The following is a 72,089-nucleotide window of genomic DNA, read 5'->3' as shown; positions in this document are numbered from 1 at the left end:
GTCTCATAAAGTGGTGTTTTGTATGTATATTGTAACATTTTTTGTTCTTTCTTTCTTTTCCCTGCTGTAAACGCATAAGATCTCAAATCCTTTTAATGTAGAGCGTTTGCTGTTCCTCAACAACACCAAAACTCTTAGGAGTTACTGGTGTTATCTTATCATCTATTGTCCTTTATTGATTCATTTTTTTTTTCTAAAAAAAGAAATTGCCTTATCGTTGCTGTAAGGATCTTTCATGTTAGTTTGATATTTATATGGCGTGTAGAATTTCGATGTACAGACTAAACCAGAATCGGACCATGAACCCTGCTTAATCACTGAAGACGATTTGAACTTTCTACAGTATGTATTCTTTTACATTTTTGAATGGCAGCATTAATTTTGTAACTTGGGTTTTGTGATGGTTTCGAAATGGAAGCTTCTCGTTGATTTTAAGATTTTTGAGTTTCAACATGAGAATGAGCAGTGGTGGCAGATTACGGAGAGACGCCGCAAGGTTACTAAGTACATCACTATCAATTTACTCGCTGTGGACTAGCTGATCACTATGGTCGTTGCATGCGTTGAGCCGGCAGGTCCATCCGAGTTCTACTCATCTAGAAGAAATGGGAGTCAGGTGTTGTTGGCCCAGCATTGCCATAATAAATTTGCAGAGGGTTCCTTCTTGTGCTCACGTTGCATCGAGATCGAAGGGGACTTTTGTTGAGGTTTTGACGAAATCATTGTTGACTTTGGAGGCTCATAGTTGTTTGTTGTTTGTTGTTTGGTAGGCCGGCGGGAGGACCTTGGGGTGGCTGGTGGGAAGGTGGTGCAGCCAGAATTTAACTTCAAGAAAGACATTTGGTTTTCCAAGGGGGGCTCGACAGGGGGTTAATGATGGTCCTTTTTTGATAGCCATGCAGAGGGTCTTATTGGACATGAGGGAAAATGCGGAAGTCATGTTGTGTTGGGTTGGCATGGGCATGGGTCAGGCTATCCTGTGGGCCTTAAGTAGTCTGAAGACAAGAAGGGAAAGAAGAAAGTTGATGGCCGGGCTTGGTAAAAAGCCCACATTGTGTTTGGAGGGTGAAGCCTCTTACTAGGATTGTTTCGGGTGTTTTGGGATTGGTTCCTTCATCATTCACTACAATGCCGGTCGTAGACTAGCCAACATCTAGTCCCGTACAGACTTCATCGTTGGTGTTAGGTGACCTCTCAGTTGGTGCGCCGGTGCTGGAAAGTGGACGAGGAGAATTTTTGCCACAAAATTTGTCTTTGTCGTTAGTGTTAGGCGACCTCTCGGTTAGAGCGCCAATACCGAAAATTTTGCCAAAAAGTGAAGAAGAGGAATTTTTGCCAGGATTTGTGCATCGAAGCTTATTGGTCAAGAAGGATACTATCTTGTTGTTCCCTCTAGTCTCATATGTCAAGGGTATGCAGCGACTCTCTCTCTCTCTCTCTCTCTCTCTCTCTCTCTCTCTCTCTCTCCTTGTTCTAGGCTTTCGAATGTATCACAGGTGGAGGAGACAAGAATTGTGCCTATGGTCTCTCATGTTTTCATGGGTGTCAAAGCTAATCTTCCCTCTTTAGGTCCTGTCCCTTCTCTATTTTCTTTGGTTAGTGATGCTTTTGTCCATCACTGTTAGGCTGTTGTTTGTGGCTGTTCCGTGGAGGATATTTCGGTATCAAGTTGTGGGGAGCTTCTTTACTTTGTTGTTCCGAATGGTATGGTGGCTATTGTGTTGATTCAGGGGAATTTCAACTAATCGAGGGGAAGAGGTTGGTGTTGAGAGTGGTCTGGGGTTTTGTAGGGAGAAGCCTTAGGGCTAGTTTGGGTAGTGGAGTATTCTGTTCATTATTTTATTATTACTTTTCATATACTTTTCACTACTATTCACTGTTATTTAATATTCTATCATTACTTTTTTATTATTTTTTACTACTATTCACAAACTATCTGAGATCATTTCAATACCCAAACACAACCTTAGTCTTTTTACACCCTGATTGAAACTGTGGAGGTTAGTCGTAACCTTCAACTGGTGTATAGGGAGAAGGAGGTGGATTCAGCTCTGCTATGCACCTTACCTCCTTTGCTAGCTACAGGAGGTTCATTTCTTGGAATATTCGAGGACATAATGATCCCAATAAGCATATTCGGATTAAGAATGATGGTATCATTATTACTAGTTTATGTGGTTGTTCATTTGTGAGTTGGGTTTACCTTCCCTCCAATAGTGCATCTAGAAGTATTCTTATTATGTGGGATAAGAGGGTGATGATTGATTCTATTAAGGAGTGCATTGGAAACTTTACGGTGTCATGTTCTTTTAAGAATGTGGTGGATGATTTTGGGGTGTATGGGCCAAATGCGGATAGTAAAAGGAAGGATTTATGGGATGAGCTTGCCGGTTTGGGCAGCTGGTGGAACTTACCTTGGTGCATTGGTAGTGATTTCAATCATAGTTTTAAATCACGTTCCATTCTAGCCATTTTCGGTCGAAATTTTCCATTCTGGTGTAGACTAAATGTAGTATCCAGTATACTATACCTCATCGTTCTATTTCGCTCTAAATTCTAGTTTGTTTCAGTCCCTATTTCGTTTCGGCCATTTCAGTCCCTATTTCGTTTCAGACTCTTTTAATGGCAGTTTTGTAATTTTCTTGTGCTTGTATGGCATTTTTGTAAATTTTAAATCTAGATGGTATTTAATTAATTTTAAAATATAAAAGGTATTGATATAATGTTAATTTTTTTGTAACTTTAAATATGTCTCATCGTTCTTTTTTTTTTAAATATCATTATTTTTAGTAATTTCTCTATTCTCTTATTTTTTCCTTATTTTTTGTGTGTCAACTCAAGTTTATGATTTTTAATGTATATTGATTTTATAAATAGTCAATTCTTCCATATAAATATATATAATATAATTAATTTTAAAACGGTACACTGAAATGTACTGGTATCGAAATACTCCATTCTAGTACTTAAACCGGAATTATCATTGAAACAAAATTTAAAAACATTGATTTCAATATGACTCGATTCATCAACAAAAGATTGGGAGAAGCCAGTCAAAGTTGTGCAATGAATGAATTTTTTGAATTCATCTTCGATATGGATTTGGTGGATCTACCACTTGTTGGTGGGACGCATACTTGGTCCAATTAGGACTGTAATAATAAACTGAAAATCTGGTCGGACCGATTGAATCGAAATGAACCGGTTTGTTCTTGTTTATAACCAGTTCGGTCCAATTCTAGTTTCTAAAAACAAAAACCTGGTCGGTATTGATTTTCACATTTTGAAAACCATCTTGAATCAAACCAGATAGCTATATATATAATTTTTTATATTGTATATAAAATGCTTTTTATATTATATATAAGTTTTTTATATTATATTATAGATATTATATACCAAATTGCTAATTAATATAAAATACAATTATAATGTTATTATTCATGTCTATTAATCTTATAACATAAAATTAATATAATGTAAAATTTTAATCTTAAATATGAACATTAATATTAAGTTATTAATATAAATTTACTTTTGATATATATATATATATCAATTATATATTTTCGTATAAAAAGTATAGAACTTAAATTATTTTTTTTGAAAATAAATTTTTACACACTTAATCATATATACTCGTATAAAAAGTATAGAACTTATATAGACTATATTTAAATTCAATACTATACTAGTATGTGTCAATTATTATAAAATAATGTACTTACACTATAATATGAATAAACTAATTATTTAGTATATATAAATATCATATTATTACTAATATAAATAATCTGTAAAATCGGACCGGACTGAATCCGAAAAAATTGAAAGTTTCGGTTTCAATGGTGAATCGGACTAGTATCGATTCTTAAATTTTTAAAACTGGTGTATACCAGTTCGGTTCTAAAAAATGTCCAAAACTGGACCAGTTACGCCCTTAGGTAAAATAATCGTGCTTGGTCCTATTTGAACATATTTTTGGTGTCTCCCTTTTAGGAGGCTCACTACTCTATTTTGCTCTAGAAGAGATTAGCTAGGATATGTTCGGACCATTTTCCTATCATCTTGGATTGTGGTGACATTCATGAGGGTAAGAGATATTTTACGTTTAAAAATATTTCGGTGAAAGTTGAAGGTTTTGTTGAAAAATGTAGGTTGTGGTGGTCCTCGTTTCTTTTAAAGGGTTTGCCAAGTTTTATTTTGGCTAGGAAACTCAAAACATTGAAGTGGGGTTTGAAGATGTGGAATGCAGATATCTTTAGACATATTGATTGCCCAAAACAGTCCATTTTCGAGGACCTAAAAATTTTGAAGGATAGGGAGCTGTGTGTTCCTCTTTTTGAGGAGGAATCTTTCATGAAATTTTCTATCGCAATGGAGCTTGAAAAGGTGCTTCTAATGGAAGAAATATCATATCGTGTATAGAGAAATCGAGAGCCCTTTGGTTGAAAGAAGGGGATAGATGCACTAAATTTTTCTATTGGGTGGCTATTTCTCATCGAAGGACTAATGTGATTGAGATGCTTCAGTTTAGTGGACAAGTTTGTTCAGATTATGATGTTATTAAGGGGTATATTGTCAAATTCTATGAAGATCTCTTATTAGAAAATTTTTCTTGGAGTCCCAAGCTTGATGGTTTGTCCTTCGACATTATCAATTAGTCAAGATCTATTTGGTTGGAGAGACCTTTTGAGGAGAATGAAGTTTTTTAGGTGATTGGTGAGATGGCTAAGGATAAAGCATCGGGTCCAGATGAGTTTTCTATGACTTTCTATCGTGATTGTTGGAATGTGGGTGAGGATATTATGAAGGTCTTTTACGAATTTTAATTTTTTGAAAGGGCATTGCTAGGTACAATCCAAGTTGGGAGGCCTACGCGCGGACGAATGGGCTTTTGGTCATTTACTTCTCAAATTGGTTTGAAATGTCAAAAAGGTCCTTAACATATTTTACCTCAAGCGATTCTTCTTCCCTCCAACGATAGAATTCTCATATCTCTCCAATGGCTCTCTCTCTCTCTCTCTCTCTCACCTTCCAACTCTTTATTCTCTCACCCATCTCCACCTCCTTTGCATCTTCTTCCTCTTTTCCCACTATAAAAGAAATTAAAGCTAGTAATATACTTCTGGACAAAGAATTTAACCCAAAAATTAGAGACTTTGGGCTGGCTAAACTTTTTCCAGATGACATCACGAATGGTTATGGAATCGTATAGAACCCTTCACAAATTTTTACAAACAAGTAGAGTGTAGATTTCTCATTTACTTATTTGTGACTCATGTAAAGCATTTGTGACTCAACCAAAAGAAAGAGAATGAAAAAAACTTGACCTGAGATGTACAATGTAGTCCCTGTATGTATAGCAAGTTTTTAATCGAAAAATTAAAGACTTTTGGTTGTAGCCATTCATCAACAAGATGAGCAGGATTTGTGTTTTACTGACAAAATTTTTTTTAACGAAAACATAATTGGCATAGCATGCAGTTACCATGGCAATTGTGCGTGGTGGATTTTGACTTCTCACAAAGAGAGGGAGATTTGAGAGAGTGCGAAGGAAGGTTTTTGTCTTTGTGCGAAGGAAGGTTTCTCTCTCTTTAGGAAGAAAGAGACTGATGAAACACCGTGTTTCATTTAGGCCTGCAAAGCAGTCCTCTATCTGTGGACTGCAATAAGAATTACTCTTTTTGAAAATTTTGGAAAAAAAACCTTAATGCGCCTTTTATTGTCCTTATTCCTAAGAAATTGGGGGTAGGGAGGTGAAGAATTTTTTTATCCATTAGCCTTGTTAATGAGGTGTACAAGATACTCGCTAAGGTTCTTGCTAACCGATTGACTGTCATTATGAGTAACATTATATCAAAACCTCATAATGCTTTTGTGAAGAGAAGACAAATCTTAGACTCAGTTCTAATTGCTAATGAATGTTTGGATAGTAGAATCATTGTGGGAACACTTGGGATCCTTTGCAAATTAGACATGAGGAATGCGTATGATCATGTCAACTGAGACCTTTTGTGTTACTTACATGGGAGGTGTGGCTTTCGAGAAATATGGATTTAATGGATTAGGCATTGTATCTCTACTATTCATTTTTTGGTTTTGGTGAATGGTGCACCAGAGAGTTTTTCTCGCATCTCTAGAGGATTAAGACAAGGGGATCCTCTTTCCTCTTTTTTGTTTGTTATTGTGATGGATGTACGTAGTCTCATGTTGAGTGACTGTTGTTGATGGAGGTCTTCTTACTAGGTTTTCCATGGGAGGTGTTAACATTACTTATCTTTTGTTTGTTAATGATGCCTTGCTTTTTTATGAACCAGACCTTGGTTATATTCAATATTTGAGGTCTCTTTTGCTTTGTTTTGAAGTTATTACGAGCTTGAAGATGAATCTTTTGAAGTCTAAAATGGTTCCTGTGGGTACAATATTCAATGTTTAGGGATTGGTAAACATCTTGGGTTGTAAGGTATCATTGCTACCCATGAAATATCTAGTCTTCCATTGGGGGTTGCTTTCAAGATGAACTCTATATGGAAAATAAGGTGTATGAGAAAAGATTGATAGATGGTTCTCGGGATGGAAAATAATTTATTTGTCAAAGGGCAGTAAATTTAACTCTTATCAAAAGCACTTTATCCAACCTCCCTACATATATTTTGTCTTTGTTTCCACCTATAGGTGTGGCATCTTGTATTGAAAAAACTTTTCGTAGTTTCCCATGGGGAGGTACTGGGGAGGAAGCCAAATTTTATCTTCTTGGTTGGGATAAGATATGTTCTCCGGTAGCTTGTGGTGGTTTGGGGATGTGCAACTTGAGAACCTTCAATAAAACCTTTATGGGAAAATGGTTGTGGAGATATCATCTGGAAGGGAAGACTTGTGAAGAGTTGTTATAGATTCCTAATACGAGAGCTTGAGGGGGGTTGGTGTTCTAATGAAATTGGGGATCATATGATGTGGGTTTGTAGAAATATATTCATTTTGGATGGGATCGGTTCTCCAACTTTTTTTGGTTGGTGGTTGGAAATGGTCATGGTGTTTACTTTTGGCACGATATTTGGTGTGGTGCAAGGGCTCTTAAGTGTATTTTTCCAATCTCTTTACCTGATTTCTAGTGATAAAGAGGCTATGGTGGATGATTTGGTGGTGTGTTCTAAGGGTTCTCTCCATAGAATGTTAGTTTTTTTTGTGGCTCATGATTGAGAAATTGGAATATTTTTAAAATTTTTTGATTCCTTATATGCTATGTCATTCGGTAAGGGTAATGTGGTGGAGGATAGGATGATTTGGATTCCTGTTGGGAGTAATAGGTTCTCGGTGTGTTCCTATTATAAGGCTCTCTCGAGATTCTCTAATGATCATTGTTTTCCTTGGAAGGTTATTTGGACGAATAAATTCCCTCCAAAGATTGCTTTCTTTGTATGGATTGTGTCTCTTGGGAGATTGCTCACCATTGATAATTTTAGAAAACATGGTCTCATCATTATGGATTGATGTTTCTTGTGTAAGAAAAATGAAGAATTTGTGGATCATCTTTTGTTACATTGTGAGGTGGCTCTGTTCTTATGAAATGAGATCTGTAACTGGATTGGTGTGGCATGGGTTATACTTGGAAGAGTTATGAATATTTTTAAGTGTTGGAAAGGTATTAGGGGAAATGCTCACATTGTCGTTGTGTGGAAATTGATTCCCCTTGGCATTATATGGTGTTTGTGGATGGAGAGGAATAATGGGTGTTTTGAAGACTGAGCTTTCCTTGGATAAGCTGAAAAAATTCTTTAATAATACTTTATTTTCTTGGGATTCGGTCATTAGTTGTAATGAGGATAGTTTTCATGATTTGTTTGTATCCCTCACTAGTGCTTAGTGGTACTTAGGCATTTTCTGTGTATACTTCCTGTGTAGTACCCAGGGCCTCAAACCCCACGGCCCAGGCCTAGGCCCAGGCCCAGGCCCACGAGGAGCCCAACCGTGGAGGACAAGGTATCGTTTCTTTCAAGAATGTGTTCTACCTCTTTTAGTTTTCTTCCCCGATGGCTTCTACCCCTCCCCTTTGAATCTCCCTCTTTCCCATAACCCATTTTCCTTGATGCAAACCCCAACTCCCCTAACAGTTTCTTTTTTTCTTCTGTGACTTTCTCCTCCTCAAAATCCTAACTCTCCCACGCCTCTTCGATTAGTTTCCATTTCTCCCAAAAATCAATTAACAAACTTCATGCCAGTCGTTCTCAGTTGGCTTTCCTGTCGTGCACCACGCTTGTGCTCGAGATTTTGCTGTCGATGCGCATTGCCAAGCTCGACAACGATAGGCATAATCTCTCTCTCTCTCTCTCTTTAAATTGTTAGATCACTTTCAATTTTATTTTACCTCCCTATTTGTTCTCAGTCACGGGCTTCCTCACTCTCTCCTACGAGTTTGTTCTTCTTAGTTGTTGGTGCTACGGTTTTGTGGGTTTGTGTATTTGGGTTGTCGTCAAGTCTCCTCACCGGAATAGTGCTGAATGGGATAAGTCTCTTCACTTACTCATTGGTCTCGGTTTTTGCACACCCTAATTTTCGCATAAATCCTTTAAACCAATGGCCTTCGCAGATCTCCCCTCCCCTGTGATTTTAGTGTATTGGTTTTCGAGACTAGTTGATTCTCTTGAAGTTATTTTTTCCTTCACCGTATTTTTCTTGCTGAGCTACGGTAAGATTGCATCTGGATCTGTACGTATGTTTCCTATCATTTGTTTAACTGCTACAAGTTATATATTTGACCCTCAAATTCTACTCTCTCTCAACAATGTTTGCCTTGGCTAGTTTTAAGACGTGACCAACTTAGCCACAAGGGTCGATCTATGTCTCTAAATGCTTGGGTAATTTTCTTCCTTTTGCTTGTCCAATTTGAGTGATTCCATTGCATGATATTCCCAAATTCAAAACTCAAGTATTAGAGTTGTTGCTGGTTTACAGGGCAGCATTTATGCTACTGGACAGCGTCGCCTTACTCACTAACTTTGTTTGCCACAAACGAGACTAGGTATGATAACTAGAGTGTAGACTTATTGTGTGCATTGAAATGTGTATGTCTGGTAGTTGTTGGAAAAATTGTAAGGAAATGTGTTTAAATAATGAAGCATGTAGGTGGTGTGGTTTATTATTAGATGGTTGTTTTGGGGATGACTTTGGTGATTTCGGGTGTATATGTTTGTTGTTTGCGGGATGTTGGTTGTTGGATTGATGTTGAGGGATAGTTGATATTGTCGCTATCCATATTGGAAGGTCTCTTGGGTTGTGTTAATTCTCTTGGCCTAAGACTGGACATGTTGGATGATGTGACGGGTTATGTTGGACATGGAGTTTAACGTAATGGTTGTTTTGGGTTGAGTTATGTGGCTATACAGGTTTACTTTGTGACTGTGATTGGGTTGGTTATGTTGGGCTGGTTGCGCTTGACATATTGTTAGTTGTGTGGAAGTTCGAGATTGAAGTGTTTGCTGATTGGGATTGCTTGAGACATATGGGAGTGACTACTGTAATATGATAAACTGGTTTTGGGTGTGAGATAGGTTAATTTATGAAATGTTTAATTGACTTACATGTTGGGAGTAAATGAGGGCTGGCTTATTGCTAGAAATAGTGGGCGTTGGGCTTGTCTATAAATTTAACTACTTTTGGACCTGTTTTATTCTATTCATAAGATGGTGAAAATTTTGGTTAATTATGTTTATACGCTAGTATGGTTATTAACGTGTGTACAAATATTATAATTTAGGTTATCGTGACATGGCTAGATTACAATCGCAGAACACACTACCAGTGTCAAGTAGACAGGGTTCCTGTACTAAACTTTGCATAAAAAGAAAATGAACTGAGACTGATTTGTGAAAAAATATGCATGATAGTTTTGAAAAGAAATGTGAAAACAACCTCATGTATGTGTTTTGCATTACTCATAAAATCTATATAAAAGAGAAAGCATTTTCTGACATGACTGGTGTAGATATGAGCAAAACGTTTAGCATTCAATTTTTGAACTGTACAAAAAAAACGAATATGAAATTTAAAAATTTGTACTTGTTATATGAAGATATTCTGAATCTGTTTTGATATGTGAAAATGATAAGAATATGTTCAGTACTCTGTTTGATGTGATATGGCGTCTGAAAAATTTTTGGCATGACATTTTGATTTTGTTTCTGATTCTGGTTCTGATACATTGATTCTGATTCTGTTATATGGTTGGTACTAACATCTTTGTGTCGCTCTCAAATGGTCATGGTAAACCAATCATTACAGTAAGGGAAAGTGGATTTCTACAAAAACAATCATTCAAAAGCTCTTCTAATGTTAAATTTAAGAGTAAAACTCAGCACGGGTGAACTGTCTTACCACAGGCAATGCACAAATGCTTGTACATAGGATGAAAGCTGTTTGTGAATAACAGTCCATGCACTTCCGTGGATGTCTTACAATAAATATCTTGATAAGTAATGCCGTTGGCTATGCCTGAGGATCATCATCTCGTCGTCTTGGTAGTGCCGGTGGAAACATCCCGTTGTGCTGTTGATGTGGAAGTGCTAGTGGAATCCTCTTCTTTGGAACCCTCGGAATAGTTGGTGAGAGACACCCCGGTCGAGGTCCCTATTGTGTCGCTCGCACCACCTGGTGCCCGTGGTGTGCCCTCGGAAGCTGGTGATCTTTCAGTTAGGGTGCCTCAGCAGGCTAACGAGCGGTAGCGTCCCCCGGGCGTAGATACGACAGTCTCATCCACTTCTACTGCTTGTTCTGCTACCGACGGCCGCTCTTTTGAGAATGAAGTTGCGGTTTGCCCAGGGCCCTTGGCTCTAAGGTCACTGCAATGCCTTCCACAGTGCCTTCGCCTGCAGCCGTTAGACGAGACGATCCAGCTTTTGTGGTGGGTGGAGAAGAGCCCAAGCTGCTCAGAGGCTTGGACCTCGTTATTAAGAGGGTGGTCGCTGCCCCTCCAGTAACCGCGTCGCAGAGGTGGAGCACCAAGCATAAGGTGGGCTCCTTCTGGATGTTGTAGTTAGCGAGGGTTTGGCAGGTCTGTGCGAAGATCCGCACATCCAAGAGGGAACGATTGTTGAAGAGCCAGTCCCGACTCACGTAGAAGGCATCGGGGGTTAGCCTCCGATCCTCGCCACCGGGGTGGTCGCTGATGGAGCTCGTCGAACCGAGGTGACTGCACAAGCGCCAGATGGGGAGAGTTCGGTGGAGGTCATTCCCCTTTGGCCCGGTTGGAAATGGGGGGTGTCACTCAGAGGCCATCAACCAGGTCATCAAGTGCTTATTTGGCTTCTTCCACGAGATTTTTATTGCCTTGCAACTTCTCTTCCCATCTTCTTCCTTTTTTTGCTATTTTCTAGATTCTTTTATTGATTGTTCCATGTTGGCTTCTCTTGTTGTCAATGTTCCTCTAATCTGGCAGCCTTCATCATGGACGGCCAAGAGGTCGTTGAGCAAGAAAAACCAGGCCCTTCCACGCAATGACTTCATCTTACAGTATGCCTGTGTCAAGAGGGATGAGAGGGAACAACTAGAGCAAGAGCTGAGGAAGGTTCGGCTTGCCCTAGATGAGGGTAGCAAGAAAATTGAGAAGCTTAGTCGGCGTCAGAAAGAGCTAAAGGAGTAGGCGAAGGAAGACACCAAGCGAATGGGGCATTGGAGTAACTTATCGCAGATCTTTGAATATTGAATATTGAGAGTCACAACCTTTACAAGCATATTGAGTAATCATAAAGCTATACACATACTCTATCAATCAACCCAAATAGCTTATTATAATAATCATAACCAATTAGTATATCGTGGAAAAATACATTTAGTAGTCTGTACAAAGATATAGTATCTCCTGCTTTAATTTCAAGATAGCTAACTATTTTTCTATTAAAACTATTTTTTAGGTAAATATTCAATTGAGATAACCGATGAAACTCACCTTCCAACTCCTATTTACGGGGAAGGAGATGTCATTTGCCCAAGGACTTGATATTAATTTACAGAATTGGTCATAGAACTCATGTAAGGATGACCATAAGTGTCATGTGGATGTTCATTGTCATATGGTCTTAACCTTCAATGGAAATTCTGCGTGCAGGAACTTCACTGAAAAAGTAGATAATTCATCTCTCACCAGAAATGCTGGCCAGGAACATAGAAAAATTATTCTGGACCTGCCTTGGCGACTTGACTCTACAGAAAACTATTTTTGAACTTTCAATAAGAAATATCAAGTCTCTGAAAGTGGCCGAGTGGCTGCTTTGCAACTCAACTTATGACCTTGAGCCTGCCGCATTTACCTTGGCTCGGAATATTCTACTTATGGGTCCAATTTTGGCGAGCAACTAGCTATGAGACTTAGTAGGAAACGTTTTGACAGAGGATCAACTTGTCTTAATTGGTTGGATCAACAACCACCACGCTCGGTGACATATGTTGCATTTGGATGGTCCACAATTTTTGACTCAACCTAGTTCCAAGAATTGGCTTTGGGGATTGGACTCTGCAACAAACAATTCTTGTGGGTCATGCGGCTAGATATCACTGATGGGATAAGTGATGCCTACTTAAAAGGATTTCAAGACAGAGTAGCCACTCAGGGGCAGATGGTGGGTTCTGTAGCGCAACAGAAGATTCTGAGCCATTCCTCAGTTGCTTGCTTCCTTAGTCACTGTGGTTGGAACTCCAGGATTGAAGGTGTTAGCAATGGGATCCCATTCTTGTGCTGGCCTTATTTTGCTGACAAGTTTCTTAACCAAAGCTGTATTTGTGATGTTTGGAAGGTTGGATTGGGTTTAGACTGAGATGAAAGCAGTATAATAAGACAAGGAGAAATCAAAACGAAGGTGGAGCAACTTTTGGGCAATGAAACCTTAAGGGCTCGTTTGGAAGTTAGAAGTAGCTCAACTCAGTTCACTTTGAAACCTCATTTGCCATCCAAACTCACTTTGAGCTGAGTTTACATCTGTACAAGCATTCAACTTGTTTTATACTATAGACCGACGTAACCCATCCCTGACTTTGCAAAGATTGCTGACTTTGTCCGTCAGTGATTCCTATGGAAAAAAACAAATGAAAGGAAACAAATAAAAAAAATTGAAGAAAAAGTAGTATGAAAAAAAAGCTTGAAAGAAAACGAAATTGTAAATACTATGAAAATGAAAAAAAAAAAAAAAAAAAAAAAAACCAATGGCTGCTCCAACTCGACGTTTTAAGCCTTTGACCATTGTTTTCGTTGGCGTGAAGGGTTGCAGCGCACGCAAATGCAAAGTTTTTTTCTTTGCTGTATTTGGCGTTGAAATAGCAGACTATTTAGATTTTTCTTGTCAGGTGAACAATATAAAATAGTGGTGAGATCCATTTCTTTTACAACTTCTCATAAATATATCTACACTCATCTTAACATCTAAACACATTTTAAACTCATTTTAAGTGGATCCCACCAAACTCATTTAACTATCTCAACTCACTACTATTTATAAAGAACTTAACTCAGTTTAACTCAATTTAACATCTAAACGCAACTTAAAAGTAAGGACTTTGGATCTCAAGAAGTTAGTCATGGCAAGCATCAAAGAAGGCGGTGTGTCTCAAAATAGTTTAAAGAATTTCATTGAATGGATGAAAGCCTAGAGCAGTTCCTCATACAGTTTCCAAACTTGATTTGCACTTAGCCTTTTCTCTCTCTTTATCTTTTTTTTTTTTTTCTTGAGATTTTATGTGAAATAAATTACATCAAAAGGGGAAGGAGATCACACCAATAAAGAAGACTTGCTTATTGAAATAAGAGGGTACTACTCATCATTTCACACTATATATTTTATATATTTTAATATTATTTTTTATTTTATTTTATTTTTATTAAACTAATTGAGTTGTTCTACTTATCATCTATATACCACATATTTATTATAGAAAAACTTAAAAATAAAATAAAATAGGTATAGTTTGTTATGTGTGGAGATAAGTAAAATTATTCTTGAACTAATGAGGGATGCTACTCATCATCTTACGCCATACACTTTATATATTTTAATATTATTTTTTATTATTTTTCAACATATATTAGAACTTTCACTTTTTTGAAGTTGCGTAGAAAAAAACGTACAGCAAAAAAAATGCAAAGTAAAAAAAGGCACGGAAAATCTTACAGTAAAAAAAGATAAGAAAAACACAATAAAAAATAGAAAATACTAATATGCCGTCCCAACTTGACCGCTCTTTTTAACCGTTTGGCAAAAAATTTTTTTTTAACTTAATGATTAAGGAAGTGTTTTTAAGTGTATTGGTATATTTTTTTATTTTTTAAAAATATTTAACTATATTAAAAATATATAAAATAAAAAAAACAAAAAAAAAAGATTGGGCGTTACGCCCAGTAATAAATGCTGGATGATAGAGTAGCATTGTACATAAAAAACAGGCCTAGAAAAAAACTAACGGTAAAAGAAATGCACAGGAAAAAGTACAGTAAAAAAGCATAAAAAAGGACAGAAAAAATAGAGAAAATAACGCACATAAAAAAACGTAGGTAAAGAAACGCAGAGCGAAAAAACGCATAAGAACAAATGCACAGTAAAAAACGCATAGAAAAAAAACGCACAGGTAAAAAACGTATAGAAAAAACGCAGTTACAAAAATTACAGAAAGAAGGCACAGGTAAAAAAACGTACATAAAAAACGCATAAAAAGCACAAGTAAAAAAACGTACATAAAAACGCATAAAAAACGTGGAGGAAAAAATGCACATAAAAAACGTACGTACACAAATGCAGATAAAAAACGCACAGGTTAAAAAACGTACAGAAAAAACGCACAAGAAAAACGTACAGAAAAAACGCACAAGAAAAACGTACAGAACGCACTAACAAAAACTTAAAAAAACGCATGAAAAAAACGCACAAGAAAAATGTACAAAAAAAACGCATGAAAAAACGTACAGACAAACTGCATAAAAAACACAGAAAAAACGCACTTGCAAAAAGGTACAAAAAAAGGCACCGAAAAACGCAAAGGTAAAAAAGCTTACGGAAAAAACTTACAGAAAAAAACGCATATAAACGCACAGAAAAACGCATAGGAAAAAAACGTACATAAAAACGCATAAAAAACGTGAATAAAAAATGCACATAAAAAATGTCCGTAAAAAACGCAGATCTATGAAACGCACGGGAAAAACGTACTGTAAAAAGTGCAGAAAAAACGCATAAAAAAACGCACAGGGAAAAAACGTACAAAAAATGCATAAAAAACGCACCGACAAAAACGTACAAAAAAAGGCATAAAAAACGCACAGGTGAAAAAAAATAACATAAAAACGCATAAAAAATTTGGAGAAAAAACGAGCAGGTAAAAAACGTATAGAAAAAATGCATTTACAAAAATTACAGAAAGAAGGCACAGGTAAAAAAACGTACATAAAAAACGCATAAAAAGCACAAGTGAAAAAACCGTACATAAAAACGCATAAAAAACGTGGAGAAAAAATGCACATAAAAAACGTACGTACACAAATGCAGATAAAAAACGCACAGGTTAGAAAACGTACAGAAAAAATGAACAAGAAAAACGTACAGAACGCACTAACAAAAACTTACAAAAAAACGCATGAAAAAGACGCACAAGAAAAACGTACAAAAAAACGCATGAAACAACGTACGGAAAAACTCAAAAAAACGTACAGAAAAAATGCATAAAAAACACAGAAAAAACGCACTTACAAAAAGGTACAAAAAAAGGCACTGAAAAACGCAAAGGTAAAAAAGCTTACGGAAAAAACTTACAGAAAAAAACGCATATAAACGCACAGAAAAACGCATAGGAAAAAAACGTACATAAAAACGCATAAAAACGTGGCTAAAAAACGCACATAAAAAACGTCCGTAAAAAATGCAGATCTATGAAACGCACGGGAAAAACGTACCGTAAAAAAGTGCAGAAAAAACGCATAAAAAAACGCACAGGGAAAAAACGTACAAAAAATGCATAAAAAACGCACCTAGAAAAACGTACAAAAAAAGGCATAAAAAAACGCACAGGTGAAAAAAAATAACATAAAAACGCATAAAAAATTTGGAGAAAAAACGCACAGGTAAAAAACGTATAGAAAAAACGCATCTACAAAAATTACAGAAAGAAGGCACAGGTAAAAAAACGTACATAAAAAACGCATAAAATGCACAAGTGAAAAAGCGTACATAAAAACGCATAAAAAACGTGGAGAAAAAATGCACATAAAAAACGTACGTACACAAATGCAGATAAAAAACGCACAGGTTAAAAAACGTACAGAAAAAACGCACAAGAAAAACGTACAGAACGCACTAACAAAAACTTACAAAAAAAATGCATGAAAAAGACGCACAAGAAAAACGTACAGAAAAACTCAAAAAAACGTACAGAAAAAATGCATAGAAAACACAGAAAAAACGCACTTACAAAAAGGTACAAAAAAAGGCACTGATAAACGCAAAGGTTAAAAAGCTTACGGAAAAAACTTACAGAAAAAAACGCATATAAACGCACAGAAAAACGCATAGGAAAAAAACGTACATAAAAACGCATAAAAAACGTGGCTAAAAAACGCACATAAAAAACGTCCGTAAAAAACGCAGATCTATGAAACGCACGGGAAAAACGTACTCTAAAAAAGTGCAGAAAAAATGCATAAAAAAACGCACAGGGAAAAAACGTACAAAAAATGCATAAAAAACGCACCGACAAAAACGTACAAAAAAAGGCATAAAAAACGCACAGGTGAAAAAAAATAACATAAAAACGCATAAAAAATTTGGAGAAAAAACGCGCAGGTAAAAAACGTATAGAAAAAACGCATTTACAAAAATTACAGAATGAAGGCACAGGTAAAAAAACGTACATAAAAAACGCATAAAAAGCACAAGTGAAAAAACCGTACATAAAAACGCATAAAAAACGTGGAGAAAAAATGCACATAAAAAACGTACGTGCACAAATGCAGATAAAAAACGCACAGGTTAAAAAACGTACAGAAAAAACGCACAAGAAAAACGTACAGAACGCACTAACAAAAACTTACAAAAAAACGCATGAAAAAGACGCACAAGAAAAACGTACAGAAAAACTCAAAAAAACGTACAGAAAAAATGCATAAAAAACACAGAAAAAACGCACTTACAAAAAGGTACAAAAAAAGGCACTGATAAACGCAAAGGTTAAAAAGCTTACGGAAAAAACTTACAGAAAAAAACGCATATAAACGCACAGAAAAACGCATAGGAAAAAAACGTACATAAAAACGCATAAAAAACGTGGCTAAAAAACGCACATAAAAAACGTCCGTAAAAAATGCAGATCTATGAAACGCACGGGAAAAACGTACTGTAAAAAAGTGCAGAAAAAACGCATAAAAAAACGCACAGGGAAAAAACGTACAAAAAATGCATAAAAAACGCACCGACAAAAACGTACAAAAAAAGGCATAAAAAACGCTCAGAAAAACGCACAGGTGAAAAAAAATAACATAAAAACGCATAAAAAATTTGGAGAAAAAACGCACAGGTAAAAAACGTATAGAAAAAACGCATTTACAAAAATTACAGAAAGAAGGCACAGGTAAAAAAACGTACATAAAAAACACATAAAAAGCACAAGTGAAAAAAACGTACATAAAAACGCATAAAAAACGTGGAGAAAAAACGCACATAAAAAACGTCCGTAAAAAACGCAGATCTATGAAACGCACGGGAAAAATGTACTGTAAAAAAGTGCAGAAAAAACGCATAAAAAAACGCACAGGGAAAAAGTGTACAAAAAATGCATAAAAAACGCACCGACAAAAACGTACAAAAAAAGGCATAAAAAACGCACAGGTGAAAAAAAATAACATAAAAACGCATAAAAAATTTGGAGAAAAAACGCGCAGGTAAAAAACGTATAGAAAAAACGCATTTACAAAAATTACAGAAAGAAGGCACAGGTAAAAAAACGTACATAAAAAACGCATAAAAAGCACAAGTGAAAAAGCGTACATAAAAACGCATAAAAAACGTGGAGAAAAAATGCACATAAAAAACGTACGTACACAAATGCAGATAAAAAATGCACAGGTTAAAAAACGTACAGAAAAAACGCACAAGAAAAACGTACAGAACGCACTAACAAAAACTTACAAAAAAAACGCACAAGAAAAACGTACAGAAAAAAACGCATGAAAAAACGTACGGAAAAACTCACAGGTAAAAAAACGTACAGAAAAAATGCATAAAAAAACACAGAAAAAACGCACTTACAAAAAGGTACAAAAAAAGGCACCAAAAAACGCAAAGGTAAAAAACCTTACGGAAAAAACTTACAGAAAAAAAAGCACAGAAAAACGCATAGGAAAACAACGTACATAAAAACGCATAAAAAACGTGGATAAAAAACGCACATAAAAAACGTCCGTAAAAAATGCAGATCTATGAAACGCACGGGAAAAACGTACTGTAAAAAAGTGCAGAAAAAACGCATAAAAAAAGGCACAGGGAAAAAACGTACAAAAAATGCATAAAAAACGCACCTACAAAAACATACAAAAAAACGCATAAAAAATGCTCAGAAAAACGCACAGGTGAAAAAAAAAAAATAACATAAAAACGCATAAAAAATTTGGAGAAAAAACGCACATAAAAAAGAGCACCTCCCAAGTAAACATTTTTTTCACTGTTGCAAATCAGTATTGCAATTCATAAACTTATACATCACATACCATAATTTTTTTAATTTTTTTTTTATTTTTTTAAATAATTAAATTTTTCTACTCATCATCTATATAAAAAATTAAAAAAAAAATAATAAAAAAATAATGTATAGTATAGGACACTTACGAATAGAATTTTTGGTTGCAAATTCCTAAGATCTTAAAATATGGTCTGACCCAACAGTTTTTTAGTGTGAACAGGCAGATCTCTGCCACTTCAATTGAAGTTCCACTTTGTTGTAAGGATACATTGTAATAATCTGACCTATTCTCATGATTTCAAACTGAAATTTCTTTTACATAAATTTTAAGCGGATGAAAACGAAGATTCAAGAGACCTATCTCCTTTTCTTTAAAATAAAAAGAGAGAGAGAGAGATGACGTCATTGATCAGTAAGTTTAAACTAATGAAAAGATATATATTTTATTATTTATTTTATATCTTAACATATATGTCGTTTGGATAGTAAGTTGAGATGAAAGTTGAATAAAATGCTATTAGAATATTATTTTTAATGTTATTATTGTTTTAAAATTTTAAAAAAATTAAATTATTTATTATATTTTGTGTGAAAATTTTAAAAAATTATAATAATAAGATAAAATTAAATGAGATGAAACACTTCGCATATACAAGAGGGCCTTAAAATCTAGTATCCCATCCTCCACCATGTTTTTATAGGAAATGGTATTATTATATAAATTGGAGTCTTTTTGGAAGTGTATTCAATGGTTAACCACGTGTAATTGACGAGTTTTCAAAGGGTTTTATTTGCCTCTGTTTTAGATACATCATATATATGTGTGTCCAAATCATCAGCTTCATGAAAATACAAGAAGTCATGTTTTCATATTTGGAGAAATCTGGGTTTAGATGGTCTCTCAACTATTGATTTCTCATATTTACAACTCTCAACGCTTTTAGCTGTAGATTTTGGTTCTACTCGATTTTCGGCGAAAATATGAATTATATGGGTATTTTATCAATTTTATTATATACAAATATTTTTACGTACTCTTTACACACTCTATTAATATGGCGGAACTAAGTAGTTATTGGCCTTTTATACACAAGGTCTAAGAACCCATTTGGATGCTAAGAGTATCTCATAATATTTATAAATAATTGTGAGTTAGGAGATACTTGGAGAATGAGATGAGATAAAAATTTTGTAAATAGTAATAAGATGATTTGTAAATTATAGTGAGATAGTTTGAGTTAAATATTTATTAGATTTTGGGAAATGAGATAGAAAAAGTTGAATAAAAAATATGATAAAATTAAAATATTGCTATAATATTTTTTCTAATATTAATTTTGTTTTGAGACTTGAAGAAGTTGAATTATTTTTTGAATTTTGTTTAAAAGTTTAGAAAAATTATAATGATTAGAGTGTTTGCGTTTGAGTGATATTTGAGAAGGAAATAAGATAAGATGAAATGATAATGATACCGTTACACCTCTTTTACTACTGGCTTTACTACTTTATTTTTTTTTCTTTTTACTATTTTAATCTAGATTAAAAATTTCAAAACATGACCTTCTTGCATAATTTAGAAGGAAATAAATTCAATCAACTATTGTAATCATATAATTTAATTAAAATAAATTCAATTTTATAAAATTTGACTTAAAGAGTAAAAGAAAGTCAATATTTATAAAATTGAATTTATTTTTAATTAAATTGCCTAATTATGTTGATTGATTGAATTTATTTTTTTCTAAATTGTGCAAGAAGATCACGTTCTGAGATTTTTAATCTAAATTCAAAAAGTAAAAAGAAAAAGAAATAACTGAGTGGTAAAATAGTAATACATGAGGTGTAAGTGTATCATATGGGATGAAATGAAATTATTTCCAAACAACCCTTTAAGATGTTTAAGTGAGTTTTGTGTAAGGGTGTGGTCCCATTTAGTTGTGTTTAGATGTATAAAGTTGAGATAATTTTAACTATTTAATGAAAATTTGAAAAAATGGTAAGTCTCATCAATGATTAGTTTGTTTTTGAAATAATTGAATATTTATTTTATTGATAGGTTTTATTAATAAAACACAATTATTTATTAGAAATTCCACCAAGGCATTTAAAAATTAATTTTCCACATTTCCCCCAAATTTATTTAATTCGAATTTTCCCAAAATGAACAATTATCAATTATTAAGACACCATTCTAGTTTAAAATTATTAGATGGAGATTTTATAAACATTATTTAATAAATACACAAAATAATTATATTGCTCAGCCCCGAATTTACTAGGAATTTTATATTCCATATATATTTTCTACCCAGAATATTATAAAGTACTATCATATGGAAGAATATGAATAAAATGATCATTGTAACGACTTATTGGAAGGCTCAAACCACATTTATACTTTAAAATGACTAGTCAATAATATAATTAGAGTCATATTGGAACATTATAAAGAGCAAGAACTTCTCATTCTCAAATAATATCCTTATCATATGAGATATCACAATCTCACCCTTAAATTTTCAATGTCTTTGTCGGGCCAATCCATCATATGTGGTACAACTCAAGTATCATATTTTTAGTTGGGATAGACTCAAATACCATTTGTAACGCCCGAATAGAAGACCCAAGCCACATGACTTATACTCCAAACAGATTAGTGAATGATATAACTGGTGCCCCATTATAACATTATAAAGAACAAGAACTTCCTTTTCTTAAGTAATATGAAATCTCAAATGCCACCTACTTTATCACAGGTTCTTAGGGTAGTAAATGAAAGCTTGGGGGTACCAATTTTTTTGAAGCAAATTCTGGCACTAGCCTTGGTAATGGTCTGCACACAGAGGAGCCCAAATCCAAAAAACCCTCAAAGTTCTTTAATTGTTTGGTATCAGTGGCCTAAATGATTAGCTTTGGGCTCTGAGAGCAAAGCAAAAACTGTAGGCCCAAGTACATAAAGTTGTGTTACAAATCCACCAGCCTGCTAGTTTTGTAAGTATGCATGTGCGTTTGTTACGAGATAATCAAATCAAATCTTCTAGGTGGGATTGAATTAGGCAACACAACATGCGGAAGATTGTGAATTGTGAATCAATGATGTTTGAGGTATGAGGGAATAAAATATACCAAGCCCAAAATGATTTTCAAAGCTCAACCCATCAAGAGGCCATCACTGGAAGACAAAGAAAGATAAAGGAAAATGGGACAAGAACGGACACAGGACTGAGGGTGTCAAGAGGCAGGGGTGTTAGATGAAAGTATGAAAGGGAGAGAGAGTCAAACACACCAAGCAGACATCCCTCACCACTACCAAGATGCACGCAAGCAGATGGTCAGATAAAAGGGATATGGAGCTTACAGTTTAGGGGCTTTTGGCTTTTTCTTCGGCTTATCCTTCTTTAACCTCTAGAAGGAGAGCTCCAGAGAGAACATATTCTCTAGCAAGTAGATCTTCAGTTCCCATTGTATAGTGAAAAATAAGAGGCTACGAGAAACTGTAAACAAGTATATTATAGTAGAATCTCCCCTCCCAAACCCCCGTGGATGTAGGACTAGTGTCAAACCATGTAAATATGTGTGTTCATCTCTTCTGATTTTCTCTGCATTAGAATGACGATGATTTCTCGATGTGCTAAATAATCACCAAAGGAGCAGATGAAACTCTTCCATATAAGTATCTTTAGTATTTCCAATTTTACTTTTATGATAAGCACTACTACAAAAAAGGGGGAGTGAACCTTTCCTTGCCTTGGAGATTAAGTGCACAGCACTCAAGTGCTTTTCCATGCACACAATGTTTAAGCTGGAAACAAAACTTCCCGGCCACTTAGGTTGTAAATGCCATTGCTTTTCCATTCACCCTACGCACTCCATGCGGGGTCGAGCCTACCTCCCACTTATCTTGCCATGACGTGCTCGCGCCCTACGTATCTCCATGCAGTTGAGCCTACCTCACGCTTATCTCACTAAGACGTGCTCACACCCTACGTATCTCCATGAGGTTGAGCCTACCTCATGCTTATCTCGCCAAGACATACTCGGGCCCTACATATCTGTACACGGTTAAGCCCATCTCCCGCCTAATCCCATGTTCGGAAATCTTTACTGCTTAACGCGAGAGGAACGTATGACCAGAGCAAACTCCCGAAATTTATTACTCTGCGGACGGAGGTAGATAATTTCAATTGCGTATTTTACTTGTGAAGATTCTCAATATCTTCTTTGGGATGAATTACCCTTAAGAATTGCGGACAACTGTGAGGGGGTAAAATACATTAGGTCCAGCCGGTCAAGGGTACATCATTATAAGACAAAGGAAGAGAAAGAGAAAGGGGACAAGGGGGTGAGGGTGTTAAGAGGCAGGGAGGTGTCAGGAGAAAGTAGGAAAGGGAGAGAAGGTCAAAAACGCCAAGCAGACATCCCTTACCACTACCGAGGAGCACGCAAGCAGAGGGTCGGATAAAAGGGACAGAGAGCCTACGGTTTGGGGGACTTCTGGCTTCTTCTTAGATAGCACATTTTCTCCAGCATGTAGATTTCTAGCTTCCATTGTACAGTGAGAAGTGAGAGGCTAAAAGATACTATAAACAAACATATTATAGCGGAATCTTCCCTCCCCAAACTCCCAATGGACGTAGGCATAGTGTTGAATCACATAAATCTGTGTGTTTATCTCTTCTTATTTTCTTTATATTTAAATATTGTTCACCGCTATTAATGTATGCATCAACACCATACAACCACACCGGACTACTACCAGAGGCTCCAAACAACGTCGATTGAGTCCAAGCCTGCCTCAGCGCTTCCCAAGAATTGATCTTTCTTCCTTTTCAGGCTGCACTGTTTTTGGGCGTTAACACGAGGAGTGTTTTGTTTTTGTACTAGTTGAAACTAGGTTTCGGTTCCAAGAATCCTAATGATTTTTTTAAAACTCGAGTTTTGTTTTCCCATCCTATGAGTAGTTGATAAACTAACATTATAATTTTCTATCCAACAAAAAGTATCTGCACTGCATTTTGAAGGTGTGTTCTTTACAGTTCTTCAAAAAATAAAAAAATTCTTTGACTCAAGCAGCCAAGCTCAGTAATAGACATTTCCTTCGGAATGTGCATCCAGATATCATCAAGCCAAATTGCATGTATCCAATTGAATGGGGTACCTTTCTTGTGCTGGCCTTACCTCGCCGACCACTTGCTTGGAGTATAAGCTCCTCTCTATTTTTACATGGACTCTATCCATTTCACTTCAAATATAAAAGGGGTCGTTGTCCCTTTCTTGGGCAGTAGCTATGTTTGTGTTGTGCAGAAGGATTTGATCATGATGAAAATCGTAACATTCGGCGCTGTGAAATCAAGAAGGTTTAGCAACTTCACGATGAAAACATAAGAGCAAGATCTTTACAACTTTAAGATGAGTGTGATGAATCCTATTGCAGTGTGGTCAATCCTCTTAGGATCTCAAAAACCTTTAACAATTGGCTGTTGCTTTAGTTTCAAGTTTATATTTCCTTCCAAGAAGTAGTTCTTGGGAGCGATCCAAAATGGTTTTGAGATGCTATTTGACCTCTTAGAAGTGCAACAGATTAGATAGCAAGGGCAGAGCATTGCAAGGTTGGATGTGAAACTTGAGCTACAATTGTTGCTAAAAATAGAGGAACCTTACAAATTAAAGTAACATGTGATGCCTTATATCTATTTTACAGACTTATAACTAAACTATATTTTTACTCTAAGGGAAGTGCTATAGTTACAAATAGATTTCATAAAAATAATTTTACAAATTTATGTGACTTTATGTGATATGTTAGATCTAATTTACAATACAGATAGCTTTACAATCTGATGTATTACGTCAAATCATGTCAATTTATGTGTTTACTTATATGAATTTCTTTATAGCCAAAACATTTCTATGGTAGATTAGGTTCGTTTGAAGTGAAACATAAAAAAATATCTTGGCCTTGAAGGGTAGACAAGTGGCCCAATGGGAATTCTACATTGAGTATAGACAACAAATGAGATTTTGTTATGTCACATCATTGGCCCTTACCAGGGAAGAGGAATGGCAAGCAATTCAGAGGAAGGAGGCAAGAGAAGGGACAAAGGGTAATTAGGGCAAAATCAGTATGCAAGGGCTGTTTAAGTTGAGAAGTCATGAGTTGGACAGTTGGGTGTAGAAGATTGCAGGCTTGGGCCAAATGTATTAAGTTTAAACGAGCCTGAGGAGACTGAGGCTGCTATGTGGACTAAGAGTCCATATTTTGGCCGTTTAGTATAATAATAGTGTTACAAAGCCATAAATATGTGAGATCTAACATTTTTTATTTTTTCTTATTTTCCTATCAGCTTGTTATGAAAATAGTGTCAAATGTTTGCTGTGGTTGTTATGAACAACACCGTGTATATAGGTGCCTAGACATGTAATTGGGATGTTATCGGAAGAATTATCCATACAATCTCTCTCTCTCTCTCTGTTTTTCTCTCTGTAGGCTCCTAACCTCGAATTGGGAGTTTCTTTTTCCTATCATCACCCTCAATTTCTCCTACCTACATCTAAGAAGAGTTATAGTTTTGGTATAAAAGAGGTGGTCTTTGTGAAATCTCTTGGGCATCCATGGCGAAAGGCACTCACCTAATCAACTCCGGAAAGGACTCAACTCCTTCAAGCAATTAACTAAATCACAGTTCAAGTCCCTAGAGACTAAGATGATTTAAGTGTCAACCAAATAGACTAGTGCATCAATTGGCAGCTCTCACGATGAAACTCTAGAAGCAAAATCATCATAACCAATTTGGCAAATCATCTTCTAGGAACAACAATGCACATGGTGATGGGGTTGAGCAGACTATGGAGGTGTAGAGCAGGGCAATGAGGTTGGATTTCCCCAATTTCCATGGAGAAGGCCCCACTAGATGGTTGTATAAGGCAAATCACTTTGTCTCTTATTACAACATCTTACCACAACAGAGACTAAGGTTTGGCCTCCTTCCACATAGAAGGAAAGTCACTGATGTGGTACTAGGACTTAGAAGAGTCTAGAGCCTTAATTGATTGGGATGCTTTTGTGAGAGCCCTGTTGGTGAGATTCGGTCCCAATGCATACGATGATGCCATGGAGGCCCTCACAAGATTGAAACAAATGGGGTCCGTGGAAACATTGTCCAATAGATTAAGGGGTTTGTCGGATACTTACAAACTGAGTTGTTTTCTTTATGGTCTCTGTGATGACATTAGGGTTCTTGTGTGTATGTTCAATCCCTTTAACTTGACCACAACCTATAGTCTATTCAAGCTGTAAGAAGAGAATATTGGAATTAATAAGAGGAATTTCAAAGCAATACCCCATTCAATGGAACCTGGGATCCTTAAGAAACCCCCTTCACATGTAGGTGCAGTGAGTAAGTTACCCCAAAAGGGAGTGATGTCAGTGCAAATGACTAATCAAAATGAGATGAAGGACCAAAGGAAAAAACGTTTGTGTTATTACTATGATACCCATTGGAACCATGGATGCAAGTCCCAAAATCCAAGGTTATTTTGCATTGAAGAAATGGGGATCCAAACCAGTGAGGAGGTAGGAGTAAAGGAAGTACTGAGGAAGAGACAAGGGGTTGGGAGAGGTTATTGAGAGCATCTCTTTGTTAGAGCACCTTGATATCTCCTTAAATGCCATTACAGGTAGAGGTGGTAATATGTGATACGACCATTTAACCCAACACGAACATGACAAGAAATCAGTGGGTTTGAATTTGATATTGACAAGTTCGGGTCAAAACAGGTTGACCCGTTATGCTACAATTCATTAATGGGTCGCTAACGAGTCAACCCGCTTAACCCGTTACTGACTGTTTAGGCCTGTTAAATTTTTTACTTAAAATTACACTTACATTATTTTTAACCTAAAAACAAAAATACCTAACCTTATTTCATATTTTCCAACTCTCTCTCAGACCCTCACTCTCTCTTAGTTCTCACGAGTCACGACCGCCTCCCTTACTTCCTTTGGATTGTAATTTTGGTGTTTTTATTATTTGGATTGTAATTTTGGACTTATGTTGTTAGTTTTTATATTTTTGGGAGATATTATGATTTTAAATTTTATGTGAAGTTATGTTAATTGGGTCAAATTGATTATTTGGGTTAATTTAACCCATTTACATAAATGGGTTGAAATGGGTCATGTCGTGTCGATATATTTTTTTATTAATTCATAACAGGTCAAAACGGGTCATGTCATGTCAACCCATTATTTTAATTGGTCATATTAGGGTTTGGAAATCTAACCCTTTAAACTTAAAGAGTCATGTTCGGGTTGACCCATATCGTATAATATACATGATCTATCACAACACGAACACGACCCGTTAATACGATTTGCCACCCCTAATCACATGTTCTCTCAACTCTAATATGATAAGAATCAAAGAGAAGGTTGGGCCCTATTGGATAGTCATATTGGTAGACATAGGAAGCACCCATAGCTTCTTAGACCCAATCATTGAACAAAGGACACAAACCTCAGTCAATACCTTGGAGATGGTTAGGGCTGAGTAGCTTATAGGGAATTAGTAGAGAGTGAAGGAAAAATAACAGACTTAAAAATCATGATACAAGGTCTGGCATTCATAACAGAGGTTTATGTGTTGGTGTTAGTGTTGGTTATTAACTGGTTGCAAACCCTTGGGTCTATACTCTGGAACTTTAAAAAACTTACTATGAGGTTTATTTACAATAGTAATCCAGAATTACTGAAGGGACTAACCTTCGCTAAGTTGATTGAAAAAGCACCTAATTGAAGAAGCACCCTCAAGATATTCAACAAGTTGGAATTGAAGGGTCTCCTCCAACAAATCATTAAGAAAACAAAGATGACAAGAAACAAAGAGACAGATTCAACCATTTTAAAGTTACTGAATTAGTACACAAATGTGTTTGAAGAGCCAAGAGGGCTTTCCCCTTATAGGATCCATGACCATGCAATTACCCTTGTACCCAATGCTAAAATCATGTCTGTAAGACTTTACAGGTATCCTTATTTTTATAAGAATGAAATTTAGAAAATAGTTAAAGAGTTGCTTGCCACAAACAGTATCATGCTCAAGACAAGATGAAGAAATATGCAAATTTAAATCGTAAAGAAAGGAACTTTGAGGTCAGGAGTTGGGTTTTCCTGCGACTATTGCTGTATCAACAATCCTTCGTCAGTGGGAATCATAACCTCAAGTTATCACCCAGGTTTTGCGGCCCCTTCCAAGTTTTGCGAAGGGTCAGGCCCGTTGCCTACAGCCTCCTACTACCCTCCTTAGTCCAAATCATTTGGTATTCCATGTCTCATAGCTGAAGCCAAGCTAGGGAGCCAGGTTTTAGTGCTCCCTGCTTTACCACCAGTGGATACCATGGGGGTTATAAAACCTGAACTAGGGGAAGTATTGAGTAAGAAGATGAAGAAGAGGGGCAACCAGCCAGTGGTGGAACTACTGGTGAGATGGCAATGGCAGAGCCTCGATGATGCTACATGGGAGAGCTACGGATCTCTCAAAATATTAATCGGATGCAAGGGCTCTTTAGGTTGAGAAGTCATGGGCTTGGCCGTTGGGTGCAGATGACCGCCTGCTTGAGCCAAATGTATCAAGTTTAAATCCTGAGGAGACTGGGGCTTATGTGGGCTAGAGGGTCCATCTGTTGGCCCATTAGTATAATAATAGTGTTATTGGCCCATAAATATGTAAGATCTAATATTTTGTATCTTTTTCTTATTTTCCTATAGGTTATGAAAATAGTTTCAAATGTTTGTTATGGTTATTATAAACAGCACCATGTATATAGGTGCTTAGACATGTAATTAGGAGGTTATTAGAAGAATTATCAATATAATTTTTATCTCTCTCTCTTTCTCTCTTTGGAGGCTCCCAAACTCGAATTGAGAATTTCTTTTTCAAATCATCACCCTTAGTTTCCCCTACCTACATCTAAGAAGTGGTACATGTTATCTCATTTAGATTTTTTGTGTTCGGTTTTGAGATGGTAAGATGTTATTATGTTCACAAAAAACTATGTTTAGTTGCCTTTCCCACCCTTTTCCCTCATAAAAAAGCGTAATGTTACCAAAATGCACCGAACTAAGTTGTTGGATATCGGGGACTAGAATCAACTATGTAACCTAGCCATCCAACATGGATTTAGGTACTCTTTGTACAATATTACTTGAAAACGAGATGTAACAACCAAAAACTAAAACTATAAGAATATGAGATACTGCTCCATTTAAACATGGTTATTTCTTCTTGAAAAAAAGATTCCATGTTTTAGGTTTTCTCTTCCTCTATAGTCCAAGGTTTGCTTTCACATTTTCAAAGGTTTTTTGACTATTTTCTTAGGAGATATGCTTTGTTTGCTTAAGCTCGGGTTGCACCTACATCTAATTCATGGAAGATCTACACAATTGAAATTACTCAAGTACCCTTGTATTTTAATACAACGTCCTATTAATTCACTCAACAAATTGATTAGTAGTCAGCCATGCAATTATTTAATAATCAAGTAATGACATAAAGTAAATTAATTGTATAACACCAAGACTGATAATGAAGGGAAACCCTTTAAAAAACTCTTTAAAGGTAAAACCCTACAGGGCAGCCCAACCCAAAAAAGTCAATTTTATTTTTTGAAAATCAGTTACAAGTAAGTTTCCAATTACATAACCTTTGTTAGTTGACTCTCTTACTTGGCACAACAAACAACACATCTGTCTCTACCGTAGTAGCAGCCAAAACCTCTGACAATTTTCAAACTTTGGCTTTTCTCCTGGAACTCTAATGGCTAAATCAGGATCACTCAACCTCCAACAAGGAGCACAATCACACTCAATGAGAGAAAAACTACTCAAAAATTCTTAAGAGAATTTTCTCACACAAAAATACTTGGAAAATATTCTCTAAAATCTCCAAGGCCGAAATCTCTAGTAATCCAAACTAATAGGATCACTTAAATATTCTATCTGAAAGTAGTTTGAAATACAATAGAATTCTGTTGACGGAGTGACTCTGTCGCAACGAACTCTGCTGATGGAATGCTGACACCTGGCACTTTATCTTCTCAATAGTAGTAATTTCTCATTCAAACTCTTCAATAGATAAGACCAAAACTCTTGGAACTCAACTTCTACACTTTTGACTTAGCTAAAATAGTTCCTAACAACTTCTAAATAAAATCCAAATAACTATAGATAAAGTCAAAATGTTTTACATTCATCCAAATTACAAAACCCAAGCTAAGATGAATTCTATCACCTTAGTCACCTAGTTCTAACCAAACCCTTGTATCTTCAATCTCCCCTTTTGGCTTATTGGTGACAAAATCAACTTGATGAATGTACTATTGACCTGTCTAAAGTACAAACAACAGACCAAGAAACCGAGTAGAAAATCCAAGAAAATAATCATGAAATAGGAATCTTTACATAGAACATTTAGTGATATTAGTTTCATCAACATCACAAAAAAAAAAAAAAACTAATTATAACAATGTTCTAGTCATCATAAAGCATGTTCAACAAATAAATAAATCAAAGCAAGCAAGGAAAAAAAACATTGTTCAGATTATAACTCCGATTAACTTTAAAATTACTCAATTAAAATGAATCAGTGAAAACCCTTTTTATCATCAAGCTGACAATGGGTGCCTACTCCACATCTGAATCCATCACTCTCTCCATTACTTACTGTACATCCAAAGAGAGTTGAACTAGTCTATCATTTGTTTGTGCACAATTTGAGTGTACTCCAGCAATATGCTGCTCTATCTTAGACTGGCTGGCGTCCAACTTTGTAGCAATGGTATCAATCTTCTGGGAGAGGAGATTGATCTTTTCCAGCACTTGGGAGATGGAGACAAATGGCTCTTGAGGAGAGGAGGTTGACTCAATGGTGTGGGGTCTCTTTTTTTTTAGCATGGCCTCAAATTGAACCACGGTTATGGCTAAAATAGACCGATCCATCTTCATTGTGGGCTCATTGTCCCTTAAAGGGACCTTGGCCTTAATAGACAATTTTGTAATTAATCTCCCAAATGGAAAGTTAAGTTCCTTATCCACATGTGAATGGTGGATAATGTCAATAACATGCCGAGGGTAATCGATAGAGACACCCGTGGCCAGAGCATACATAAAATAAGCACGTTCAAGAGGAAGCTCAGTGTGTCTGTTAATGGGCCAAAAGTTTGACAATACTATTTTGGTCAAAAGTCTAAATTGTGGGAGCATTACATTAAGATGAATTCAATGGACTTTGGCCTTGAGATCGAACAAAGAGATTGTGCAAGGTTGTCTTTGTTGGAGCCCCCATGCCTTGGTATGGATACAAGGGTGATACCATGTCTGACAAATCAAACAACTCCCTAATAATAGGAGGGAATATCTCTATTGTGGTTCCTCTAACAACAAAAATGATACTATGATCATCCAAGTTAAAATGAGCAATATTGGGGTAAAACTCTCTCACAACCTCAACACATAAAGTGGGTGATACCTGTGAGTTTTTCCCAATGCCTCTCAACAAAAATACAACGGATAATTGATATTTAGCACATGGAAAGTCATGAAGACTAATTTCTCTCTCACCCGAACCAGCCTGTGAGAGAAGATATTTCTATAAGTAGCTTCAGCTTCAAGTGAAGTGAAGAGCTCAAATGCTGCACTAGGTTGTGGCAGTGCAGAGGCAATGGCTAGATTGTCTCTAGGCAATACTTACTCCATTGAAGGATCTTCCTAACTTGAAGAATTCTTGGGAGAGGAAACCTTGGTGACTTTCTTCCTTTTGGCACGTTCATTAAATCTCATCTGTGAAGATATAATGCTTCTATCAAGAATAGAAAAAATAAATACCAAGCTTATGTGTGCCGAGATGAGAACATTGTAGCTCAATTGTGCATTTTGATAAACCTAATATATTAGTATGAATGCATGTCAAACAATGAGCAAATGATTGAGACAAAAAACCAAACACTTTGGTGGGCAACTCGTGAAAACTTAAATGTATAATGCACCAACCCAACAAAATCCTTTTTAAATACATTAATAATGCAGGCCTAACTCACAATATGCACTTATTCACAGCCCAAACACCAAAAATCCAAGCCTCAGATCACAAATCAAACCTTATATCAAAAATTGCCAAATGGTTATGGGTGACGAGCCCTAGAACTAGGAGAAGGAGGAAAGACACGAATAGAGTTCACTTTCTGTGACTAGAAATCATTGAGGCGAGATAGTTTGTGTGATTTAGAAGAACTCAAGTGCTCAAGAACACTAATGATGTGGCTAGTGAGGTTCGGCGTAGGGCACTCAGAGTGATATTGCCGTGGGTGAGTGTGAGAAGAAATATTTTTGGGGGGGGGGGGGTGTGAGTGCATTAAAAAAAACTAAGTAACCTAAGTCACATAGTAACTTAATGTGCCATGCACCTGAGCCTAAGGCTCAAAGTCGCACTGGGACTTAATCTTTCAGGCCAAGAAAGACCTTCTGAAACCTAACTCCCAGACCCATGTGCACAAAAATGCTGAAAAATTATAAAAAAGAAAATACCCAACAACCAAATAAAACAACAAACAAAATGAATACAAATAAAAATAAGGAATTAAAACTGATTGCCCAAAAAAAAAATCGATTTTTTTTTTTTAAAATCAATTGAAGCAAAGTACTTGCTTAAGTGCCCCACATGTCTAAGCATACTGTCACTCACACAACCAAACAAAATAAAATTCACTCTCACGTCTGCAACAAACCACAATGGTTGTTCACACCTGATAAGTTCATCATTATCAAAGTCCATGTAAGTGTGTGAGTGAGGTTACTTCCAAGAAAAAAAAAAAATCAGATATAGCTTTTTCATCCCCCCCCCCCCCCTTTTGTTTCTATTGTTCCCTTTTATTTATTTATTTTACTTTACATAGATACTTCTAAGAACTTTGTCTCTCACCTTAAAAATCAAACTTTATACTACAGCCTCGATTCTTCATAGAGTATCTCTTTCGAACACAAGATTGCACCACCCTTGATATGTCATTTTTTACTACTCATCTTTTTTCCGCAATGACTAGAAGAATGATTTTTCTATAGAGACTTAAGAGACGGATCCGTGTAGGATGTTTGCATTTTTTCGCAATGAAGAAACATTGACTATTTCTATATGGATCAAAACCTTTTATGTCTAGCAACGGAATACCTCTTGCTTTTTAGTACTAGGTCCAACTAGTATTAGTCAATTTAATGTGTAGACTCCTTCTTTGGTGAGCATCTATAAAACTTTATGGAACACTCATAATAATAAAAAAATGTGAAAATATATTCCCCACAGTGCATTGGGATTTCACTTTAAAAAGATGAATCATGTAGATGTAAAAGTTTGGCTAGGACTAGGCGACTAAGTTGATAAGTTTGTATAGGATTATGTGACTAAAATGATAGAGTTTATCCTATAATTAAGTTGGTAATTTTGGTTGAATATAAATTATTTAATGACTTTAACTATAACAATATTAAGTTTATCTAAAAGGTATTAAATGTTGTTTAGATAAATCGTAAATGGGAATATCGAGTCCCAAGGAATCTGCACTTATCTATAGAAGAGATTGATCTGAAATCTATTACTGCAGTGAAGAGTTATCACGAAATGTCAGCATTCCGTCAGTAGACGACTTTGCGACCGTCAGCAGAGTCCTACTGCAAATCAAATTCCTACCAGACTCATTCTGTCAGTAGAGTCCTACTGCAGATCAAACTCATATCAAATTTGTTCCGTCAACAGAATCATTAGAGATTCAGATCTACATATTTTCTAGAGCACTTTCCAGTGCATATTTTGGTGAGAAATTTCCTTGGAGAATTTTCATACTGTTTTTCTCAGAAAGTGGTACTTGAATGTGTGCATATTTTATCTCTCTTTTTGAGTGCGTGCATAGTCCATGTTGGAGAATTGATTGGTTGAGTTTCAGCCATTGGAGTTTCAAGAGAAAAGTCAATGTCTGAAAATCGCTAGAGGTTCTGGATGCTACTGTGGTAGAAGACAAATGAGTCATTTGTCTGATCAAGTAAGAGTGTCAATTGATAAATATTTTGTAATTGAACTTTACTTGTAATTGATTTTCAAATAATAAAATTGACTTTTTTGGGTTTGGCTGCCCCATAGAGTTTTATCTTTAAAGAGTTCTTTAAAAGGTTTCCCTTCGATACTAATTTTGGTGTTATCCATTTCATTTATTTTATATTATTGCTTAATTAATAAATTAATTGCATGCTTGACGACTAACCAATTTATTGAATGAATTAGTAGATATTTCCGCTACGTTATATGAATACTTAGGTAATTTCAAATCATAAGGTTAACACCCACAATATGGACTTCACAAACATAGAGAGATGCTTCAGCTCATGGTATAGAATCTGTGAAAACCTGAGTGCTCAAGACATGGCACACCAAGCATGAACTCTGCTCAATTGAGAGACACACCAAAAAAAAAAAAAATGTAAGATGATTTAACCTGAAACCAGAACAAAATAAACAAACAAAGAAAAAAATATGTAAAATGAATGTCATAGACTAATGATGTGCAAAAAATGCAAGTATGCTTCTCACTTGATGTCACACACACCTATGGATTTCCTTAAAAACTCAAACTTTAAACCATCTAAAGGTTTAGTAAACAAGTCAGCCAGTTGATGCTCAATAGACACATGATCCAAAGGCATTATCTTAGATTCAACCAAGTCCCTGATGAAATGATCTCTGATATCTATATGCTTGGTCCTAGAATGCTAAACATGATTCTTGGAGATACTAATTGCAATAGAGTTATCACAATAAATAGTCATAGTATCTTGAGAGAATTTATAGTCTTCAAGTATTTTTTTCATTCAAAGCGGCTGTGTACAACAACTTTCTACTGCTATATACTCGACTTCAGGTGTAGACAAAGAAATTGAATTTTACTTTTTGCTCATCCAAACTACAAGATTGCCTCCTACAAAAAAACACCCTCCGAAAATACTCTTTCTATCATCAATATTTCAAGCCCAATCCACATCATAATAGCCAACTAGTGTCAAGAAGTTAGTGTCCTTGGAATATCAAATCCTATAATCAACAGTTGCACTAAAATACTTTATTATTCTTTTTACTGTTGTGAGATGAGATTCCTTAGGATTAGTTTGAAACCTAGCACACAAACCCACACTAGAAGCTATATTGGGTCTACTGGCTGTAATATAAAATAGACTTTCAATCATGCTTCTATAAAGAGTAGGATCTATGATGATTTTTACTAAAGTGCTCAAAGAGGTACAAGCCTGACTCTTCCCTTCCATCTCAAACTTTTTAACAAGATCTCTTGTATACTTGGATTGTGAGATAAAAATTCATTCTTTAGTTTGTTTTACTTGAATGCCTAAGAAGTAAACTCACCAGTGATGCTCATCTCAATTTCAAATTTCATTTCAATAGCAAAATCATATGAGAGAATCAAGTGTTGCTCTAAACACAATATCATCAACATAAATTTGAGCAATGAGTAGTTGCTTACCGAATTTTTTGATGAAGAGAGTCCTATCAACTTGTTCTCTAGTAAAGCCATCTCCAAGTAAGTAAGCTGTTAATCTTTCATACCAAGCACGAGGTGCTTGCTTCAGCCCATAGAACGCTTTATTTAACCTGTAAACATGACAAGGCAAAGACGATTAATAAAACCTTTGGGTTGTTAAACATATACATTTTCTTGTAAAAGTCCATTTAAAAATACATTCTTGACATCAATTTGATACAACTTGAAGTTTGGATGAAAAGAAATGGCAAAGAGTATGCGGACAGATTCTAAACGAGCAATTGGGGCAAAAGTATCATCAAAATCAATCCCCTCCACTTGTATGTAGCCTTGCTTTGTTCCTCACAATAGTTTAGTGTTCATTGGACTTCTTCTTGAAAATCTACTTGGTTCCAATGATGTTGTAATTTTTAGGTCTAGGAACCAACTCCTGATCATCATTCCTTGTGAATTGATGAAGTTCTTAATGCATGACATTAGCCGAACTTTCATCATTCAAGGCTTACTCAACTTTATTGGCTTCAACCTACGACTAATAACACAAAAAGAAATTTGATTTAGAACTCTTGTTCTAAATCTTATGCTTTCATCCAGCTCACTAAGAATATTCTCTCTTGGATGATTGTGTGTAACCCTTGAGGAAGGTTCTTTGTCATATGCAGGAGGAGAGTTTTGTGGTGTTTGCTCTATGTGATCTTCATCACTTTGCTCTTGTGCACCCTCTTCAGTAGCTCGGCCTATCTCTTCCAAGTTTTCAAGTTCATTTTTATAGTGTCGGTTGGAACATCATTTATAACCACATTGACAGATTCCATGACTGTTTTTTGTCCGTAGGTTGTAGACTTTATAAATCATGATATTTGAGGAATATCCAAGGAACACTCCTTTATCACTCTTGTTATCAAACTTATGTGAGTTTTCATGATCTCGCAAGATTTAGCATTTGCTGTTGAAGACTCTAAAATACTTAACAATGGACTTTTTACTCTTCCACAAGCCATATGGTATATGTTTGGTACTGAGCCTTAGAACCACTATATCTAGAATGTGACTAGTCGTATTCACAGATTCTCCGAAAAAATACAGAGCCCTTTTTTTGCTACTCAACATGGTTCATGCCATCCTTTGAATAGCTCTATTTTTCCCTTCCACCATTCCATTTTGTTGAGGAGTGATAAGAGCAGAAAAATCTTGGTGAATGTCATTCATCACAAAAAAAAGAAAAAATTAGTATTCTCAAATTTCTGACCATGATCATTACATATTCTTGAGATAGAAAGATCATTCTCTATTTGTAGTCTCTTGAACAGCTTCTTGGCAAAGTCAAATGCTTCAGATTTTTCTCTTAAAAGGATAGTCCGTGTAAATCTAGAAAAATCATCAGCAACAATCATGATATACTTCTTTCCACCCAAGCTCTCAGTTTGTATTGGACCCATCAAATCCATGTGAAGTAGCTCAAGTGGTTGAGAGGTGATAATGTCTGAAACTTTTTATGTTGTGCTCTAGTTTTTTTTTTTTTTTTTTCCTCTAAGCATGATCCACAAACCATCGTCTTGGCTTTAAGAGATTTTGGAAAACCAGCAACAACTTCCCTTTTTGAAATTTTTTATAAGTCTCTAAAATTGATATGACCGAGTAGTTGGTGCCACAACTCGGCTTCCTCCAATAAAACTCTATGACAACACAATTGGGACATTGGGGAGACTCTATAGCAATTGTCAGATGTCCTAGTGCCCTTCAAGATACATTCTGCTACTTGGTTATAAACGTTGCACTCATCCTTTGAAAACTGCACAGAAAGATCACCATCACAAAATTGATTAATGCTTAGCAAGTCAGTTTTAAGACCATTAACAAATAACACATTATGAAGAATAGGTAGTCCAGGTATTTCAACACTCTATTTCCTTTCAACAATGGACTTGATGTCATCTCCAAAAGTCATTGTACCTCTACTATTTAACTCAATCTTCTTGAACAAAGTCTTATCACCGGACATATGTCTCAAGCATGCGCTATCCAGGTACCAAAGGAAATTGTCAATCAATTTAAGGGCTGTGTGAGCAACTGAGCATACAACATGCTCTTTGACCACCAATTTTGCTTTAAGTTTTGAGCTATTTTGACCATCAACGCCAATTTGCATGATTTTTTCTTTGTTTTGAAGACAAAATTTTGAAAATTTACCAAGCTTGAGGCTTATGGAGGTTATTTGATGACTCAACTCTTGAATTTGATTTTCAATAGTCTTTCCCTTCCGTTTTGATTTTCTTTCACCTCTATTTTTTTGCATGTTACTCAAATTAAAGCTATATGATCTTATATGGCCAGAAATACCATAATGATGACAAATAGGAACAAACTTACCTTCAAACTTACCTCAGTTCAACTTCTTTGCGGTTCATCTTTCATCAGACTTTTTAAGATGATTTGACATTGACACGACTTCTCTTGGAGTATCTATAACTTAGCTTCCTTTAACAAAGACAATACTCTTAAAGGTAGTGTCAGCAGATGATGAGGCCTGAAGATTTTTGTCTTGAGAAGTTGTGTACCCCAACCCGGTACGATCACAACTGAACTTTTGAACACTTAACATCTCATCCAATTTCTAAGTTGCTGATTTTTGTTGGCACTCTTGGGAATTCTTTAATTCTTTGTCTAGTGCATCCTTTTGAGCTTTCAATCTCGATATTTCAACTTCAGAAATTTTTATTGCTTTTGAAAGACTGTTCTTTTCATTCTCCACTGCTGTGAGTTTGTTGTACAATTTCTTGTTAATTTTTTCATCTTGACCACTTTTTCATGTAAATCATTATAAGCCTCCTGTATGCTTAGCTCATTGTCAGCATCATCAAAAGTTATATCCGAATCACTATTATCAAATTCACTTTCAAATTTTGCTAGCATAATTTTAGGAAAATCATCAACAACAGTAGTAAAAGCCATAATGGTATTTTCATCATCAAATGATGAACTAGAAGTTTCAGATTCTGAACTGTCACTAAGTGTAACATTCAGTGCTTTCCCTTATTTTTTTTTAAAGTTTGGACATTCCACTCTTATGTGATCATATCTAGAACATTCTTGGCATTTTACTCTATCAATTTCTCATATTTTTCTGAATTCCATTGTTTAGAATCATTTTTCTTTGCAGGAAATTCATTACCTCATTTTTGTTTTCCACTAGCTTTCTTGATAAATAAGAATTTTCTGAATTTTCTTGCAATAAGAGCTATATCGTATTCATTCAGATTTTCTTCATCAGAAAAATCATCTCGATCTTATTTCACAGTTTCTAAAGTAATGGGCTTACATTTTCTTGTTTGAGAAAGTGAGGACTCATATGTTTGCAAGGAGCTAAATAGTTCTTCAACTTTAATAGCGTCCAAATCCTTGTTTTCCTCAATGACTGTAACTTTTGGGCGAAGTCTTTAGGGCAAGGATCTTAAAATCTTTCTCACGACCCTTGAATTTTCTACATTCTCGCCGAGATTAACATAGAATTCACAGTGTTGTGTTAAGTTTAGAATAAAATTCATTAAAACTCTCATCTTCTAGCACTTTAATCTCCTCAAATTTTGAGGTTAGCAATTGTAGTTTTGAATTTTTTACAATTCTTCTCCCCTCATATGTAACCTCCAAAATATTACATGCTTCTTTGGCAACCTCACACATGGAGATTTTTTTAAATTCTTTGGGAGATACATCCATGAAAATAGCATTAAGTTCTTTGCTATTCTAGTTGCAGTTGTTAATCTCATCTCTAGTCCAAGCATCAATAGTTGTCTTGGGCTTAGTATCCTCGTTCAACTGCATACCACACACGTTCATCCAAAGACCTGAGAAAAGCCCTTACACGAACTTTCCAATACGCATTATTTTCCACATTAAAGTGTGGCGGGGCTGACAACGATGACGACATGGTCTATAGGAAAACAAATCACAGTCAAATGAGTGAGCCACACTCTGATGCCAATTGAAATTAGCCAAGTATCCTTGTATTTTAATTCAACGTCCTACTAATTCACTCAATGAATTGATTAGTTGTCAACCATGCAATTATTTAATAATTAAGCAATGACATAAAATAAATAAATTGTATAATACCAAGATTAGTATTGAAGGAAAACGTTTTAAAGAACTCTTTAAAGATAAAGCCTTATGAGGCAGTCAAACCCAGAAAAGTCAATTTTGTTATTTGAAAATCAGTTACAAGTAAGTTTCCAATTGCACAACCTTTGGTAATTGACTCTCTTACTTGACACAATAAATAATCTGTCTGTCTCTATCGCAGCAGCAGCCAAAACCTCTAACGGTCTTCAAACATTGATTTTTTTTCCTGAAACTCCAGTGGCTGAATCATGATCACTCAACCTCTAACAAGGAGTATGATCACACACAATGAGAGAAAAACTACTAGATAATTCTGAAGATAATTTCCTCACACATAAACACTCAGAAAAGACTCTTCAAAATCTCCAAGGTCGAAATCTCTAGTAATCATAACTAATAGGATCACTTAAATATTCTATCTAAAAGTAGATTGAAATACAGTAGAATTCTATTGATGGAGTGACTCCGTCACAACCTACTAACGGAATACTGACACCTGACACCTGACACTTTGTCTTCTCAATACTAGCAATTTCCCATTCAAATTCTTCTATGGATAAGGCCAAAACTCTTGGACCTCGATTTCTACAGTTTTGACTTTTCTAAAATACTTCTTAACATCTTCTAGATAAAGTCAAAATAACTATAGATAAAGTCAAAGTGTTTTATATTTATCCAAATTACAAAACCCAACCTAAGATGAATTCTATCACCTTAGTCACTTAGTCCTAGCCAAAAACTTGCATCTTCAATAACCAAAAGGGAATATATGTACACCCATCAATAGTGAGTACTGATATTTGTGTATCAAGGTAAACTCCGTACGTGTCTTGTAGAAATCTTTTGGTGTTCCATACTACGATGCCTTTAATGTAAGCATTTTTTTTCTTTAATTTTTTTTCCCACATCAAATTGGACGCTGTGCAAGCCATTTTTACCTCCTAGAAGAGCATGGTCATCAAAGAAAGGATTTGGTAAGACAATTTTCCTACTTGTTATCATGTGTTTGTGAGTTTGTTTTCATTTATTTATTGATACTTTCTTGAAAAAAGCACCACGACATGCTAGTCTGATACGTATAAATAGATGCCAAGACTATAATATCCCAATTGAGTGTAGGTTGAGCAAAAACTTAAAAATCTAACTCCGAATCCAACTCCGTTCTGACATTCACAAAACGGAGTTAGAGTCGGAGTCCTTTTTTTTTCAGTCAGAGTCGAAGGTGTCACTAGACCGACTCCGACTCGGATATTGTACATATATTATAAAAATATGTATTTATCTAGATATTTATCATATACACCAGTATATTTATATAGTTATATAACTAGAACTTATATAGTTAAATTCAGTAATATACTAGTATGAGCTAATTATTATAAAATAATATACTTATACAATAATACAAATAGATTAATGATAGTTTAGTATATTTAAACATCATAGTATTACTTTTATACATAATCAAGTATAGAAATAAGTTAGAAACTAGATTTAAATAAGTCTAGTATTATAAGTTAATAATACATATTAATTTACTAAGTATAATAACATGTAATTAGAAACTAGAATAGAAATAACTAATAAGTCTAGTATAAAAAGTTAATAACACATAATATTAATTTACTAAAGCATAAAAACATGTAATTAGACACTAGAAATAACGCTAGTGTAGAAATAAGTTATAATAAGTTAGACACTATTATAATAAAATAACATGTAATATTATAGTAAAATAACATGTAGTTAGACACTACAAATAATATGTATTACTTAGTATGATAATATATAATTAGACACTATAGTATAAGTCTAGTATAAAAATAAGTTAGATATTAGTATAGAAGTAAATTAGCATTAACTGATTTAGTTTTAGTTTATAATTTTTTGGAAAATTTGAAATTTGAAAATCCAAATAAAATTCTTTTTTAAAATGGGCTAAATATAATTTTTTTTTTTTTTAAAAAAAAAGCCCAAAGCTGAAAGCCCAAATCCGACTTCATTCCGATTTCGCTCCTACAAGTCAGAGTCAGAGCTCGGATTTGAACTCAGACAAAGTTGGAGTTAGAGTCGAACTGTGAGGAACACCTATCTTCTTATGGATACTATTGGATTTGATTCATTAGTGGATGACATTTTCACCTCTATCTTGACTTTGACTAGCTATATATGTCCTCAATTCATTGACTTTATTGGTGAGTTGTTTTTTGTTCAATATCTGCATGCTATTGGCAATCTATGTCCTTGTCATCACATGGTGAATGCCTTCGAGATGTAGAATGTTTTGTAGTTCATTGATGTCGTATAGTCATCCATGATTCCATGTTGTTGAAAAATAATGGCTGACTCAAGAATACCGTTGTTATTGCATAGGTCCTTATATTTAAATATATCAACAGATGCTTGAAAAAACTTGGGGGTCGTTTCTTCTGAACAACATCCAAGATCTTTGTGCGTTGGCATTTGTAGATCCTTTTCTGAAGTCTTTTCACTATCTTCTAAACCTTGCATCTCCATTACAAACCCTACAATCCGGGAAGGAAGAACCTCAGAACTTAGGGAAGAATTTCTAGAAAATACAAGATCAGAAGTTGCAGGAAATAACTATAGTTATGGGAGTGCCCCGTCTTTTATCAAGAGCAAGAACTTCCTTTCCATTGAGAACATGTATGATGCTATCAAATAAAGACTCAGCCATTGCATATTTAACCAATAGTCAAGCTGGTTGGATCAAATGAGAAATTACAAAATCAACCTGTATCATTTTCTTAAATGTACCAAATAATCAAATATTCTTTGTGGCTTCAATCCATTTCATCTCCTTGTTTTTTTTTTTTTTTTTTAAAACCCTAGAATAAAACAATAGTAGTGCCTTTCTATGAAATAGTTGTGTCCACTAAGTACTTTTTAACGCTTATAGTGCAATATATGGTAGTATTACTACAATACTACAATGGATTTGCTTGGATGTTGGCACTATTGTAACACCCAGGCCCAATCCAAGCTCAGGCCTGCGGAGGAGCCCAACCCGTCTATAAAACGGTGTCATTTCGGTGAGTGAATTTCTCTTCCCCCCGACGATTTTTCCTTCCCATGTTTCTCTCCTCCTCGTCGCTTCTCTCCCCATTTTACTTTGCCCATTCTTCTCAATTTCACAATTTCTCTCAACCCCCATAGATTTTCTTTGGTTTTCCTCTCTCTCGCCACTCTCTCTTTTATTTTCTCTCTATGTTGTGCCATCCGTTACCACCGTAGCCTCCATCATCAACCTCTTTCCCATAGCCCTTCTATCACCTAGGTTTAAGCCCTACTGAGGCCATGCCACAGAGGATCATGGCTTCACACCCCAATGCCTCCAGGTTCCCTCCAGCCAGCATAGGCGTAACATCGTTGTTGCCTCTTTCTTCAGCCATAAAGCTATTGTGGGTCAGCCCCTAGTTTCGAAAACGACACATCCACAAGCCAACAAGCATGTTCACACAGCTACACCATAGGTCAACCACATCGGTAACTATCATGCAACACCTAGCCACCGTCTTGAACCACCATGAAAACAACCCAAGCATGCATAAAGACCTATGTTTTAGAGAAGCCAAAACAGAGCACCCACTACACCTTTCAACCACCTCGCAAGACGCTACCTACCACCAAGCCATACCATCAGCTTCATTAGACTCACCATCGTATCCCAATGTGCCCAACTACCTTGGTCCGTTCACGACACCACTGACCGCCACATGGAGCAGTCAACGTACTACCAAGAAGCTCACCACTATCCCCACGCAAGGCGTCATTCCTCTCTTGGTAGCCTCTATTGCCAACAGTTCTTTTTCCCTCTCGCCTATGTTGCTCTCAAATAAAAAGGGGCTTATATATAGGGTGTAAAAATATCCCCGGATTGGTTGGTTGGGTCCGGTACTGGTTTTATTTTTCTTAAAACTGGTCAAAATCGGTCTGATTTCGATTTTTCCTTTTCTAAAACCGGATCGGACCAAACCGGACCTGTTTATATATATATATATATATTATAATTTTGTATATTGTATATGATTTTTATATATAAAATATTTTTGTATTATATGATAAATTACTTATTAATATAATTTTAAATTTTAAAATCTTATATCACTATAGTCTATTATATTAATAGTTATACTAATACTATATCACTATATATTATAATATACTATAATATATCCCTATATTATATATTATATAATATATATAATAGTGTATTATTGTTATACTAGTATATTTAATAGTATATTAAAACCAAAAAATAGGATCGAACTGGACCAAAACCGATAAATCCGGAAGTACAGGTTTAAGTGGGTAACCAGTGCGGAATCGATTCTTGAAAATGCAAAACTGGTGCATACCGGTTCGGTTCCAAATTTTGTCCAAAAACAATCCAAACCAGACCAGTTACACCCCTACTTATATATATATATATATATATATATATATATATTCATTGAGCATTGCTATTCATAAGCCTCACACATCACATACCACAAATTCTTTTATTTATTTTTATTTTTTTAAAATTATTTTGGTTTTATTCTTCTTAAAATAATTAAATTCGTCTACTCATCATCCATATACCACACATTTGATAAGAGAAAAAAAATTAAAAAATTACAAAAAAGCTGGGGTGTGGTTTGTGAGGCTTATGAATAGAATTTTTCATATTCATTTCCATAAACTTATTTTTACAAAAGGTAAGCTTTGAAGTTTTAATTACCTTACTCACCTTAGTGTGTTAGCCGATTTTTTATTGGGTTGTTCACATGGGTTTTGGTTTTGGGCTAGATGTGTATTGGACTTGTGTTTGAGTTGGGTTTTGTGTTAAGAGATTATTAAGTTAGGCATATATTTTAAGTTGCGCTTGGTTTTTTATTATTTAAACACACACACACATAATATATGTCTTAAGTTGGTCGATTTTCTGATGGGTTAGATTTTTAAGTTAGATTGATTTTAATTATGGTAGAACACCAGTATAATATTTTGTAGTAGGCTAGGCTCAAAAGAGAATTTTAGTGTAAATGCCTTAAATAGGCAATGTTTGGGAAGTCACTATGTGGTTTAGTAGTAACTGGGATAGATGATTTGGATATGGAAATTGTTGTCCTAGAGTCTTTTAATTGTGTCGTTTTTTTTAGATGTGTTAGTTTATTTGTGTTAACAGTTTGTATTAATTATGTTTACGTGGCAACCAATTTTGCTTAACACTGTTGTGAGGATTTTCAGAAAAATTGAAGAGTCGGGTAAGCGGGGTTCCTATACTAAAATTTGCATAAAAGAAATGGATTGAGGTTGATTTTGAAAAAATATACATGTTTTGTTATGAAAAGAAATTTGAAACAACCTTAGTTATTTGTTCTGCATTACTCATGAATTCTGTTTAAAAAATAAAAGTATTTTTGTCATGACTGGTATAGACATTAACAAATTTCTAGCATTCTGTTTCTGAACTGTGCAAAAATAGAGAATATGAAATCTAAAAATTTGTGCATGATTATGTGAAGATGCTCTAAATCTATTTTGATTATGTGAAGATGATATGATTCTATTCAGTACTCTATTTTTTATATGATGTGGCATCTGAAAACCTTTAGCATGACATTCTAACTCTATATCTGGTTATGTTTCTACTCTGCTCTGACGTTACCGCGGGTGTAAAACTATGACTTTTGTTACATGGTTGGTACCAGCATCTCTGTTTCTCAGTGCACTCACTTTGAAAATAAAGTAATTTTTCTGCATGGTCTTTCTTGTGTGTACACTCGGGGCTCTGAAAATGAATAAAGGGAAGACTCACATTCTAGTACTGCCTGGTTTGGCCACCAAGGATAGCACAACCCTACCATGGAGGTTAAAGAAGGTCTCTGTTTTGATATGATGCTTTGATATTATATGATATGATAAGGGAATGATGTTCAATTATGCTATGCCAAATGATGATTTTTGAATATGACATTTTGAACTGTCGCTCTGAAGATAACATGTTTTTTTATCTACATTCTGATGCTAAAACGCTTTGTTTTGCATTCTGAACTCTGTAAAAAGACTCATATTTATATACTAGTATATGTTCTCTGCTTACTGAGTTGTTGATAACGCACCCCTTATCTTCACAATATTTTCAGATGTTTTGGATGTTTCAGCTGAGGATTAAGAATGAGAAATATGGGTATGACTATGTGAGTATAGTGCATTAAGTGCAAAGACGATACTTTGATTACTGGATAATTGTATTCAGTAGATTTGTTTTGTTGTGTTGACTGGGGTTATTGGTATGTTTTGAGACTTTTTGATGTTTTAGATTAATTATACTAGAGTAGTTGATGTGAAACAATGAGTATATGTTTGATCGAGAATTTTGGTGTATATATACTATGTGGTTGGAAGACGATTTTAAGTGACAAAAGCTAACTCCCTGGACTTCTATATACGGGGCGTTACAACTATACTCTTAGAAAATAGTCTTTTTCTTACATTAGATGCATTCAAGTTTAAGTTCAAGTTCAAAGGTATAAGAAGTAGTTTTTACTATGAAAAGCATTGGTTTCAAGTGCCATAGATGAAACTGGGGACGATCTCCCTCAATATATATCAATTGATGTTATATTTATTATCAATTATATACTTTTACAATTGCTTAGTTTGGCTTAGTTCGCTTATAACATTTACACTTGTTACCTTCAACATTATACCTCGAGTGTTTCAAACATTGCGTGGTTCTTCTGATGATGTTGGATGGTTGTAACACACTCAAGGATTGCCTCCTGTGGAGGATTGAACACCGAGATTCTTGGGATTGCTTTCAGGAATAAGGTAATAGTAAATTTGTATCTTCTTACTATAAACTTGGTCTCTCCAAGTTATGTTACTAATCATTGTGCTCTTCGAGCAGATGGTTTTATATCATCCAGTTAACAGAGTTTGTGAAGCACTATTTCCATCATTTTGCTACATTGAAGTTACATTTGAGTACTAATGCTATGGCACTCTTTTTCTTTCCTTATAATTATTGTGTGCAAAGTATTATTTATCATCTAAAAATTCTGTAATCTAAGATAGTGAACTTATATGCCTTATGAATCTCTTTCCTTCATGCTACTTAAGAAACTTCAATAATATAATCTTACAATGTATCATATATCCATGTATCTTGTTACTTATTTTGTTTATCTATTTTCTTCTACCCAATTCATTTGTTTATCCCCTAATTCCAGGTATGAGAAGATCCCTTTGTCCGGATTTTAGTTTGTATGCATTTGGGGTTTGGCATAGGTACACCCCTTAAATGGGAACATTGATCTGGCATGTCTCTTTAGTAATCATGGTCCCCTGTATTCTGTGGGCATTAAAAGACTCTTTTCAAAGATGTCTCTAGCTTGTCATATTTCAAAAATTCATAGTGAGGAAATGAACGATCCTCTAGTACAACAAGGCCAATATCGACCACGGTGCATGAAAAATTCATTTTTTTTACAATGTCCTCAATTTATTTCACTTGATGTTTTTGTGACATAATTTTAAATATTGCTTCACTTCCAGTATCTTTCTATGTTCATAAATGGCATAACATTATGCTAGTGTGCTAGCTTCTAATATGTATTCCTATATGCAGGCATCAGTGGATCACGATGCATGGGAACTGAAGCAATATATTGAGGAGCTTTGCTGGGGATCTGGCAAGCGTGTAATGCTACTAGGGCACATCAAGGGTGGGGTTGACGCTGTGGTTGCATTATCAAGGGTGGGGTTGACGTTGTGGCTACATTGTCAGTTCACTGGTCTGATTTAAAAGACAAAAGTTTCTGGTTTAGGTCTGGTGCAGAGTCCCAATGGTGGCATCCCTTTAACTTTTGTTACTCTCAGTGAAGGCCAGATTGCTGACAAAGAAACCTGGATGATCATAGAATTCTTGATTTGCAAGCTTATTAAGATATTTGTTTCCTTTGTCAAAAAAAATTAATATGCCTCATGGGTGCATGTAATAAAGGACAAAGAACTGTTACTTATGCTTGAAAGAATCTCAGACTCGTGCTGGAAGTCTCTTCCACCTTGCGGGCTGTTAGATGCTGGTCACTTATGGTCTTAGGTACTGATACTCTTTCATGTCATCTCTCTTGTAAATTTCCTTTCCTGCTTTGCAGCTATCTCTCAACACCAACTTGCTTACTTATAGAATTTCCAAATGCAAATACTATCATTGAAGTTTTATTTTTGAGTTCATTCATTCCATTTATTTTATGTTCTCCAAGCCCTGTTAAGACTATTTAACTGGGCTAGGTTTTTTCCTATCCTGGTTCAGAACCCTAAAAATGGGGATTCGGATCAGGGCCAGAACCCGAGTTGGAAAACCCGGACCTATCTAGCCTGGATACGGGTTACAAAAACCCGATACCCGGGTCCTTTTATGCTTCCTAAAAGGAACCCCCGACTCTCTCTCTCTCTCTCTCTCTCTCTCTCTCTCTTGTTACGCTTGCTAAAGAAAGTAGAAACCCTAAGTCTGTGCCTCCTCGTCGCGACCCCATCGCCACCGCCACATCTTCGTCACCACATCTCCTTCATCGTCGGCCTTTCCTTAAGTCTCTACCTCCATCGTGACCTCATGAGTCTGTCTGTCTGTCTATCTCTCTCTCTCTCTCTCTATCTCTATCTCCCTCCCTCTCTCTCTCTCCATTGGATTTCTAGGTTTGGCTTTCTAAGAGAGAAAAGTATTGTTTCTGCATATATATGATCTGGTAGCTCCAAGATAAAAATTGTTGTTCATAATCGTTAGTCTAGGACTCGGCCTGATCTGGGTTTGGGTTGAAAATTATTTGAGTATCTTTTGTTGTCTAGTGGATGATGCTTCCTCTTATGCTCAAGTAGTACTGATTGATTTATATATTGTTTGCAAACCAAAATTTTTTGTTGTTAAAAGGCCACCACTCATCTCAAACAACATTAGTCTACATATACACAACAAACTATATTAGTGTTTAAAGAATAATCCAAATTATATTAGTGTTTGAATATAAATTAGAGTCCACTAGCTATGACTGCTACAGAGACCATCTGCTAGAATAAGTGATTAAAGAGTTCTACATGTGTAGCCAATCAAGTTGTGGCCCTTGGCCTTATAGAATATGCTCAGTTCAGAAGCAGTTATAACCCATCTTGGGGAGAAGTTACTAGATGATTGCAAAAGTTATGCATAGAAAGAATCATAAATCTTTTTATTCATTTTGTATGCCTTTCGGCAATCACAAATTAGAGATGTTGCTTTGTAATGGTTGGAAGTCATGATGTTGCTTTGTGTTATTGGGGCATGAGACTTTCTGGTTTGAACACCAAATGTGGGTTTCATCTTAAAAAGATTTCCGAATTGAACCAACTCAAGTGCTAAACCATTTCCTGCAATCATAATTTTACTGGCCAATATACAAATAAGGAAGAATAATAAAATAAAAGAATCGGCACAAAGCTATTGAGTAAGAGAACATTAGACTCTGTAAAACAACAATCATGTTTCTTGTAGAGGTTAGTCTGCAAATCTGGTGTGATCATGTTGTTTCAACCCTTCACCGATTTTATCTCTTAATATGGAACGACTATTAAAAATATAGAAAATTGGAATTATTTATGCAAGTAATGGTCCAATGTGTGTGATATATGCAGAAAAAACCATCTTTGGCATCCTACCAAGGTCCAGTGCGTGTGATATGTTAACAATATCAGTACCCACAAGAAATGTTAGTGCAAGATGAGGTGAAAGGGCGCAATACTTTTTTCCTCCTTTCGTGGTTGTCTTTACTTATTTTTTCTTATGTCAAATCTTTAAATGCTAGCAATGTTGAGTGTTAATCGTTAGAATAATCCAGATTATATTAGTTTTTGATTATTTATTATATTGTGTTTGGTATTTTTTATTACTCAATAACAGATGGAAGAAGATTCTGTGAGTTGTAATGTCGGTACAACCCAAGGAGTTGGTGGTGACTCCTCATCTATTCCAGTGGATGTGGAGGAGCACAGGAGTCTACCAACTCATTCATCCACATATACACAATAGACTACCAGTTCCATCCCACATTTACCCAAGAAATAAAAAATAAATAAATAAATAAATAAAAACAACTAGTAACCAATCGGTGGTTTGGTAACACTTTACTAAAGTGCAACCTATTGACCATGATAACCCAAAAGCTCAATATAATTATTGCGCTAAGCTATACAATTGCCACTATAAGAATGACACTTCATCTATGCTACATCACCTCTAGAATGCATGTGAAACTTTTCCTCTTAGACTTAAAGGAGTTGGAACAAGTCAATCATTTAGTGCTAAGAGGGATGCGGAGGGAAGAGTGTGTAGCCCACAAGGTATAGTGAAGTATGATGCAGAAAAACTTAGGGTGTCAACCACTAAGTTTTTTATTAGGCGTAAATTGCCTTTTAGGCTAGTGGAGCACGAAGGGTTTGTTGAGTTTGTGACGGATTTAGAGTCTCGATTTATTTTGCCATCCTGAATTACTTTAAAAATGGATTGTATCAAGTTGTATAACGAAGAGAAGATACAATTAAAGAAATTGTTGGATACTCAAAGAATCTGTCTTACCACCGATACCTGGACGTCAATACAAAATATGAACTACATGTGCATTACTGCACATTTTGTTGATTGCAATTGGATATTGCATAAAAAAATACTTAAGTTTTGGCTAAGTCCTTACCATAGGGGCGAAACTATTGGGAGGGTGTTAGACTTGGGATTGCATGAATGAGGTGTTGATAAAATTTTGACCATCAGAGTTGACAATGTCTCATCAAATGATGTTGTTGTAGATTACATGAGGAGGAGAATAAAAAACAATGATTGTACTATATTGGGTGGTGAATTTCTTCACATGCGGTGTGCTGTCCATGTATTGAATTTGATTGTTATGAACGGCTTGAAAGATGTTTATGAATTTGTAACAAAGATTAGGGATGCCGTCAGGTATGTGAAATCTTCACCGTCAAGATTTGCCAAGTTCAAGGTTTGTGTGACAAAGGAAAATATCATTGAGAGAATGATTTGCTTGGATGTTCCTACTAGATGGAACTCCACATATTTAATGTTGAGTATCGTTGAAAAACATAAACAAGCATTTGAACAATTTGTTTTTGTGGATGAACATTTTGTGAACCCCACTAGTGATGATTAGGAAAGTGCACAAACTTTTGTAGAGTTGCTAAAAAATTTTTATAATGTTACATTGAACATTTCTAGTTCTTTGTATGTGACGGCTAATGTATATTTTGAGCAACTTTGCACAATTAAAGATGTATTAAATGATATGTGCTTGAGTAGTGATATTATCACTTGTACTATGGGCATAAATATGAGAAGTAAGTATGACAAGTATTGGGGTAGCACAAATAGGTTGAACTTGATGATATAGGTTACTTTTGTGTTTGATCCATGATACAATGATGGCAATGAAGTTTTCGTTGCAAAAGTGCAAAGGGTATGAGTTGGCGGATAAGATAGAGGACAAGATTAAACTCCTTTTAGGCCGCTTGATCAAGCAGTATAACACATTTCGTGTGGCTTATGGAAGGAGTTCTAATGTGGCTCAAGGGAGGCCAAACACTACTAGTGGGGGGGAGTTCTAATGAGCCAACACTGCCTCCGACTGAATTTAAGATCATGTTCACCAAATTCATTGAGGAGCGAGGTGTTTTGGAGTTTAGATCGGAGCTAGAGAGGTATTTGTCTGAGGCACGTGTAAATGACTCACTCAGTTTTGTTCTCTTAGATTGGTGGAGATTTAATGTCGCCAATTATCCCGTCCTTGCTGAGGTAGCACGTGATGTGTTAGCCACCCCCATTTCCACTGTTGCCTCAGAGTCTGCATTCAGTACTGGTGGACGCATATTAGATCCTTTTAGGAGTTCATTGTCTCCGAAAACTGTCGAAGCCCTCATTTGCACCCAAAATTGGTAAAGAGCCAAACATGTCGACATCCGGGAGTTGGTAGAACACATACAGTCGATGGAGCTTGAAGGTAAGTTTGAAACTTGAAATATTTTTTTTAATATCTATCTATCTTGGTTTATTATCTATCTAACTCATTTTGTTAATATTTTTTTAGATGATCATCTAGCTTCATCTTCAACAGAGACTACTGTGAGTCTCTCTTCCCATTCCTGTTGAAAAAAATTTAAAGTACTTTCTTCTTGCATAATCAGCCAACTCTTTTATTTGTATGATCAACATATATGTGTATGCATTAAAAGATATATATGGGCTACTGCCTATTTTAAAGTTTGTTTCTTTGTTCAGGTCATACAAATCTTGTATGTACCTCGGTTATCCTTGTTTAAGAAGCCATGAACAATATAAAATATGGAATTGGGTACGTTTATTTTAGGTAAGTGGTCCGTTATAAAAATGTGAACTATAAAGAATACTTGGTAGTATTTCTACTTTCCATTGTTGCATGTTGATTAAATTATCATTCTTTTTAAGAGATATTGTTAGTGTATATGCTTGTTATTTTGATTGCTTGTATACATCACAAGTACTTGGTGATAAGTATATATTAGCAGAGCTTGATGATAAGTATATATAGAGTGTTGTTCTTGCATCTAAATGTGCTATTAACTTTAGTATGGAAAATTTGCGTGTGTAGGTGTTTCTCCAACAACTATGTTCATGAATGTGCATTTCTACCTTCATTTGAAAGAAAATTGATGCCAATATGTAAGCAAACTATGTTCATAGCAATTTATGTTTTGTAATTAGTAAAATTTTTGTTTTTTCAAGTTCCCTAGTTTCTCATGACGTACTGATGCAATTAGTAAACACTTCAAGGACACAAAAGTAGCTAAATAGATGACAGTTTCAAACTTTCAATTGAAGCATTTTGTAATTTTCATATATTATAATTTTGTGTTTTGTAATGTAATGTAATTTAATATGTAGTGAATTGCATTATTGCGTGCATTTTATATGATAATGCATGGCCATGGAAGGTTAGAAATGGTTGAGATTAGAAGTACTACTACTTGATTGATCATTTTTAATAGTAGTATTATCATACTAGAATATATATTATCATACTGGAATATATTACATGTACATGATCATCTAATCTCAAATTAAACATATATATTACCAACTTTTCAGTAACATAGGCTTTTAGATTTTTTTTTTTTTTTAAAAAAAAAAGCTTTTGAGCATTATTTTTTTAAAAATAAATTTTAAAAAAAATTCGGGTTGAAGCTGGAACCCGGATTTCCATGTTGTAGAAACCCGGGTTCATCCGGGTTCCGGCCCAGGTCATAACCCAAGTGTACCCAGGCCAAAACTCGGCCTAGTTTTGAAGCCCAGGTTTTGGGTTGGGTATACCTGAAAATCTGGTCCGAAACCCAGATGAACACTCTTAAGCCTGGTTGCTCATTAGGCTTTCGATTTGGTTTGACAAAGTGCATATAATCTTTTATAGTATCAAAGATCTTCTTAAAGTACATGGATTTTTCTAATTTTCAATTTCTCTCGAACATATGTGCTAGGGTGATGTTGCGGCACTGGAGGATCTCACATATGAGAAACACAAGGATTTCATCATGAAGCACAAGCTCCCTGAAAACATCCCTTTGATCTCCTTCCACTTTGAAGCAAATATTGTGATATTCCTATATGACCTATATGATAAGAATAAGGGTTAGTGGTGTATGAGATCTCACATTGCTTAGGAATGAAAATTTATTACTCTTTATAAGGTTTAAATGAGGCTACAATTGTATCATTGACGAGTTTTTTGGAGTATACGTCATTTGGTTTGAGCCTTCCATTGGGGCGTTACAAATAGTATTAGAACCTATTCCAACCAGAAATGTGAAACTTGAGCTGTGCCACCTACGACGGATTGGCCTGACTAGAACGTCGGCAATTTAAGGAGGGTAGATTGTGATATCCCTTATGATAAGAAGAAGAGTATGTAGTGTATAAGATCTCACATTGTTTAGGAATGATAAGTTATTGCTCTTTATAAGGTTCCAATTGTATTGTTTGAAAGATTTGCATGAATATGTTTTGGTCAAGTTACCAAAATAAAGAGTATTAACTGTAATTTATATAGAATTACAAGTAATAGCCAGCACATGAGGTTGCTATTGATAAGTACATAGATCTCAAATGATAAGAATAAAATACATTTGATAACTATCTAAAGAGATAACTCATCCGATAGGATAAGTGATGGTTGTTACATATAAGATGTTATAGTGTTTATCTATGATCAAGTAGTTGCTTATCTTTTGAGACATCATGTTGCAAATGATGTTTGTCGATATCAGCATTATCCAATTGGTTAATACTAATGTTATCTCTAACAGCCCCTTGCAAGCTCATGGGGGAGGAACACACATGTAGCTTGGATGTTAAATCAGAAAATCAAGTTGAAGGCAATCCCTTGGTGAATATGTCTGCTACCTAATCTTTAGTGGAAACAAACTTGAGATGAACATCACCATTTATCACTTTTTCTTGAATAAAATGGAAATCTACTTCAATGTGCTTTGTTCGAGCATGAAAAATAGGGTCAGAGGCCAATGCTAAAGCACTAACATTATCACACCATATTATGGGTGCAGAAGTGAGTGGAATATAGAGGTCTTTTCATTTTTATGTAAGGACAATTAGATGCATGCACTCCCCCTAGAAGGCAAGAGTAAAAATTGGCTTTCTCCACTGTGGCTACAAGGCAATTCTCTCAAGAACTAGCCATCCTTTATAGCTTTCTTAGGATAAAAACCAGCCTCTGGCTAGCACTCTAGGCTAGGTCATCCCTCCAATAAACTTGTATCCAACATTATTAAGACTCATTCCCTACCTTTGTCCAATGATGGTATGAATATAAATATTTACAATGCTTGCCAATTGGGCAAAAGCATTTGTTTACCTTTTTCTAATTATACTCTTGTCTCCCCTCTCAACCACTTGATTTAATTCACAATGATGTTTGGTATTCACCAGTTCAATCTATAAATGGCTGCAAATACCATGTTATCCTTGTGGATGACCATTCTAGATGCACATGGTTATACCCTCTTCAAACCAAAGCCGAAGTTTTGGGAGTATTTGTCAAATTCAAGCTGTTAGTTGAAAACCAGTTTACTTCCAAAATAAAACAGCTACAAACTGATGGTGGGGGAGAGTATTGTTCCAATTGGTTTCAACACTTTCTCACTCAAAATGGAATAATACATCGCAAATCATGCCCACACACTAGTCAACAGAATGGCTTGGCTGAACGAAAGCTTAGACACATTCTTGAGACTGGTCTCAGCCTATTAGCTCACTCCCATCTATCAAACAAATATTGGGTAGAAGCCTTTCTAACAACAATCTATACCATCGATAGACTACCTACGCCAATCTTAAAGAATCAATCCCCACACTTCAAACTGTTCAAAAAGCTCCCTAAATATACTTTATTTCGCACCTTTGGCTATAAATGATACCCATTGCTGAGACCTTTCAATAGTCACAAACTTTAGTATCGTTCTAAAGCTTGTCTTTTCTTAGGCTATAGTCATGCTGGATATAGGTGTCTTGATCTGATCACTAACAAGATCTATCTTTCTAAGAATTTGGTTTTTTATGAGAATTCCTTTCTTGCACTGGATTTGGCTCATTCTAATCACACCTCCAAGTTGAATGCAACAACTGATTCTTCTTTGCTCATGTCTCCAATACTTCAACAACAACAATACTCAGAACCTACTACTCCAACACCTCAAGAATCCTCCCAGGTAATAACTACCTCCATCTCAAGTTTCCCCTTTGAACCTTTAGCCAGTCCTTCTAACTCAGTCAACTCTTCACTTGAATCTATGTCCACTCCTCCAAATGCCTTTAGTAGCATACAACCTAAGACAACAATCAATATAGCTCCCACTCATCCCATGATTACCCAAGCCAAGACCAACTCCCTCAAACCAAAAGACTACTCTGATTACCACCTATATTATTCAACTAAGTACCCCATAGCCTTTCATACCACTCATACTGAGACTACTCCAACATGTTACTCCAAAGCAACAACTAATTCGCGATGGAAGGCTGCAATGGAATAAGAATTTGAAGCTTTGAAACCATGAAAGATTTGCAGGAATATGTTTTGGTCAAGTTACCAAACAAAAGTGTATTAATTGTAATTTATATAGAACTACAAGTATAGCTAGCACATGAGGTTGCTGCTGTTAAGTACAAAGATCTCAAATAATAAGGATAACTATCTAAAGAGGTAACTCATCCAATAGGATAAGTGATGGTTGTTACATATCAAATGCTATAATGTTTATCTATGATCAAGTAGTTGCTTATCTTTAGGAACATCATGTTGCAGATGATGATTTTTGATATCAGCATTATCTATAATGCTGATGTTATCTCCAACATCATTGACTAGTCTTTTTGGAGTATAAGTCATATGGTTTTAGCCTTCCATTGGGGCGTTACATATCATGCGTTTGTATGTCTATATATATATATATAAACATTTTAAGTAAATGCCTTTTAAATGGTTGACACATAAAGTCATTTTGTGACTGAAAATGACAAGACTTAGAATAAAGAATATCATTGCTCTAGTAATAATTACGATCTTAATAAAATAATAATGATTTGAAATTTCCGTGTTGCGAGACTCTGTGTCTTGCATTCTTGGATTGTAGAATGGTAAGGAGTTTTGAAATTGGAACTTCAGCAACCAGATACATGATGATATATAACAGCTGCCCTTAACCCATTGATACAATGCAAAAATCATGCAGTGAACTTTAAGTTTAACAAAATGTTCTGGAGTTTAAGCTTGCGGATGTAACCATTATTCAATTGGGACTCTCATCCACAAAAACAATGTGTTTGTTTGAAGCTCTAAATGATGCCATTCGATAAGAGCAGATCTACAACTAATTAGCAAGATTTTGCTACTAGCCATTGATTCTGAATAGTTGTTATGGATACAGGATGGTGAACTTAATTAGAGATACTACCCTACATGTTTGGGATCATGGATTAATTCTCAAATTTCTCTCTTTCTTCTTGCTTCATATCCCCAGGCTCCACAAGTAAATCAAGAATAGCCCCACATTTCACAAGCATCAGGCTCACTAGGATTCCCATTCTTTGAAGATTACACCATCCAGGCATGGTCAAGCTTCTGGTCTGGTGTGACAACAACCGTGCCTGGAATTAGATCTGTCAAACGGATGGAGCTAGAATCTGTTTGGAGATGGATGTTGCCAAGGAACCTATTCCTTACTTTTGGATAGGCACTTCTGGACTTCAGAAATAGGAAATTCTATACGAAACTCTGCCTGCATATTGTGGAAAGTGTAGAGTGCAGGGGCACAGCACAAAGACCTGTCACGTGGGGAAACTCATGCATGGTGAGAAAAATTATGGCCACAAGAAAGGAAAATCAGATTCTGGTGGAACCAATAATGGTAACATGCAGGGTGGTGAGACGTCACAACCTATAGTCCCTGAGAATGAGGCTGCTGAACTGTATGGTGTCACTACTGAACAACTGGCTACCAAGGCCCCAATATCCTTTGCCCAGGAGATTAATATTACGGAGGCAGCAGTAACAGATGAGAATGCAGGGGGTGCTCGTGCCCAATGATATTACGAATGCGGAGGGGGGGTGCTCGTGCCCAGTGATATTACGGACGGGGGGTTGCTTGCGCCCAATGATATTACGGACGGGGGTTTGCTCGCACCTAGTGAGGATGTAGGTAACCTTTTAAAACCAATTTTTTCTTTCACTTTTGTTGAGCCCAACCCTCTGATTTTGGAGGAACCACTTAACATTAATCTGGAACCCGACCCCTGTTTGGAAGATGTAACTCCAAATGAGAATCAGGAACCTATGCTAGATGATATAGTTTCAGAGCCCGATCCTGATATTCCTCCGCAAGTTCTCCCTTAGGACAAGGACTATCACTTAGACTCTAAAGGCAAAAATACTCAGAAAAATATCAGTAGAAAAAAGTTTGAGAAGGTGAGAAGCTCTCTTCAGGTCCTTACCCGTTCCTCTACCTTGCCCTTATGAGTGACTCCATCATTGTTTGGAATGTCTAAGGCATTGGCATTTCTCAACATCATTTAAAAAATTTGGTTTGTAAGTTCAAGCCTAAGATTGTTGCAGTTTTGGAACCATTCCAAGCTCTAGACAAAGCTCTTCAGCTGATGCATTCTTTACATTTTGATTCGTTCATATCTAATGTAGCTGATGGTGGTAAAATCTGGATTTTTTGGGACAATATTCTTGACGTACAAGTGATGCGGACAAGCTTGCAGTTTATTTCTCTTCATGTGAACTCGGGGTCTTATCATTTTTTATGTACCATTATCAATGCTAAGTGTAGCATGTATGAGAGGAAAAGCTTGTAGGAGGAGCTCAGTTCTCAATCTATGGGTTCGGAACCTTGCGTCTTTGCTGGAGACTTTAATATTATTCGTAATAATTCAGAGAGAATGGGTGGTTGTCCACGACCCAATGCCGCGATGGAGGATTTCAATGCCTGGGTCCACCAGGGTGATTTGGTCGAATGAAATCAAAGGGCAAAACATACTCTTGGTGCAATGGGCAGTTGGGTCTTACTCGATTTTGGGCGAAGTTAGATTGGGTATTCATGGATGTTTCTTTGCTCTGTTCCTTTCCGAATGCAACCTAATCCTATCTTCCGCACACTACGTCCGATCACTCTCCTATGGTTATTGAGTTCAAGATGGATCCTTTCTCTTATAGCTCATCACCTTTTCGTTTTCAACAAATGTGGGTGGACCATCCGCAGTTTTTAGTGTGTGTTTGTCAGGCGTGGTCTGCATCTGTTATGGGTCATGGTCTTACTAAATTGGCATTCAAGTTGAAGAATACTAAGGTTGCTTTGCGGGAATGGAATAAACATGTTTTCGGCAGTACCACTATGCATATTCATTCTCTTGAGAGTCACATTAAAGAGCTTGAAAATAAGCTATATCAAAGCTGGGATGAAGCAACGGAAAGGGACCTTCTTGTCTCGTCTTCGGATCTTGATATTTGGCTTCACCGTGAAGATACAAGATTGGCTTAGATATCTAAGTTAAAATGGCACATGGAAGGTGATCGGAACATGAATTTTTTCTATGCTTGCCTTGCCAATAAAAGGCGTAAAAAAGTGTGGAAATGAGGTGTTCGAATGGGGTGGTTTTCAATTCGCCAGAAAGTCTTCATCAAGGGGCAGTGGATTTCTTTTCTAATTTTCTACAAGGCATGCCGACTAGATTGTTACCTGACTTATCGACTCTTAGTTCACCTATTATTTCAAACTCTGATAGTTCTATTTTGTGCTCAATCCCTACTATGAATGAAGTTTTCTCAACTTTTTCTTCTATCCTGTCTAATAGTGCTCCTGGACCAGATGATTTTGGTTCTGATTTTTTCAAATGTTGTTGGGAGGTGGTGAAAGAGGATGTCTTGGAAGCCATATCTGAATTTTTTGTTTCTTAACAGCTCCCAAGATTTTTTACAGCTTCTTTTCTTGTCTTAATCCCAAAGGTTGATATACCTTCTGAATTTGATAAGTTCAGGCCTATCAGTCTTTACTCGGTGTTTTATAAAATCTGCTCCAAGATCATTATTAATCATTTGATAGGTCTCCTCCCACAAATGATATTGTGGGAAGAATGCGCTTTAATCCCGGGAAGAAGTATCTTTGAGAATATTAGTCTTACGCAGGAACTGGTCCATTCCATTAGTAAGAAGGTCCATGGTGGTAATATCACAATTAAGATGGATATAGATAAGGCTTATGATCGAGTGGACAAGTCTTTTCTTCTGGAGGTTCTTCGCTATTTTGGCTTCTCTCCTCATTTTTGTGATCTTAGCAGAATCTGTATTTTGACTCCTTGGTATTCTATTATGATGAATGGTACTATAAAAGGCTGTTTTCAAGGGGGTCGTGGTTTGCGTCAGGGTGACCCCCTCTCCCCCTATCTATTTATTATTCTTTAAGAAGTCCTCTCTCGACTCATCAAGCAAAGTGTGGAGGCTAGGAAATTTGGTCAATTCTCACAGGCCCGAGGTATACCTACAATTTCTCATATTATGTATATTGATGATGTGGTGCTTTTTTCTAAGGGTAGCTCTCAAGCCATCAAAGAGATTTTAGTTGTGCTTCACAAATATAAAAGTTGGTCGGGACAATGCATTAATCATTCTAAATCTACCATTTACTGCTCTCAAAAAATCCCCTCAACTCGTAAGAGTTTATTATTATGAAAGATTGGATTTTCAGAAGGATCTTTTCCTTTCAAATATCTTGACGTGCCTATTATTTTGGGTCAACTCAAATAGATGCATTTGGAATATATGGTGTCTAAATTTCAAAAGAAAATATCGGGTTGGAAAATGAAAATTCTTTTGGCAGGTGGTAGACTTATTTTATTGCGACATGTTGTCTCTAATATGGCCCTCCATCCTTTTGCAGTTCTACAGGTCTCACAATCCAATATCAATACCCTCTATCGTATGATGAGCACTCTTTTTCTGGGGGAGGTAAATGATAAGGGTAAGAAAAAATGGGTAGCCTGGAATTTTATCAATCATCCCGTGGAGGAAGGTGGCTTGGCCCTAAGGAATCTTGATGATATGCAACAAGCCCTTCACATCCGTTTTGCTTGGAATCTTATTCAAGGTAACTCTTTATGGGCCAATTTTTTTAAAGGTAAGTATGTGGGTGCTAAGCCTTAGACTCTGACTGATCCAACTAAGGATACTAGGTTTTGGAAAATGATTGCTAAAACTCTTCCTTTGATTTTGGATAACACTAACTGGCGCCTAAAAGAAGGAAATATTTTCTTCTGCTATGATAAACGGGGGGATAGAGGTCCTTTAGCTAATGATATACATATTGTGGGTAATCCTCTCCTTAAAGTTAAGGACTGCAAATTATCTAATAGTTAGGACATGGATTTTATTCTCCAATTAGTGGGCACGGATAATCTGGATGGTATTTTAGAGGATATTTGTAAGTCTAAACCATGTTTGGACGTGTTGATATGGACTAATAATGATAACGGCCTGTTTTCTACCAAGTCGGCTTGGGATTGTGTTCGTATTAGGGGTGGCACTCTTGAAGGGCATTCTTGGATGTGGCATAAAAGTCTTCCTCTTAAAATGTCCATCAATATGTGGAAAGCTTGGTATATGGCCCTGAGCATAGATCATCATCTTCGTTGTATTGGCATTCCTATTACTTCTCATTGTGATTGTTGTGCTAACGGTCACTATGAAGACCAGAATCATGTTTTGTTTGCAGGTGAAATTGCTAGGACTGTTTGGCATCATTTTGGGGCTAGTCTTGGTATTCTGATTGGCCGCAACTGGAAAGACATAGTGCAGACTTGGTTTCGCCGTGCGAAATTATCATCTCAAATTGGCATTATTGTTGGTTTTCTTCCGATGGTTATTACTTGGAGACTTTGGCGGAGGCGTTGTTTGGCGCATATGGAGGGACGCTTTGAAATTGCCCCTGACATCATTCACTCTATTCGTCAATGGATTAGTCTTATTTGTCGTGATATGCATGCTAGTTCTCACATTTCTGGTTTTGATTTGCAAGTACTTGAGAGTTTGCATGTCTTGCCTAGTTTCCCTCCCGTTCGGCATTGCAAAGCTATTACTTGGCAACGACCTCTGGCGGGTTGGTTTAAACTGAACACAGATTGTAGTAGGTTGAGTAATTCGGGGGCCTCTGGCATAGGTGGGATTATTAGAAATGATCATAGTAAGTTAATTCATGCATTTTCTGCGTTCATTGGTACCAGTTCTAATAATCAAGCAGAGCTTTTAGCTCTTCGTCATGGGCTTCAGGTTTGTAAATCTCTATCCTTCAATTATGTGAAAATTGAATTCGATTCTATGACTATTATTTCTTGGTGGAGGAGTAAAAGATGTGAAGTATGGTATCTGGAGGATTTTTGAGAATAAGTTCTTGATATTATGAGTTTCATGACTTGTTCGATTCACCGTGTTTTTCGAGATGGAAATAAAGTTGCAGATTGGTTAGCCAAGCATAGGACTTCTTGTAGTGATTCAGTTTTTTCCCACTTGACGGAGACTCCCCGAGTGTTGCGTGGCCTTATTCGCATGGACTACTTCGGGATGCCTTCGCTTGGTATTATTTAGTTTCGTTTGTCTTTTGCTTGAGGTTTTGTTGTTCTTGTTTTTATTTCTTCTGATTTGTTTTCTTTTAGCATGATGGGTTTATGTTGTACCCTAGATGCTTAATTTGTAACCACGATTTTCCTCCGCCACAAGTGAGGGTTATTAATAAAATCGGGGAGGGGCCACTATTGGACAAGTGATCCTAACTCGTCTTTAAATAAAAAAAAAAAAAGTTTCAATTAAACATGTGTTTTAGATATTTTGTGCGTTAGTCTCATTAATTAATGATACACCTAAATCACGTATTGTTATACGGCTTGTGGACTATATAATGAGAAAGGCTGTATTTTAATGTAATACCTCAATAATTCAAATATATGAAGTGGTGATCCTACATGAAAAAGTCATCTGCATCAGAAAAGAAGTGCGTTGGCTACTTTTGGTTTTTTCAGAAGTATATTTTTGTTTGATAAGAACGCTTCCTTCCAAGAACATTTGTTTAAGTGTATTCTTTTATATACTGCATCCACTAACAAAAGTGTTAGGAGTAAAGTGCATGTTATTGTCTTCTCTGTTTCTCATTTCAGAACTTATAAGCATCAATGTTGTTTAATGGTCTTTGACTCTCATCTCATTTTGTTGCGTAGAAATCTTAGAGTTTCAAATCCTTAATAATTGATTTTCCTCTTTAAGTTGGGCTTGAAAGATAAAACAATCTCAAGGTATGCAGAAATTTTGAGTTGTCAGAAGTTAAATTGGACGAGTTAACCGAAGATGTAATGGAGTTAGAGAACAACAAGGGCAAGGAGGACGCTCCACTTCCTTCTTCAAGTTGTTAATTTGTTTAGATCTGTATTTTTATCATATTTGCCAATTTGGGATTGTAACATTAATATGTTTACAATATGTCTCTTGTTTATTATATTTGGGATGCAATTTTAATATTATTACAATGTGTGTGGATCATATTTGTGTGTTTATCATATTTGTACTGTTGAGATTTTAATGCTGGTAATTTTTATTGTTTGAATTGTAATTTTAGACTTGTAGTTAATTTTTTATTTTTTATATATATATAATTTACATTTTAATATTTATATAAAATCAATCAAGTCAAACGGGTCACTAACAGGTCTGTTCAACCCATTCATGTAAACGGGTTGAAACGGGTCGTATCGTGTCGTATCATGTCAATTTATTTTGTATTCACTAAAGGGTCATAACGGGTCATGTTATGTCAACCTGTTTTCTTAATAGGTCGTGTTAGAATTTGAGATTTTGACACGAAATCCTTAATAGGTCGTGTTCTAGTTGATTCATTAAGTATAATGTATTTTTCTTGACACAACACGAATATGACCAATTAACACTATTTGACACCCTTACATACAGTCATTACTGCACTTAAAGGGATGGCACCTGACATCCTACTTGAACAAAATTATCAGACTCTTCATTCCCAAAGTTTGGTAAGGGCAGCCAAAGAGGTTCTGCAATGGTCATTGTAGCAAGGACACCAGGGACTTTATTTGCAACGCCCCGGTCCCGAAGGTCTAGAGAGTTAGCTCCTGTCACTTAAGTTCATCTTCATAACACAAGTATATATACTCCAATGACTCCATAAAATATAAATATACTTGTTTCAACCATATAGTTATGTTCCTCCACAAGGCACACCAAAGAAAAACCTCAACAAAACAAACTAAAAATCTCCATAAACACTCAAAAATATCCATGTCTCAAAATGCTCAAGTCACATAAAATAAAAAAATCTACTAAATATGACTCTCCACTAACTATTTGTACGATTTGGCACTTATTTCTCTACGATCATCTAATCTTTCTCAAGCTTTCTATTCTTGATTTCCAAATGAACCATCAACATTATCTGAAAAATATTGTGAAGATAAGAGGTGAGTTATCAACAACTCAGTAAGCAGATAATATATACTAGTATGTAAACATGAACATTTACAGAGTTCAGAATGCAAAACAAAATATTTATTTTTAGAGTGCAGAATCAGAATATTTGCTTTTAGAATACAAAATCAAAACATGTTATCAAAATATCAGATCGGAACTTTCAGAAATATTTTTATTCAAAAATTATTTGGCATAGCATAATTTGAGACATCATCTTCATATCATATCAGACCATTACATTGGGACAGAGACCATGTTTAACCCCGTTAGAAGGTTATAAACCACCATTATACGCATGGCTGGGCTGTATACCACTATTATCATTTGTGGCTGAGTCGTATGCCACTATTATCATCCGCGATTAGGTCGTATGTCACTTTTATCACCCGTGGCTGGGTCATATACCACTATTATCACCCATGACTAGGCCATATACCACTATTATACCCATGGCGGGGTCTTAACAAAACAGATCAGGAATAAAACAGAATCAGATACAGATACAAAATCAGAAAGTCATGCAAAAAATTTTCAGATGCCACATCATATCAAAACAGAGTATTGAACATATTCAGATCATTCACATATTCAAAAATAGATTCAAAACATTTTCGGATCACATGCACAAATTTTCAGTTTTAATATTTGCTCTTTTTTTCGTAGTTCAGAAACATAATGCCAAAAATAAGCTCATGTCTATACCAGTCATGATAGAAAATACTTTCTTCTTGTACAGAGTTTCATGAGTAATGCAGAATACACGACTGAGCTTGTTTTCACATTTATTTTCAAAACATATCATACACATTTTCATAAAATCAATCTTACTCATTTTTTTTATGCAAAGTCTAGTATAAAAATCCTGTTTACCTGGACTTTTAACTTTTTTTTTTTTAACTTTCTCACAATAGTGCCAAGTGAACATAAATCATCACCTATAAAATAGTCGCATAACTTACGTAAATTTTTAATTGAACAAAAACTTCGTAATTAAAATCTGAAAAATAAAAAATTTATATTTTCTTAATGTCTAAAAATCCTCAGAATCGTAAAATATCGTCACTCTCAAAAATACTTCATTTTTTATATACATTTTCCAAATAATTACACGACTAATTCCTAAAATCATATTAACTCCATAATAATGATATTAAAGTCATAAATTTAGTGTTCATTTGTCCAATTTTAATTTCTCGATGTTTCGTCAATTTTTCTAAAATAGTCTCACCTTTCATGATTCGATACTCCTCGTCAAACCCATGAAGTACATCCCGTTAACAACACCAGCTAAACTTAGAAATAAACCCATGTGACATCAAAACTGGCCCAACTAGAGGAAAAAAACCCAACTTAATTTGAATGTTCTATTCGGTGTGTAACATGAAGAGAATAATAATAGTGTGTGATGTGTTGTACTAACGGAGAGGTAGAGAGAGAGAGAGAGAGGGAATCTTATCGAGGGAGAGAGAAGGGTCAACCAAGAGCTTGAGAGAGAGTCACGATGAGCTAAAGGGCGATAAACGTGAGAGAGGGAGAACGTCGGGAGAGAGCTTGATGTCTGTCAGTCCGTGTGGCTACCGAGAGTGAGATGTAGAGGTGGGGGCTATGATGGTTCGTCTGTCTCTCCATTAAACACTCAGCAACGTGGAAACTTTTCGATGGTGGTGCTGCAACAGTGGACGGTGGGGGGGGGGGGGGGGGGGGGACTTGCTCTGTTTTTGGGTGATTAAAACAGGGCATGCCACTGGGGTTGATGCATGGAGGAAACTGGGCTTCGGTGGTTGGTGTTTACAACTGGGGACGTTGGGCAGTGTGGTTGTTCGTGGAGACAGAGGCTCAAGGTGGGATTCTCGGCAGCCATAGGCTGTTCTCCTCCAAACCGAGGCTGGCATGTGGTGACAGAGATGCTATGGATTGGACTGGACTTCTTCTTCTCGCTTTAATGCAATGGTGGCTGAGTAGCTGGGTGTGGCCTAGACGAACGAAACTGTGAAGGCTGAGTAGCTTGGGGATGAAATCTTGCGTGGCGGCAACCTAGGCTTTTGAGGAAGAAGATGAAGGTGCATGGGGCCTGTACGTGACTACGTGCGTTTATGTGTATATTCATCAGCAGCTGAAAACCCTAGTGAAAGAGGAAATTCTGTGCGCGTGCTTTTTACGTGGGATGGAAAATCACAAATCGGGCTTAAGCCTTGACCACCTGCACGGGTTTTTGGTCCTTCGGGCTTCCTAAAAGATTTAGCCCACTAATACCATCTCAACAATAATTTCCTAAACCTTAATACTTCTTAAAATAATTTTTGAACATACGGGCCGAAATTAATAAATTTTCAGTTAACCTAGAGAATTGTAGCCCGTGAGCTTATCCAATATGATCCTTTAAACTTATTTTAAGCTCAAATAGACTTCCTAAAAATATTAATTTCAATAAATTAAAATTTTACAGACTTAGTGCTAGACCTAGGTGTTACATGATATACGTGTTGTCTAATTTGACCTTGATGGACAAGCAAAATCAAACATGTATTATTGCTTTAGGACATGGACAACCATGTGGCCAGCTTCTTAGTATAATTGTTTGGTCTTAGGGGTCCCCCAACCAAAAAAAGCACCGTACACCAAAATGCAAGACAAAAACTGAATCAATCAGTGTTTTCACAGTGAGGGATATTTTGGTGTTTTAACTGTTTAGATATGTGGAGGGGAGTGATGAAATTAATCTGGGTCGAGTTCTCATTCCCAACTTTTAAAGCCCCATAAAAAGCCTGGCTGATTAATCCAATTCAACAAATCTTTTGGTAGGGCACTTACACCTGAAAACACGAGAACTGGGTAGGCCCAAAAGTGTCCCCAGCCGACGTTAACTTACACCCATGGATTTTCATGATGGAAAAGGCCAACTACCTGCAATAAGCATGTAAGTGCTATGCCATATACATGGACAGTGCAGTCATGGCGAACTAGTTAGACTGTAAGCATCAAGGGTTGTGGTCCTGCTCCCTCATTTCTGCCACGTTTGATAACCACTCCATTTCTTAGGCCCCCCCATATGGGTTTTCCATTGTATATGTGATGGAGCATATGTTCGGAGTTATTTTCAATATCATGTATGTCGCCTTGACGAGTTATGCTACTTACAAGTTAGTGTGCAAGCATACTACTTAATAATATTCGTTACAATTATGAAAAAAAATCAAAACATGGATACATATTTATGTTATATATTTGATATATCACATCAGTAGTAGTATCATATGCATGTGTATGTGTGTCAATATGAAAAATGTCATATGTTGTCCTGATCAAGCATCTAAAGAAGAGAAATGCTTCTAGACAGCCCTGCTGTTTATAGGAGTAAAACAGCCCTCCAATAAGTATTAAACACATAAGAAAGTGATGAATTAGCACAATACACAAGGATACAGGTGATTAAAACTGAAAGGTTAAACATTGAAGGAGCTTTCACCCTTGTAGCCCTGCTGTTGTCTTACTTTGGCGAGATATCCGACTAGGTAAAATATCAACCTCAAATCTTGTCTGTATTTCAGTAGAAATTATCTAAAAATCGAGTATTTTTGCATTGAAAATTTTCGTTAGGCTCAACTGAAAAATGTAATCTTTGTCGATTCGAATTTTTTTTTTTTAAAAAAAAAAAGAAAAGAAAAGGGGATTTCTCGTTTCTTCTTCCTTGGATGAACTACCACTAGGTACTTGCTCCTGCAAAATTTCCCAAAATGGGAATTTGGATTTTGGCCTAGCATGTCCAATGGATCCGTCTACCTTAGAGAAAGAAATTGGTGGAAGAAGCCGTCTTTAGTGACCGTGAGATCATCCGATTTGATGAAGAAGCTTGCTTGTTGAAACCCACTAAGCATTCTTTGGCATAAAAAACCCAACAACGACTTAAGCTTGCTAAGCCATAAAGATCTTAAGCTTGCTTGCTGAAACCCACTGAAAGCTAATTCTTTTATGTAGAAAAATCAAAATCTACGTTGCACAAAGAACCCAACAACTTGTGAACAACTTAGAAAAATCTGCAGTAGAAACAACGGCTTTGAAAGTAGCTTCTACTGCAGATGTAAACAGATCAGGGGATAAATCTACAGGCAAAAATCCATTTTCATATGAGGAACCTTCTTATTCTTTTGTTGACAAGCCCTTGAGCTTAAGATTTTTCTCAAGTTTCTCCCGCCTCTAGTTTGTCTCATCAATCTGCTGCTGCAACTAAAGAACCTCAGAATCTTTATTCTAAATTTCAAACTAAAATTTCTGAGCTCCGTTCGTGTCGGCTAGGGGGTTGAGCTCCATCCATGCCGTGGGATGAGTGTGGGTTGTGATGGAGTGGTAGACAAAGAAAGTGGGGGAGGGCTATATGAGACGTTGTGATCGGGTGTTGCCAAATGCAGAACATGTAAAATGAAAAGCTTACGTGGAGCCCTGCTATTGGAGGGTTGTTTATTCAAGAAGAACAACCGGACTGGTCTCCAGGTTTTCTCTTTAAAGAAATATGACTATTTTTAGATTCTTTAAGTCGAATCAAGATTTTTAGTTGTAAGTCATTGTATTCTTCTTCTTGATCTTCTTGGAGGTAGGGTTTAGATAGAGTAAAGTTGCATTGTTCATATGGCAAGCAAGACTGTTTGATCATCGCATATAGACAATTTCTAGCTCTAGTATGCTCAATTGAAAGCAATTTCACTAATAAAATATTGAAATAAGATATTAATTAGTATTCGACCATAAAAACAAGTGAAAAAGAATTAAAATTTAATTTTCTCACTACAAGAAAAAAGGTCTTTTCCAACGATTTTTAGATCACTCCAAAAAAAATCGCTGCAAATAACAACTATTTGCGGCAAATTTTAAATTCGTAAAATTCACCGCTAGCCTGAATTTGGAAAATTTGGAGGGAGAATTCAATGCTAAGTTTTTGCGGTGACTTTTATACCTTTTGCGGCGGCTTTTTTTCACCACAAAAAGCTATTGTCACGGTAGTGGCATTGATTTCTATTGAATAGAAAAAGCACCGCAAAAAATATTTATTGTGGCGAAAATTATAGCTACAATAGGAATTCTGCGATTAATTAATGTTTATTAGCGGCGATATGTGAAGCGCTGGAAATAGCCTTTTACAAATTATATGAGACACTGTACAAGACTATTTGCGGCGAATTTTTTTCGTTGCAATGAGGAGTGCCAACAATTTTTGTTTTGCTAAAATGAGGAATTGATATTTGCGGCAATTTTTTTATTAATTGCGGCGATATTATGTCGCCGCAAAAAACTAATAAAATTTAATTCACCTGCTCGTTTTCCCTTGGTCATTTCCCTCCCGTCTCCCCCTACCTCCTCCCTCTCGCTCTTCAATCCCTCTTCTCCCTCAAGCCTTCGCCGCGCACAACCCATTCCACCGCACACGACCCCACCATGCCACTACCACCTCACCTCGACGACCACCCCTCCTTCTCCCCTAGCGCCCCGTCGATCTCTTTCATTTTCCCTCCGAATCTGGCCTCACTTCTCTCTCTCGGATTTCTCTACATCGCCGCCGCCGTTCGCCGCCACCCACACCTCAATGTCGTCGCCAATCCTCTGTCAAAGCCCCATTCTCCTTCACACAAGGTCAAGTGATACAAACACATCCTAGAGGTCTCTCTCTCTCTCTCTCTCTCTCTCTCTCTCTCTCTCTCTCTTTTTGTTTAGGAATAAACTGTCACCATTCTCTACACTCTCTTTATTTTGCCCAAGTTTATATTGTGGGTTGTTGTCATTTGCTTATTTGTGTTCAGCTTTGTGCTATGGAAGCATTTAAAGTTGTTGTTAGAAATAGAGTCTGAGTTTTTTAAATACAAAATTTTTGGGAGTTCTTTATTTATTCGTAAAAAAAGATTTGCATTTCAAGTTGAATGTTGTGACTTTCTTTGGTTTAGGATTTATTCTTGTGTTCTTGATTGATGGAAGTTACTTTAGGATTTATTCTTGCATTGCTTTGACTGGACGTTGGGTTTGTTGTGGAAGATGGCTTGTACTCATCTACTTGCCTAATCTGTGATGATAATTTCGGGGGAAGTTTTGGAATTTTTGTGGAGCTACTAGTGTTGTTGAAGAACTATGGTCGTTGTGGAAGTTTCAGGTGATGCATCTCACTAGTTGTTTGGCTTCTACACTATGCATTTTGTTGGCTTCTTTTCTCGAGCAGTTGGTTTTTCCCCTTCTCTATTTTTTATATTGGCTCTAATCCAATAGTGTCATTATGGCTTTAAAGTTATGGCATTCTTCTAGTGCTATGGGATTCTAAGTGGTTGTTTCCTCCCTCCTCACAGTCTGGGCTATTTGTAAATAGTAAATTTGTATTTTATTGATGAAATATGGGCTCAATTGATCTGAGTAGAATGTGAGGAGTCAAAACTGACAACAAATCCAACCTTGAAAGTACTAATTAATCATTTATATTACATTTATATTTAGATTATTGCAAATTCTTTTATTGCCATGATGATACTACTCATCTGATTCTAAAGTACAGAAGTTGATTATTTAGATTTTTTATTACTCTTCACTATGCATTTTTTACTTAATGTGCAAAAAATATATCTGTTAGGCTATGATGTAGATAATTGCCTATGGATGGATCAGATTTATACTACTTGGGGATGTGATTAGAAACATTACAAATTTAGAGAGGATAATTGTAAGAACCAAAATAGTAATGTAGGATATTTTACCCTTCTATATACATATATATATATATATATACATGTGTGTATGTGTGTGGTTTTACTGTCTGTGGCATGCAGGCAATAGTGGTGGTGATCGTATATGCATATGGTTCCAACTATAGTATTATTTCTTTGGAGTTTGTAATTTTTTTCCTTTTGGAGCTATATATATATATATATAGGATGTCTGAGATGTTTTTCGTGCACAAAGAGTTTCTTCTCAACTATATTAACCTTGTTGCTATAGTCATTTCCTCTAGTTCCTTATGTTGGAGTTTATTACAAAGAATGCTCATACTCGTGGATAGTTTGGGCATGATGGATAATAGAACTTATATTTAAATGTTGCACTGCCTTCTTGTATCGAAAGTATTTTCATGTTTATGCTGCTGTGATAGAAAGTTAGTATTGATTTAAATTCTAGGCTATTTTTGTTGTAGGTTGTTGGTGTCGACCTAGTAGAAATTCTGGCATGTATGTTTATGGCCATGGCTAAGTCCTACTCATGTAGCTATCACGAGGATCTCTTCGGTGGCTAATATTCTATTGAGCAGCTCAAGAGTGCGATCAGGTACATTAAGTGTTTTCATTGTCTGTGTTCTTACTTGCAATTAAGGTATTATAGAAATTGGATACATTAATATTTGTCATGGCTCTTTTCTTGAAGTTTCTTATCATCGTAATTTTTTCATCTAAATTTCAATGATTGCTTTGAGACATTGACTAAGCTGTCCCAATATATTTTAGCTACTCAAGAGAATAGTAGCTATAAATAATAACAAATACTTAAATAATATCGATTGAAGTTTCCAAACGCTAACGTTATTCCTTTTTTTTTTCATTTTTGTCAAACCAGTCCCAAGACTCCTTAAAGAATTATTTTGGCTATACAAAGGTGAGGTTTTTTTCTCTATATATATATAGGTTGTGATACTAACATAAATAAAATCATGTTCCAAATTATATATAATCGCTTTGATGTTTAGTTGATTTCTAAAGTACTATGTGACTTCTATACAATTGCTTATTAAAAACTCTCTTTTATTTTAGCATAGATAGACCATGGTAAGAATCAATAACTTTCTTTTATTTTCTTATTATTTTTCTTCTTCAGTTTATCATTCTTGTTTAATTTTTTCATTTTTTAAGGTACATGAAGTCAGTGAATCATATATATACGACAAGGAAAAAAACTGTACAAAATGCGGATGCAACCAATAATGAAAAAACATCTTGTACTGACACATGTCCCTAATTAAAAACAATGCAAAAATAAACTAAATCCTTGTCGTATCATTCATATAAAACGTTAATTTTAAGTATGATATTAAGCAGTTCTAGAATAACAAATAATGCTATTAGTTACACTTTTAACAAAGCAGTTCCAAACGCTTGATGTTCTTCTTTTCTTCATCAATACATGATATAAAGTTCGTCTTCAGATCAGACTTGATTTATATTTCGGTGACAGAGGTGAGGTTTCTATGTATAATTTAAAATCATGTTGTTTGAAGGATATATGATTGAAAGGCATGACATGAATTAATGATCTAGAAGAATTGGATAATAATCGAAGTGTCTACCCAATGATGGATTTGATCTTGCTTTTGTATTTGAAACCTTGTTTATAACAAGCCTCGATTATGAGCCACATGATAGCTCAAGAACGTTGACAAACTGGCATATGTTGAATTGAGCTCAACTCAATTTAAAGATAGCCTAGACATTTAAATCTACAGGTTTTAGTTTATATATATATATATATATATATATATATATATATATATACACACACGTCAGTTAGACTCCATTTCCTAGCTGAAAA

At 35.7% G+C, this 72,089-nt stretch overlaps 1 long non-coding RNA gene and 1 pseudogene across 1 annotated transcript; both read left to right on the top strand.

The window, feature by feature from the left end:
- The first annotated feature begins 12,144 nt into the window (after positions 1-12,144).
- LOC121249478 lies at positions 12,145-13,638 on the top strand (annotated as a pseudogene).
- An 11,261-nt stretch (positions 13,639-24,899) lies between these two features.
- Positions 24,900-49,439, top strand: LOC121251105. Its single transcript, XR_005937917.1, has 3 exons — positions 24,900-24,910; positions 35,958-35,969; positions 49,263-49,439. It is a non-coding gene; the product is annotated as an uncharacterized LOC121251105 (long non-coding RNA).
- Positions 49,440-72,089: the final 22,650 nt, after the last annotated feature.

Source organism: Juglans microcarpa x Juglans regia, chromosome 2D (genome assembly GCF_004785595.1).
Source record: "Juglans microcarpa x Juglans regia isolate MS1-56 chromosome 2D, Jm3101_v1.0, whole genome shotgun sequence".
Taxonomy (NCBI): Eukaryota; Viridiplantae; Streptophyta; class Magnoliopsida; order Fagales; family Juglandaceae; genus Juglans; species Juglans microcarpa x Juglans regia.
The sequence above is the reverse complement of the archived record's forward strand: the minus strand, read 5'-3'. Positions and strand labels throughout refer to the sequence as shown.